The 72,089-nt window shown below is 39.8% G+C and overlaps 1 protein-coding gene across 2 annotated transcripts; it reads right to left on the reverse strand.

The window, feature by feature from the left end:
- Positions 1 to 3,691: 3,691 nt before the first annotated feature.
- On the reverse strand, positions 3,692 to 26,918 carry MEIOC (meiosis specific with coiled-coil domain). 2 transcript variants are annotated; one of them, XM_081931969.1, is made up of 8 exons: positions 26,773 to 26,918; positions 25,813 to 25,941; positions 21,397 to 21,557; positions 18,516 to 18,620; positions 16,193 to 18,035; positions 10,785 to 10,919; positions 9,332 to 9,512; positions 3,692 to 5,328 (listed from the first exon to the last, which is right to left on the reverse strand). In XM_081931969.1, exons 1-8 carry the CDS (start codon positions 26,776 to 26,778, stop codon positions 5,099 to 5,101), a joined length of 2,790 nt encoding a protein of 929 aa, XP_081788095.1. In that variant the 5' UTR covers positions 26,779 to 26,918; the 3' UTR covers positions 3,692 to 5,098. The 2 variants fall into 2 exon arrangements, with proteins under 2 accessions (XP_081788095.1, XP_081788096.1); XM_081931970.1 differs by having other exon boundaries at positions 26,791 to 26,848.
- Between the last annotated feature and the right edge of the window lie 45,171 nt (positions 26,919 to 72,089).

Here is a 72,089-nt window from a genome sequence, read left to right on the forward strand (position 1 = left end):
TTGGGAGTGGCCAATCACCAGGCCGAATGGCTGAGTCGGGCAACGGGCGACCACGGCGAGTGACAGCTGATTCCAGAACTCTTCCAGGGGATTTGCCTCCATTTCGGCAATCCACTAATGGACTTGTTTGCCAGCCCGACCAATGCTCAGTTACCCAGATATTTCTCCCACTATCCGGCATACACCGCGGAGAGCGTGGACGCCCTCAGAAGCCTGTGCCACCAGGCCTCCTTTATGTCTTTCCCCCCATTCCTCTCATCCAGGGGACCCTGAGGAAAATAGTGTTAGAGGGGGCTCACGTCATCCTGGTAGCCCCCTGGCCGAGGCATCCCTGGTTTGCAGACCCAGTCCAGCTATCCATATCTCCTTCATGGAGGATTCCCCGGGAGGAGGTTGTTCTGTACCAGCGGGTCCTGATCCATCTGAAGCCCCAGTGGCTCCAGTTGACCGCCTGGCACTTGAGCAGCGCCTCCTAAGGGATGCAAATATGTCAGCCAAGGTCATTTCCACCATCAAGGCCACCAGGCGACCTTCAACCACACGAATTTATAACTCTGTGGGCGACTTTCGCTTCTTGGTGCGAGAATTTGCGTATTTCCCCGGTCAGGGCCTCGGTTGCCCAGGTCCTCAAGTTCCTTCAGCATGGCCTGGATCGGGGTCTCTCCCATAACACCTTGCGGAGACAGGCAGCGGCTCTCTCCTCAGTCTTAGCTGGGGAGGGCAGTTTGTCTTTAGCTCAGTCCCCTTTAGTTAAGCAATTTCTGAAAGGAGCGGCGAACCTGTATCCACCCCAGTACACAGATTCCCCACCTGGGATCTCCCCCTGGTACTTAGAGCTCTCACAGGGCTTCCCTTCAAACTGTTGAGGACAGTCCACCTTCGGTTCTTAACTCTGAAGGTAGTTTTCCTCATCGCCATAACTTCGGCTAGAAGGATTTCCGAGTTGGGGGCACTGTCGTCCAAGGAAGACTTGTGTCTATTTCACCAGGACAAGGTGATCCTCAGGCTCGATCCGACATTTCTCCTGAGGTCAGTTCCCTTTTCCATAGATCCCAGGAGGTCATTCCTCACAACTTCTGTCCATCCCCCTCTCATGACAGAGAGATTATTTAGCACCGACTGGACATCTGTTGTGCCTTGCGCATCTATCTGAAGCACACATCTCCCATCAGGTGATCGGAGGCGCTGTTTCTTTCATTCCAGCCCAGCACTCTGGGCGCCAGGGTCTCCTCTGCTACCATTGGGAGATAGTTGAGACAGGCCATCAGAGAGGCCTATGAGGCATTGCACCAGGTTCCACCACAAGGGATTACGGCCCATTCCACCAGAAGCGCTGCTACCACTGCCGCGTGGGCCACCAGGTCACCCCTAGAGGATATCTGTAGGGCGGCCACTTGGGCCTCTCCATCTCCCTTCATCCATCATTACTGTCTGGATCATTTCGCTTCGGCAGATGTGGCCTTTGGCCGTAGGGTCCTGCAACGGGTGGTGACCTCTCCTCCCCCGGGGCCATCTTCCCGCCCTGGGACTTAGCTTGGGTATGTCCCTGTTGTAGCCCCTCCCGCTGGGTCTACAGGAAAAAGAATGTTGGTCCTTACCTGAACGTTTCTTTTCTGTAGGGAGGCGGGAGGGGCTACATCCCACCCATGGCATTGGCAGGGGGGTTCGAGCGGTCGGAAGGCTGTCTGTTTGTATGCTGTGGTTTTCCTTACATAATGCTCGCAGTTTTTCCATTCGACCTCGTGAAACTGGGAGCTGAGAGGGATAGGAGGATACTTAAAGAAAATCCCTCAGTCTCTGGATCAATCAGGCTGTGACTAAAACCTGTTGTAGCCCCTCCCGCCTCCCTACAGAAAAGAAACGTTCAGGTAAGGACCAACGTTCTTTCTAATACCTGATGGAATGGAATAGAAATGTAAAGAGTTGGTATTTTATTGGTCAAGTGTGATGGACACACAAGGAATTTATCTCCAGTGCAACAGTTCTGTCAAACAACTAAGTAATATAGTCCCAATACCATTAGGAGAACATAGTCATTGGTATGGAGAGAGCACAAAGCCCTGGGGAGCATGTGTGCTAACTGAACAGGTATTGAAAGAGACTTTATTGTCTCCACCTTTCTTTGTTGGAAAGCTTATAATTCATATATAGGTGGACAAGTGTAACTAGCTGAGTCAGTTTAGAGTGAATTTCTAGGGTGGTGGTATTGAATGCTGAAGTCTACAAAAAGGACTTTGCATAGGTCTACAAATAGAACCTTGGGGATTCAGAATGTTGGATCTTACATCTTAAGAGCAGCATCTGCTGATTTATTTACTCGGTAGGCAAACTGCAAGGAAGTCTAGCAGCGGGTCTACGATGATTTTGAGGTGGATCAGCACTAATTTTTCAAAGGTTTTCCTAAATATAGACGTCAGAGAAACCAGTCTGTAGTCACTCAGCTCCTTGATGGTTTTTTGGGCCCCGGGGATGATAGTAGTGTGTTTGAAGCAAGAAGGAATACAATACATCTCTAATGATATATTAAAGATGCAGGTGAAGATGGGGGCAGTTGATCAGCAGACTTTCAAGTAAGAAAGAGTTGCAGTGGTCAATAGACTGAGGATAAAGATGGGAACTCTGCTGAAGTGTGTGTAGTGAGATCAGTTTTATATGGTATTGAAAATGTTCAACCATTTCAGTGGTGGGTTCAGTGGTTCCAATACGGTGCTCTGGAGGGCCCAATCGCCCGCCTTCCTTACCTGTACTTGAGCCGATCAGGGCTGTCGCGCACGGAGCGTACGGCGCCTGCGCAATGCTCCACCCAGCAGCTGGAGTGTCGTGGGCAGTAAGTATGCTTGCGCACGCTGCGGCATACTGCGCGTATGCACATGGTGGACGCCTGGCCCCGTTGCAGCGTACCAGAACCCACCACTGAACCATTTGTTTATTTCCAGGCAACATCAAACAAGAACAACAATAGTTCCATTACAGAGGTGACTTTGAAGTGATCACAGCATATAAAAATATTGTTAACATTAGCCAATCATTTTTTTTCAGCCCAAATCACTTCAGTTTTTGCTATGGGAAAAATAGAGGGAAATTATTGGTTATATTCAGCACCTTGAGTTTATAAAAATAATAAAGTTGGAATATAAATAAACAAAACATCTATTTTCAAGGAAAAGTAGATTGCCCAATTCATTAAATAGGAAATAATCTCCTTTAAATGCTGTATTGACCTATCCAATAAGAACTGGAAATTTATATTTTGTGTTATACTATTTCCAAATATTGGCCAGATCAAATTTTGTTATGTCAACTGAACAAGTAGTTCTGTAGTTCTCCAGACAAATGTGTAAACTGAGAAAAGTGCATTGGATCTGATATTTATGTGCTCAAGGTACCTGTCATTCCTTTTCCTGGGCTTGCAGTTTCAGAACATTCATAGTTTGTCAAAGGAGCCAATGATCGATACAGCAAGCACACTAGTAGGCTGGGCCCAAAACACTGCTCCCACCTAAATTGAATAGGTATCCATCCCTAATTCTCTGATCCTATTAAAAAGTACAGCTAAAAGCTTGTAAAAATGCTGGAAAAGTGAAACAAGGGAGCCTGAAGTTTTTAATTTAATTTTTAAGCCCTATTTGCCAATATCTTGTCTCTGAAAGTCAAGGCATAGACATAGGAAAAACACAATTTACTGCAACAAAATTCAGTTTATTAATTGAGAGACTAAAGTCAGTACAATATTTGTTTTCATAACATGAAACATTTCAATGTCAAAACTCAACCCATCTTTTGAGTGGCTACTATAGCATAGTGGTATGAATTTGCTGCCATCTGCAGTTTATTTTGGCAGCATGGAATGTCATATCAATGATCAAAATTGTTCCCTATATTTTCTCTTGCAATCTCAATCAATTCCTCTCATCATCTAAAGGCAATTTATGTGGTTTGATTATACTTTTTAGCACACCAGGATTTCTAAACGCTGGAAGAACACAAATATTTAAAGTATCTGTGTACCTAGCAAAGGGCAGATTAATAAATTTTATCCAGACATTATACAGTTTATGTTCATGCTATATTGTTAAAACCCAAGATCTCCTGAGCCACATAATAACATGCTAATTTAATAAGTTACTCACATTCAATAAAAAGATATTAAAAGATAAGACAAAAGGAATCGTTCAACAGTGCTAAAGTACACAGAAGCAAACCAAGGAAACAAAATATACATTAAACAATTTCAAACCAAACTGGTTAACTGTAAAGAAAGTGCATTTTAGAACTTCTTGATACCCTTCTTAAAGTAAACCAAGGGTATTAAAAATACTCATTATTTTAGTTGCAGCACAACTGTAAGGACACAGATTACATAAATGTAATTTTTGTTTACATTTAAATACTTTGAAACAGGCAATTTTTATTGATATTATTTAAAATAATAGCTACAAATGATTTCAGTTTCTTTTTATGTTCCCTAACGTGCATGGTTGGATAATAACTTTATGATAGCATCACTAATTTGAGAAAATCAGGTTAATTTTGTACGTAAACTTAGAATAAGATTTCAAAATTATAAATATGTCTTCCTTTAAATATTTTCATTTTTTAAAATTTTCATACTGGGTGTGTTTAGCTGTCTTCTTTCAGTTTCCAGGTATTCATTGTCTAAATAAAATCTTTTTTCTTTTCACAATCAAAGCTTGTCTTACTAGACTGTGCACACGATAATATGTGACAGTAATTCAGTTCATTATTTGAAAGTAATTATGTAATCTAAAAGAATTTTTATTATACAACCAAACTCTCATTGTGTATACTTACACCGTAGAATGGATTTAGAAGTTTAAAATGTACTGATTTATTGAACCTAATACAGTAGTTCAGCCTCATTAATATACTGATTCCAACAGCGGTTAACATACATCTTGGCTTATGTTAACTGATACTTATAAGTTAGCTGCTGGATTCACATAAGCCAACTTTACTTTCATGTATTTACTTTTAATTTGGACAGAATGTTTAAACATATGTTTACCATTTTTAGTGTACTGCTATATATATGTGTATGTGTGCGCACATATATGTATTTGTGTTTTGCCTTTGCATTTCAGTGCTTTTTTGTATCTCCCCTTTGAATCATAGGATTGCCACTATTCATCTGATCATACAATTTATCTTGAGATGTTACTAGCTCTTGTAAAACCTTTTCCATTTCAGCTGGTACAGATGTATAGGTTGTTTTAGGCAATGTCATCTGAAGAGCACACCACAGTGTAGTACGAGCTTTACGCGTTGCTATGCACATCTCTTTAATAGCCAATGCAAGAGCAAAAACATCTACAAAATAAGAAAATATAGAAAATATAAATTCTTATCAACTGCTCAATATCATTACTAGGAAACAAACCGACACAATAGCTGCTACTGATTTTAGCAATACTGCCTTAATTTTATACTATTGTGGGCGGAAAATATATCTGAATCATACAAGTCTGGTACAAATAGGTAAATATTACCTATTCCTATCCAAAAAGAACATGAAAGGAATTCCCATTTAAGAAATCCTGAATATTGCTAGGGCTTAAATTATTGTAATAAACAATAGCAAAAATTACCTATATAGTTTTCCCATCTTTTAATGGAGTATATTACTAACTAAAGTGTGCAGTAACTAATCTGTGGTGGGCAAGAGTGCTTTGAGTCTGATATGGGCAGTCTCTTTATATCTGTTGGCCTCAAAAGGTACAGAGAGCATGCCCATGCCAGATATGAAATACCCTTGCCTGCTTTCAATCCAGTACTGCACATACTCGTTTCTGAGTTTAATAATTATGCAGGCTATGGAGAGGTTCCCTGAAGATGGGCTTCCGTACAAATCTGAAAGCTCAGAAGATCCTCTAGTCCCAGCAAATGATCTATATTGGATCCTGCAACATTATCCTTCGACATGTATATTCGCTTTCATTCATTTAATAATTATCTTCCATTTTATTAGCTAATATACATCCCGATAACCATGGTTTCAGAAGGAGGATAAGAAAGTACAAAAATTACAATTTTATTTTTGAAAAAGTACATAATGTAATATCTCGATTATTACGGTAAGTGTACTTGCACATTAATTTTGATCCTTGTAAAACATTTTTATAAATCCTATAAAATATCACCTGAGCTTAGTTTCATGTAAGGATGCATCAACAGCAACCATCAATGGTTTTGGCAATATTAAATAAACAGCTTATTTTGTGCTAAATTGGAAAGTTGCAAATTATTATTAAACATATTAAACATATAGTATTTAGACACACTTTTTCCTTTCAGTGACGATCCCTAACGTATCAAATATTAAGAGATAACAAATTGTTGTTATAAAAGATGCAGAGATAGAATACTTTAAGAAATGTACCTTTCTTTGCTCAGTTAATTAAGATGTATAGGAAGCACCTATACAATAATGGGGCACTTTAACTATCCTAATATCAATTGGAAGGCAAATACTGTCCATAGTGAGAGATCAAATAAATTTCAGACAAACCTAGTAGGCAACTTCGTCTCCCAAAAACTAGAGAAAGGAACAAGAGGTCAGCTATACTGGACTTATTACTTATTGAAAGAATTGAAATGATAGAAGAGGTTCAGTATGCGGGAACTTTGGAGAGTGACTATGTCATTTTGGAATTCAGTATAATACAGACACAAGAAATAAAGCAAAGCAAAGCAAAGCAATGTCTTAGACTTTAACAGAGATGATTTCAACAAACTTTGAATTTGGGAACAATTGGATAAAAATCTTAAAGGAAAAATCAACTCAAGAAGCTTGAGAAACTCAGGAAAAAGATAAAAATCCAGTCCAGCATAAGACCACTGAAAAAGAAAAATAACAGATCCAAGTAAAAACCAGCATAGTTGAACAAATAATTATCTGAAAGACAAAAGGGACAAGTATTTAAAAAATGGGAAGAGGGATTCATAACTAAGGCAGATATAGCCTGCAGATATAGCCAGATATAACCCTATAACCAGGATATAGCCTGAATCTCCAAAGGTAAAGTCAGAAAAGCTAAGGCTCAGAATAAATGAAAACCACAACAAATGTCAAAAATTAAAAACAAAATATTTCAACATGCAAAAAGTAACTAAAAAGGCAAGGAAACGACCAGTCCCCCAGTGGGATAAGGAGAAAATGATCACAACAGAAAAAAAATGGAATTGCTTAATTCATTCTTTGCATCTGTCTGACATAAAAGAAAAATATAGTCTATTCTACCAAAAGCAGAGCAATAAAAGACAGTCTAGGAATCCCAAAGTTGCTTTTTCAAGAGGCAACTGGATTTTTTTGTTTTTCTTTGAAGATGTTTCGCTTCTCATCCAAGAAGCTTCTTTAGCTCTGAAGCTGGATGAATGAAAATCTCTATAGACACAGACTAGAAATGTAAGTCAAAATAGATAAGAAAATGGTAAGAAGAACTCTTGCCCATCCTAGATGAGATTAAATCACCAGGACCAGATGGATTACATCCCAGAATTCTGAGGTTGCTGGTAGACGTAATCATGGAACCACTGAACCTTATCTTTTAAAATGTCTGGAGCACAGGGCAACTATCAGAGGACTGGGGGGAAAAACTGATGTGGTCCCCATCTTTGGAAAAGGAGAGAAAAAACAAATCCAGGAAAACTACACGCCTATGAGCCTGACATCAATACCTGGGAAGATCCTGGAAAAGATCATCAAACCACAGATCTGTGAACATCTAGAAGTTAGCAAAACTATTACTAGAAGCCAATATGGCTTTGTTAAAAACAGATCATGCCCAAATTTTATTGCATTCTTAGACAAAGTAACTAAATTAGTTGACCAGCGAAATGCTGTGGACATAGTCTACTTGGACTTCAGTAAGGTAGATCACAATCTACATCTTGGTAAGATAGAAAAATGTGGGATTGACAGTATCACTACCAGATGGATATGTAACTGGCTGACAATCTGTGCGCCCCCTTCTGGACCGGGATGCCCTACGCACGGTCACTCATGCACTGGTGACGTCTCGCCTGGACTACTGTAACGCTCTCTACATGGGGCTTCCCCTGGGATGCGCCCGAAGACTGCAGCTAGTCCAGAACGCAGCCGCGCGGGCAGTCATGGGGAGTACCAGGTACTCCCACGTAACACCGCTCCTGCGTGAGCTGCACTGGCTACCTGTGGTCTTTCGGGTGCGTTTCAAGGTTCTGACCACCATCTTTAAAGCGCTCCATGGCATAGGGCCTAGCTACCTGCGGGATCGCATCCTCCCACACACATCCCTGCGGCCAATTCGCTCTCACAGGGAGGGGCTTCTCCTGGTGCCGTCCACTAGGCAATGCCAACGGGCGACACCGAGGAGTAGGGCCTTCTCTGTGATGGGCCCAACCCTCTGGAATGACCTCCCCCCCGACATTAGAACCACCACTGACTTCCGCTCCTTCCGACAGAAATTGAAGACACACCTGTTCCGACTGGCTGGCCTGGCATAATTTTAACGTCTACCTCCTGGCATACATATTTCTTACTGGTTTTTTAGGGGGATTGCTCTTTTAAACTTAATTTTATAGGATATTGGGGTTTTAAATGCTGTACATTTTAAATTATTTACTTAGCAGTACAGTTCTGTATATCTTTTTATCCTCCTCTTATTTATGTATTTATCCACTTAATATTTTAATTGTTTAAATTTTATAGTCATTTATGATGTATTTTGATATGGACTGTACACCGCCCCGAGTCCCTTTCGGGAGAGGGGGCGGTCTATAAGCGCTAAGAAATAAATAAATAAATAAATAATGGAACCACATTTACATAGAGGGAAATATGCAGTGGTACCCCAAGATTCTGTCCTAGGCCTAGTGCTCTTCAACATCTTAATATATAATTTAGATGAGGGAATAGAAGAACTCATAAAATTTGCAGACACCACCTTAGAAGATAAGGTACAGTTGAACTCGGTATGTCTATTTTAACAAACAGAAGGATAGGGTTGACATCATAGCAGTCTTCCAATATTTGAGGGGCTGTCACAAAGAAGGGGACATCCTATTCTTCGAACACTTGAGGGCAAGACAAGTAATAATCTAAACCAAGTCAAAGAGAGATTCAACCCAGAAAACAGTGAGAAATTTCCTGACAGTTAGAACAATTACCCAGTGCAATGGCTTGCCTTCAGAAGTTGTAAGGTTCTATCCCTGAAGGTTTTTAAAAAGGGATTGGCCAGCCACTTCTCCAAAATGGCGTAGGGCCTTCTATTTGAGCAGGGGGTTGAACTAGAAGGCTTCAAAGGTCCCTTCCAACTCTGTTATTCTGTATTACCTCTGTCATCTTGACACCGGGGGCCTCCTTGTCTTTGCCGATGTGAAGCATTGACAATTTCATCCTTTCTGCGGGATTGTACAACATGTATTGCTTCCAAGTGCTTATCAAGAGCAGTACAGATATTAGCATGAAGGGGAGAACTTCGAAGACGTTCCATCTTTCCCAGCAGAGTCACAACCTATGAATATTAATAGATAGCAGTTTAAATTCCATCCTAATTGACTTCTGTCAAGAAGCCCTTTCTAAAAAGTATTGAAAGAAAAATGACTCTGAAGGCCTCATTATAAAACTACAATATGAAATTGCTTTTTAAATCTTTCAAAGAAGTATATTTATGTGGCTCCAAGGCAACTCTCCTATTTGTATTTGCCAGATTATCCCCATGCCATTTCACAAGATTCTGAATTTAAGAGTTTCAAAACATTTTGTGTTTTTGAAAATTATATTGCTAGAACAATATTTCAGGATTTTTATACTGATAACTACAATAATTAAATCATGATAAAATTATTTATAACTGCAGGATCACTTACTCCAGCCAGTATTGGCCCAACCAGTTAAACTTATTAGGCATAATTGTTACAAATTCTTCACTTCTGTGAGATTTGGAGGAGGAACAGACTGAATCAAGATGTCACTTCTCTATGGCAGCACAGAAATTGTGGAATAGCTTCCAAGAAGTGGTTAATTACCCTTTCTTTGATTTTTTAAAAGAAAAATAGTGAAAACCAAGCTGATTCAGAAACCTTTGCCCAATTTGATGTTGCCATTTTTTCTTTTTTATTGTCTATTTTTATAGTATTGTTGTGGGTTTTGCTTAATGTTTTTATTGCTATTGTTTCTACTTATGGTTATCAGGTTTTTAGATTCTCTCATGAATGTTCTAAAAGTATTTTTTTATTCTATGTCATCCGCCAAGACAAGTGATATTTTAGACTATGAGAAATATAGTGTAACTTTTTCACATTTATTTCCTTGAATTGTTCTAATCTTAATAAACGTCAGGTTCTAGATATGAAGATATTTGTTGAATTAAAATGTGCAAGCAAGTTCTTTTTCCTGTTTTTGAAGGTATTACACCTTTTTACATGATATGCTTCCCTTCCAAACACATCCCTGCTTCTATTTTCATCACTCACGCAATATCATAAGCAGGAAAAAAAACTGCAAGAGGGAGCAGGAATGCCAGTTTGTAGCAAGGAAAGTTGATAAAAACTGCAGTCCTCCTTTCTTAAAACTGACAAGAGTGAAGATGGAACAAACTGTGTTAAACATCAAATGAATTCTATAAAATTCTATAAAAAAATGTGTGCAGCCATGTCTATTAGGAGTGACATTTTGATTTCACTGCATGTAATGGTCAATCTTTCTGTTTGGCAAAAAGTTTGCACCCATTTAGGAAAAGTAACAAAGCTGATAAAATATAAGATTTGAAATGTAAATAACTCACTCTGGCTTGCTCTCGTAACTGATCCACAATTAAACGGTCAACTCTGGATGGATTTGATGTCAGCCTTGGGATAGGAGTGTTATTAGTGCTAGACACCTTCTTCCCAGGGTAATTCTTGGCAAGGGCAGATTCCGTCTGAAAAGCAGAATAACTAATGTCACATTAAAATTAGATATGGTGAAATATTTTCTACACTATACTGCAAACAGTGATATCAGCTTCAAGCATAGTTGCAGGATTCCAATTACTATTCCAGAATAGTGACTACTAGAAAACACAGAAAATTTGATATTGAGGAAAACAAGATATTGGATACTGATGTAAAGTTTGTTTCTGGCATGAAAGAAATCAAAGCACAAAATTATGTAACTTGCAATTATATAATCACATAGGTTGACTCAGCCTTCCATCCTTCCGAGGATACTGAGATTGTAAACCAGAGAGTGTTGTAAAGCACTTTGGAGTGGTATATAAGTCTAAGTGCTATAGCTAATATTGTATCTTCTAGTTTTCTATAGCTAAACTTAAATTAGGAATTTAACATATTTTTCGGACTATAAGATGCACCGGTGTATAAGATGCACCAAGATTTTGAAGAGGTAAGTAAGAAAAAAAAGTTTTTGTCCTCCCCGGCTCCTAGGATCACTCTGCAAGCTGCAGCAGGGCTGGGGGAAGGGGAAAATGCCCCTGCTTTGGTGAAAAATGGCCCATTTTTCACCAAAGGGGGCATTTTTCCCTTCCCCCAGCCCTGTTGAAGCCTGAAGAGTGCTTCTGGAAGATGGGGGAAAGCAAAAACACTTGTTTTTGCGAAAAACACTGTTTTTCACAAAAATTGGATGCAGGGGTGAGGCTTCGGGAGGCCAAAAATAGCTGTATTCGTTGTATAAGACGTATCAACATTTCCACGCTCTTTTAGGGGGGGTGCGTCTTATACTCTGAAAAATACTGTATATGAGGATAGCATTAGGAAGAGAAAAATATATTATCATTAGTAATTATAAATTTAGTTGAAGTTTAAATAGTGGTTAACTTTAGATAGCTCCTTTATATCAAATCAGAAGGAAACTTCAGAATAAATGTGACATCACAGACTGATATGTGAATAAGAATGGATCTATGGCAAACTGCATTTACTAAAAGATGCTTTTAAATAATATTTAATTAAAATATATTCAAAAAATTGCCTTGCATATTACCAATAAGGAGCAGTGGTGAAATCTAATTTTTTGCATGGGCGTGGCTTGGGGGGGTCATGTGACTGGGTGGGCATGGCCAACTTTCCGCCACTTTTTAAAGCAATTTTCCTGCCGGTTCGGGCAAATAGGTAGGAAAAAATGCTTTAAAAAGTGGGGGGGAAATGGTTCCGATGATTGCCTGGATCAGCTGTGAGTCACACAATCATCGGAACCTTTCCCCCCCACTTTTTAAAGCATTTTACTACCTATTCGCCGGAACCAGTAGTAAAAAAAAGCTTTAAAAGTGGGGGGGAAAGGTTCCAATGATCATGTGGCATAGCTGAGTGTCATGGAATCTTTTTTTTTTACTTTTTAAAGCTTTTTTTTACTACTGGTTCGGGCGAACCTTAGCATTTTTTACTACCGGTTCGGGCGAACCTTAGCATTTTTTGCTACCAGTTCTAGCGAACCAGTCGGAACTGGTAGCATTTTACCCCCGATAAGGAGACATAAGAAGAAAATATGGTTAAGGTGACAGTCTTGGTAACAGTGCATGAACAAGGGAAAGTTTTAAAAAATCAGCTATCATAGGATTTGCAATTTTGTTTAAATTATCATTAAACTAATTAGCTATAAAAGAGTTAGCAGCATTCTTACCCAGAGAACTGGTTTAAACAGCACAAAAATGGAATCAATAAGACAAAATAAGATATATATTTAATACTACTTTAATGCCTTGCAAACATCAAATTTGTAGTAAAATCTGTGAAAATGAAAATTTGGACAGAAAGATGGAAGAACAATATAGTTGTATAACTATTATATTAATAGGGAATGATGTATAATGTATAAGAATTTAGAAACACAAAGGATGATCAGCTTGGAGATTCTTTCGGTCAAATTAATGGCTTTTTACCTGTACTGAATACAGGTGCCTGGAAAGTATCAGAGGTATGAGAGGTTTTGAGAATAGTATTGGTTTGTTAAATTTATTCGCTGCCTTTCTTGCCATTAGGATACTCTAAGCAGTTTACAATAATCTGTAAAATCCCTAATCAAAACACAGTCTGTGCATCACAAGAGGATAAGAAGCAGTGTTCCATTCAGAAAGCACTTGGTGGTATGGATCTGACCTTGTCAATATTCTCTCTAGAGATTAAAAAAAAACTTTAATGTCTTCTAAATATTAATGTATTTTATGATAGACATATTAGAGACCATATACAACATTCATTGAAATATTTAACTTTAGTTCAAGCTTGCTTGAAGAATGATTAATGGATTCTCCAAGTGTGAGTAGAGACTTTTAGATACTTAGTTATTATGGATTATACATATCTCAATCTGGGATCTCCTTTGAGAGATCCATATGGCCCAGATCCTATTAAGATTTTGTAAATATCTGAAGACCTAGCTCTTTTTTCAGGCTTTGGAGCAAGATAACTAGATGAGGAACACTGATGTTGGTGATGTGGTTTTGTTTTGGGGATTATTGTTTAACTGGGACATTATGAGTTTGCACTTTTGTGATATTTTTAAAACTTTGTATGATACCCATTGTTTGAGATGGATAGCTATACAAATTGTTTAAACAAAGATACATAAATAAAATATACAAACACCCTTAGGGTCCCGGGAAAATAAAATAAAAATAAGGCTTAGAACTCAAAATTGTTTTGATAAGAAAATCAGAGAAATATTTGTGCCATTACTATGGGAAAGTATCTTAAATATCTGACAAATCAAAGACAGTCCCCAGTTAAAGTCTTTATTCGATTGGAGGGTTTATGACCTGAAGCTGCAATAGTAAACTCATTCATGTATTTTACACTTTAACAAAGATCAGAGGCTCTGGAAATATTGAGTATCTTAAAATTCAACTGGCAAATTATTAAGTTTCTTGAAAGAGAAGGATTGGATTTTTTTTAATTTAATGTTTGAAAAGAAGTTATAGCAGCATCTGCTAGATGCACTTATGTAATACAATATAGATAGCATTTGACTTATGATAACAATTGGGACCAGAATTTCAGCCATTAGGCAATACAATAATTAAGTAATTTGATCATCATGTAGCTGAACCCAATTTTACATTTTTTACCATGATTGTTAATCAAATCACCATAACTGTTAAGCAAATCAAGTCCATTACATGAATCGCATGGTGATTATACAATCTGGTTTCACCTATTGATTTTACTTGTTGGACATTGGCTGGGAAGGTCATAAATCATTACAACATGACCGCAGGGTGCTGCAACCATTGTAGTTCTCATATCCTGTGACTTAGAAATCGTTCACAGAAATTGTACAACTTTTGGGAAGTTGTACATCGACTTCCCAAAAGATACTTATGATCTGTGTCAACTCTGAAGCATTCCTGACCTGCTCTCAAGTTGCCATAGGCAGAGGGATGGGAAAACCAAGCCTCGCAACTGCATTTCAATCAAAATAAAGGATTCAGCAGCAACGTCAAGGTCATCTCCAGGGGGATCCATGGTGGGTAGAGAGATTGATTTCTACAACCTGCAAAATTGCTTTGTTGGGGAATGTGATTGATGACACCCCTTGGGGGAAGGGTGAAACAGAGTCAAAGCCAAGGCACAAATTAAGTAAGGTGAATCGTGAAGAACTTCACAGAGGTTTCGGTTGGATTGTGCTGACATAAAGCTCCTAATAAATAACTGGATTTCTTCTGAAGCTTGGCTTGAAGCTCATGATTTAATTAGGGCATTGGTCGGAACCCTGACAATCTGGTTCTGCAGTTCCAATAGTTGTCCTCTTCCCAATCACGTGATCACATTTCAGGTGCTCAGCAACTGGCCCACATTTATCACTATTTGCAGCATCCCACATAAATCAATTGTGATTTATGTTTTTGTCAGCATATACTTTTGGTTTTCAGCAAAATCACCGCACAGCGAACAAGTGCCATTATAATTTCAATAACTAAATGAATTGTAAGTCAAAGACTACTTGTAGAAGAAGGGTAAATTGATAGTACATATTTGTCATCTATAGGTAGTCCTCAACGGAAAATAATTTATTTAGTGACCATTCAAAGTTATAGTAGCACTGAAAAAAGTGACTTTAAACCGTTTTTCACATTTACAACCATTGCAGCAGCCCCATAATCCCATTATTGGATGCTTGGCAACTTGCATTTATTTGACAGTTGCAGTGTCCCAAGGCCATGTGATCACCTTTTGCGACTTTCTAACAAGCAAAGTCAATGGGGAAGCCAGATTCACTTAACAATGTTATTAACTTAACAACTGCAGTGATTCACTTAACAACTGCAACAATAAAGATCATAACATGGGGCAAAACTCACTTAATAACTGCTTAACCTAGCAACATAAATTTTAGGCTCAACTGTCTTAAATCGAGAACTATCTGTATTGATTTTTTGTTCCCCTCTATGGGATTCCTTTAGTGATAGCCTGACTACAGGTACTCAACTTACAACAGTTCATTTAGTGACCATTCATACTTACAATGGCACTGAAAAGTGACTTACCACAGTTTTTGACACTTATGACTTTTCCAGCACCCCCATGGTGTTGAGATTAAAATTCAGATGCTTGGCAACTGACTCACTGTTATGACACTTGCAGTGTTCCGGGGTCATGTGATCACCTTTTGCAATCTTCTGACAAGCAAGGTCAATGGAGAAGCCAGATTCACTTAACTATTGTATTACTAACTTAATAACTGCAGTGATTCATTTAATAACTCTGGCAAGAAAGTTTTAAAACAGGGCAAAATTCATTTAACTAATGTCTCATTTAGCAACAGAAATTTTGGACTCAATTAAGATCCCAAGTCAAAAACAACCTGTATTCAATATTTGGATGAAGACAGCACTTGTGTTCTCAAGAGTAATACTTTATTCCATACAAAAATAATAAGCTTTCATTTTACGAGGAAGAGGTAAATTTTAGAGTACCACTGTTGGGAAGACTTACTTGTGACTACCCAAAAATAAGCTGATTGAATTCATTTGGATTAAATCTAGAGAAAACTTATACATGACTGCTGCTCCTTGTCTTCTATTACTGTACCTATTAATAATTACTTTTTCCATTGTTTTATATCTTAGGTTCTGTTTTATTTAGTATAGTAGAATGTAGATATTTGGAACTTCTATTAACAGAAGTAATTTAAGAAGACATTTAAGAATAAGACACATATCATTTGTAATAACTATTCTACTCTGCATAGGTTTCTTACCTTTTTCCTTTCTTTTTCTAGAGCTCTCCACTGTTCATAACATTCTTCCAATCTAATATGAAGCTCACTGGCTGATCCACTTCGAGTTTTCACTGGTCTTTGAAATCCAAATGTTGGCATGAAGCCGGTGAAAGAACTGTCTCCATACATCATATCATTAAAATATGGGTACAAATGGCTTAAATCCTCATAGGAAAACAAATCATAGGAATCCATCAAAGGAATAACTGACGGTCCAAAAGCATGGTTGGATTTCAAAGGAAATCTATTTGAACTTAACTGTTGGGCATTTGGGCTATGTCTCAAATCACCCATCATAAAATTATTTGAGAAACAAGAAACCTGGTTGCGATTTACACGGTTACTGACAATATTACTATCTCCACCTCCTTGTCTATGACTATTTAAGTGGCCTTGAGACTCCAGTATATCTTGGTAAGAATTTTGAGACAATCCATCTAAATGTTTTTGGCCTTCCTCAACTTCATAATGTCCCGTCTGTGGTTTAACTTGAAAATTGTGCTTGTTCACATTTTCAATGATCCCATATTGCTGTGAATAGTTATCACAAAAACCGTTTGGTGGTTTAATTTTTTTGTCAATAATGGTCTCAAAAAGGCTTTCTTCTACTTTACTTAATCCTTCTGTATGACTGGAAGAAGAAACTCTGTCTGCAGCACCACCATCTTTGAAATCAAAACTAGAAAATACTGTAGGTGCTTCTTGGCGATATTTCTGAAGCAACAAATTATTATTTAAAGTTACATTGGCTGATGATAGCTGAGAAAAATCATAAGAATGATTGGAACCTTTTGAACCTGTAGATAAATTACTCAATTTTATCAAGGTGCTTTGATTCCGAATAGGGACAGTGGAACTGTTTTTAGCTTGTATATTTATCCACGTTGGCCTGAGATTTGTGTTTGGTGAAGTAGTCACTGGGTTTGTTGCTAAAATATTCAGTGATTTGAAATAATCTGAATTTTCTGTAACATTTGCAAAATCACCACTTCCTGGAACAGCTATATGAGACTTCAGAGCAAAATCCGACTTTAAACCAAAATCAGGGGTAAATGAATTTTCATTCACAAACTGTTTGTCTGATATGAGTCCTGCAGTCTTTTGAAATGTAAAACTCTGCTGTTCTGAAGATACATCTTCCATTTTCTTTGGGACAACTTGTTTGTTTTGAAAAATTTTACTATAATTATCTGTATCTAACATTGGTAACTCAGGTGTTCCACTTGGTAATTTTTTACTCTCTTGAACACCATAATTTATGTTTTTATTTTGCTTTACTTTATTAAGGTGAGAATAATCCAGGTATCTATAATAATCAGCATTTTCACCATATCTATTAAATTGTGAAAGAAACATTTCAGCTTTCTTTTGATGTTGTGAATCATGTCCCTTAGGACCCGTTTTTTCTCTTCCATAAGTGTAGGGATCTGCTCCTGATTCTTTTATTGCTTCTAAAAGATTGGTTTGTGGGGTAAAACATGTTTTCGCATATGAATAGTCTTGAAATTGTGATGCCTTTGTATTCTCATTGGACTGAACATTGTAACAGCTGAGATTATCATTCCTGGAAGGAAACAACCATTGCTCATCAAGATCTATATTAGTAAGCTCATGGTAAAGGTCATCCACCTTCTGCTGCAAAGTTACATTACCAGTGTGCAGATACTGTTTTTCAGAAACTGGTAAAGATTCTCCACCATAAAAACCCTGTTGAGGAATGACTCCATCTATTGCTCTTTTTGTTTCAGACAACAAATCAGGGTGATCTGTAAATCGAGTAGTGCTCACAGGCCATACAGATTTTAAACTGGAGGCACATGCTCTAGAAGAATGAAACATAAAAAGTTGTGGCAATTCCTTACTAAGTTTTATACTTTATGCTTTTAGTTTTTAGTCCTACAATTAATGTATCCAGAGATACATGAAAAGCTATTACAATTATAGTTTTATAACAACATATATATTAAAGTAAAAATAAATATTTAAAAGATAGTATGCTGATAATATGAGGAGGTTGCAAGTAACTGGCATATATCTTATTTAATGGATAAATTCAAGAAGATAGTATTTTGAAATAGAATCAATATACTGTTTAAGACAATTACTAAACAGCTGAAATAGCTGAAAAAATACTTAGAAATTTTAATTTTAAAATATGTATGCATCAAGACTTTGCTAAAATAGGGACAGAAATTGCAACCTTTTACTATTAGAAATAGGTTAAAAGTGGCTATATATGATGAATGCTGCTTGTAACAGTGAGCATGAGAAAATGTTGTTCTCTTCTAAATACAGTACTAACCCTTCAGTAAAATAGGGCTGTGATTTATCTTGTTCTTCCAAGATGTTAGACACAAGTCCATATAGATCTGTTTCACTGCCATAGTCATTTCTTTCTGTTTGAATCCTGAGGACAAATAAAGTATAGTGAATTGTTGCTTATCATCCCAATTCTATTTTGTTTGGTCTTTTTAATTGTATAGTCCCATGATAACGAACCTATGGCACACATAGCCCTCTTTATGGGCAGGCACACCATCACCAGCTGCTCTTCTGGTTTCCTGCGTGTGCATATCTGCTGGCCAGCTGATCTTGGTGTGCGCCAGAGCATCAGGAACCCGAAGACCAGCTGGCCGGTGCACGTGAGTGCTGACCAGTTGGTCTTCGGGTTTTCAGCGCTCCGGTGCATACGAAAACCAGCTGGGCAGGGCACATACATGCGCCAGAAACCCGAAGACCAGCTAGCCGGCAAATGTGCACCAACCAGCTGGTCTTCGGTTTTCTGCACCCAGAGCGCGGATTCCAGTTTGGGCGCTCGGTGCTGAAAAGGTTCACTTCACCATCACTGGTATAGTCTGTACTTATGATATAATGAATTATTCAGAACTAAAACCTATTTCACCAAGTTCCTTCTTACATCGCATAACTAAATTTTCTCTGTATTTCTGTCTGGTAGAGAATTGTGCTAGCTTCCTACCAGACAACAGTTGATAAAAATGTATTTCCCAACCAAATCATGATATGAATCACACATAATTTTAAATCAATTAATATTTTAATATCATACAATTAAGAACTTCCATAATTCAAATATATCCAAACTGCTATTGCTGGATAAAATCTCAAATGATTTAACAATTTGTCAGCCTTGAAGTCATCTGATAATATGCAAACTTCGTATTGTTGAAATATATTTATTTTGTAGTAATCTGCTAAGATGACAGCTGTTCAGCAGTGCAACTTGTAAAATTACAGAAACACTGTTTCACCATTTTTTATTGTTGTACTTATGTTATTACTTATTCAGAGCAAATACACTCACATAAAAAATACAAAGCTGATGTAATTTTCAAAAGCAAAAACAAGTGTCAAGAGTTTTTTAAAAATTCCAATATTCTATGGTTTGGAAAGGCCAAAACAACATATTTTTTATAAATAGAGTTAGTAATTCCAGAATTTTCCCAAGAAAAATTCCAAAATTCAGGCTCAAGATGATTTTTTAATTTATAATTATAAAATTTTATATAATTTTATAAAACTCAGACCATCAAAAGCATTCCTTAAAATATTTGGTGCCATCATTCCCTAAAAATTCACACCAACTTCTTTTGTAAAGATAGAAAATGCAAGAGACTCGTTTTTTCTTCAGTTGTCTTATCTGTCTTTTATATGCCTTTATATGTCTTTCTGTCATTTAGAATAATAAAATGATCAGCCAGAGTAGAATACAGTACAACATAAGAGGATATGGTGAAAAATATAGTTGTAATTCTTAAATTATTGTCTTGGTATTAGAAGAAGAGAGACATTTGAAGGCTTTGATTTTTACATCTACTATCACTGTATTTCTATTTTTAAAAAAAGAATAGATAAAAGGCAAATATGTTTACAGAATGGAATAGGATAGTGATGGCAGATCTTTTTTGACTCCCGTGCCAAAAGTGGGGGGAGGGGGGCACAGGGGTTTCATATTCTGGCATGCCACACTCATGATGCTACACGCGCAACACCCCCACACGCACATCTGCACGCCACCAGCCCCCCCCCCTGCTTTTGCTGAGGTTTTTTTGCCCTTCCCAGGCACCAGAGGCTTTCTAGGAGCCTGGAGAGGGCAAAAACAGACTCCCCCCGCCCAACCTGGACTCCCTCCAGAGGACGAAAAATGGACCAACAGGGAAACTGGAAGTTCATGAATGGTGACTTCCAGTTTGTCTGTAGGGCCGATTTTCAACCTCCGGAGCCTTCAGGAGGCTTCCCTGAAGGCTCTGGAGGGCAAAAAACAGACTTATGGGGAAACTGGAAGTTCGGGAATGGTGACTTCCGGTTTGTCCGTAGGGCCGATTTTCATCTTCCGGAGCCTTCAGGAGGCTTCCTTGAAGGCACCGAAGGGCTAAAAATCTAGGGGGAAACCGGAAGTCCCGGTTTGCTCCTAAAGCCGATTTTTGCCCTCCGGAGCCTTTAGGGAAGCCTCCTGAAGGCCCCTGAAGTCTCTGGAGGGCGGAAAACAGACCTACGGACAAACTGGAAGTCACTTCTGATTTTCTCATAGGGTTGATTTTTGCCCTCCGGAACCTTCAGGGAAGCCTCCTGAAGGCCCCGGAAGGCTCCAGAGGGCGAAAAACGGATCTACGGGGAACCCAGAAGTTCAGGAATGGTGATTTCCAGTTTGTCCGTAGGGCCGATTTTCGACCTCTAGTGCCTTCCCTGAAGGCTCCGGAGGGTGAAAAATGGTCCTATGAGCAAACCAGAAGTCCATTCTTGAATTTCCGGTTTGCCCTTAGGGTTGTTTTTTTGCTCCGGAGGAAGCCTCCGGAGGGCGAAAAACAGCCTCAAAAGGCCAAAGTCAGTTGCCTGCACACGCGTGCGCACTGGCCAGTTAACAGGCCAACGCCTCACATGCCCTTAAAAATGGCTCCACGTGCCACTTGTGGCACGCTTGCCATAGGTTCGCCATGATGGGAATAGGATGATATAACATTATTTTGAGTCTTTTAGTATATGAAATTTTATTCATTCTATAAAAGTTAAACATATGCTATAAATTAGGGGCAAAAATAAAAATGCTCTGTGCAGAAAGATTGCTGCACGTTAGAAACAATTTAGAAAACCCTCAACATATTAGGTATGTTTTATGCCAGAAAGCAAAGAAATTTCAAAGTTCATTTAATTCTTAAATCATATACCTGCTCTTTACATTAATTTGAGAATTTGGAGGTTGTTTATTATCATCTGCATAAGTGGACCATGGGACGTAGAAAAGAGAAGAGTCATTGTGGTTTAAACATTCAGAAGTTGTAGAAAGTGAAGTACCGTAAGTCTGCCGTAAGTCTACATTCTCTTCATTCTGTATTTTAAAGAAGAAAAAAGATATATACAAAGCAGTACTTTTCTTAACTTACAACATAAATTTTATAATTTCCAGTATTGAGATTAAGCAGGTTATAAAGAGGAAAAGAACCATCCAGCTTGTTTGCCTAATACTAGGAAGTTAGATTTAGGCAAATGTATGAAGCTAGACATTGTTACTCAATTCAATTTATTAACTAATTTCAAGGAAAAATTGTTTCATGATCTTACCAAGCCATAACAACTGTTCAAATTCATACATATTCAACATTTTATAATTTTATGTTTTTTTAAAATGACATAACATCAAATTAGCTTGTTTTCAAATTAATCCATGCATTAGTACAATAAATTATCAGAATTGTTCTTGTATTATATTAAATAATGTAAGCAAGAAAGAGAAAGTGAAGTACAACTTCCAGAGCATATAAAAAATTTAAAATGCAGTTTATTTGGATTTCACTTGTCAATAAAACAGTGAAAATATAATTCATTCTTTATAATTTATTCCCTCACAACTAAAATGATTTCTAAATAATCACACAATGTAAATCCATCCTCAAACAAAAAGTAGTAAACTGGATGTCCAAAGTGTCTTAATATAGGAGTAATAAATATATCAAACAATGGAATAATATGTATAGCACTACTGCTAGTTAAAAAGGGTTTTGTTGTATTCGGGTCTTTTCCCGTGTAAGGTTGAGATTGTCTTTGCAACGTTTCGGCAGGATCATACCTGCCATCTTCAAGCTGTGGGCTTAAAATTTTATATATATAATGTTGTATTTGTACTGATAAATAAATAAAGGGAGACTTTATTTAGGCATACCAGGGGTTGTAACACAAATACATATACATATACATACATATACATACATACATACATACATACATACATACATACATATATATATATATATATATATATGACTTATAAAAGTTATACTTACAAAAATTCCTATTCAGTCACTCATGCCCTAGTCATTTCCCGACTTGACTATTGCAACACGGTCTACATGGGGCTATCCTTGAAGAATATCAGGAAGCTCCAGTTGGTGCAAAATGCAGCAATCTGCATGGTTTTGTGCAGACCTAAGTGTGCACAGGTATCACCTCTCCTGCTGGAGCTGAATTGGTTGCTGATTGACTTCTGGGTGCAATTCAAGATGTTGGTTGTTATCTTTAAAGTCCTTCATACACCCTGGAACCAGGGTATATGAGGGACTGTCCCTTGCCAGTCACATGTACCCAACCCAGCAGAGCAGGGAAGCAAGGAATGTTGTGGGTCCCAAGCCCTAGATCAGTGGTTCTCAACCTTCCCAATGCCGTGACCCTTTAATACAGTTCCTCGTGTTGTGGTGACCCCCAACCATAAAATTGGTGTCTCGGTTCCTAAGATCATTGAAAATATGTGTTTTCTGATGGTCTTAGGCGACCCCTGTGAAAGGGTCGTTCGACCCCCAAAGGGGTTCCAACCCACAGGTTGAGAACCACTGCCCTAGATACACTGGTGGGACCCAGAAGGGCCTTCTCCATAGTGGCTCACTCTCTCTAGAACATCACTCCCCCAGATATTAGAATGTCCCCCGCTCTAACAGTCTTCCAGAAGGCGCTAAAGACCTGGTTCTGCCAGTGGGCCTAGGGAAAGCAGGAGAGCAGGATGGAGCCCATTAAATGGCTTGTGTGATATATTGCTGCTGGGGTGAGTGGGCTATTATATTATTTTATTATTTTATTTTCTTCTATTAATTTTACTTTTATATATGTTTTTATATTCCTGTAAGCTGCCTTGAATCACCATGTGGAAATATGAGGCAATATAAATTTTCTAAATAAATAAAATAAATAAAAATGGTACTGGCAATGGTTTTCCCTGAGATATTCTATGGAACTGAAAACTAGGATTTGAAAAAGCAAGCTAATAAGGGTACTGATTGCTATTGAATCTAAATGTCAAACAATCTATCCAGAGTTTTCATTTGAGGCATAAATAAGGTTCAAATTATTATATTAAATGATGATCTAGCTTTCTGGAGAATACTGGGAAAAGTAGAATAAAACAGAAGAGGGTGACCAAGAGCAAGATGGGTGGATTCAATTAAACAGTGATACGTGCACCACAAGAAAATCAAAGAACCAGGTTGGGAACAGATCAGGGAGAAAATTGTTAAAAGTAAAGAGCTGGTCATTAATAGTCAGCATTAAGAGGATATAATCATCATAGTCAGTAGTGAGGGATGGAAGTAATATTTGGTTAGCCCCTGGTAAATGATCTAAATGAATCTCTAATCAGTTGCTTTTGGAAAATTCAAACCTGGGCATGAAATCAATAGATGTATAGGATAAGTGGTCCTCCAAATGTACCTGAATTAGAATTTTCAGCAGCCTAAATTAGCATGACACTTTGTAAGTTATGTTCAGATTTGAAGTTCAAAAATATCTGGGTTCACAGTAGCAAGTTGGTACTGTTGCCTTGCTCTTGATCAACAGATACTCATTCACAGATAGATCACTTTAGGTAGTCCTCGACCGGAAAGGGCCTACTCACAACGGCCAACTAACAGGGACAATTCAATATTCAATTTAATTATTTAAAATATTTTTTTAATTTAATGTTTGTCATTCAGAATTTATTTTGTCCCTCCTTTGGCATCCTTTCTTTAATGATTATATTCCACCATTTCTTTAATATTAGTGTAACTTTTCTCCCGCGGCAAGTTGTCCCATAGCGAGTTGGCTATGGTCCCATAGCCTAAGTTGTTTAGACTTACATAATTAATTTAGTGACTGTTCAAAATTACAACAGTACTGAAAAAAATGACTTATGACCATTTTTCACATTTACAATTGTTGCAGCATCCTCATTGTCCCATGATCAAAATTCGGATGCCTGGCAACTTGCATGCATTTGTAATAGCAGTGTGCTAGGATCATGTGATTACCATTTGCAACCTTCTGACAAGCAAAGTCCATGGAAAAGCCAGATTTACTTAACAACTGTGTTACTAACTTAACTGCAGGATTCACTTAAAAACTGTCTTGCTTAGCAATAGAAATGTTGGACTCATTGTGGTCCTGAATGAGGACTACCTGTAATACAGTAAATTCATTGTATTATATGGCCAAAGACCTGAAACATAAAATACAACCAAAAACTGCAACAAGATTATAAAAAAATTATCTAAGTTTGGAGTAACATCTTTCATGGGACCACTGGATCTTGTGATCTCATCATCATGCTAAACTACCACAGACAATAATGTGTTCTTAATACATTAATACATTTTTGCTGTTATAGCATTGTATTGGAAAGTAGCATATTTCTGAATTATGAAGATGACAGAATAAAGTATTATTTAAAATGTTTATTAATTTCTGTATAAATACCATACTGGTTTAAAACAATTAGGTCAGGGCTTCAACAAGACCTGGGGGAGCAATCACTTTGTAAGTCCCAAAACTATACTCCAAATTCCTGGGACAAATAATGCAAAGTTATTTTCCATTCAAATGCAGAAACAAATATACTGGCATACTTGTTCAAGTAGTGAAAATTTGGAGGCCTTTTTTTACTCATTTTTATTCATAACTTATCAAGTATAGCACTGAATTCTCATTTTTCGTAGAAGTAAAAAAAGCACACAGAAGAGCAAAACACAGAATTAAAAAAGCAAATTAAAGAAAGGATGTATCATTTGACCATTCTTCCCTGTATCTTCTGAATTTCACAAAAAACTATATAGAAAATCCTTTTCTTCTGATATAGAAGCATGGCTTGAATAGCTGAGTAAACAATGCATAAACCATACTAAAATATCACATGGGCTGCACATCTATTTTCATTGACCAAGAATCATAGGATGTTGAAATGAATCTTTAGAAACAGTAGAATATTCAAATGGTTACCTCTGCTGAAAGGTTTGGGATAGAATTTTTAAAAATATTTGTATGTTAAAGCTAACAAAATCTTGCCTTTTTATTTCTTCCTAAAAAAAAATGGCATTGTTCTGCTATAAAAAAACAACAGAATGCCAGAGTTATATATGATTGATGAGCTGCCCATACAGTTGGAGATTATTCTGTTATCACCCCAATACTGAACTCACTCATGAACTATGTCATAATGCACTTTAAATATAAAGTTTATTTTAAAGTTAATATAATAGGACTTTATACTGTCATACAATGCTTCAATGTGGTTATTTCCTAAAATATTTTTGAAGTAAAATTATCTTTAAAAAAACTGATTGAACCTGCAATTTGTAGCAATCATAGAAGGAACTGCAACCTGTCATGATAACGTTATTGAACACATCCGTCAGTCTTCCACTGGATTCTGTACTATTCAAATAGCAGCTGGTACCTCTGAAAGCTACTTTAGGCTGGTATAAAACAATGAAGGTAGAAAGACAATTAATTCACATCTAAATTGTTTGCTTTAAAATTTTGAAACATTGGGTAAGTACATTTTTATATTCTGACTTTCCAGGAGTCAGGTTAATAAAAATATTGCTCTCCATTTTTTTTATATTGAAGAATTATGTACAAAAAAGATATGGAAAGAATTGTACAAAAGTATCTGCATCTCCAACTTGGATGAATTCTGAACCAAGATTTCTGAGTTTTAAATCTCAAAGGTTTGATTAGTTAGCAAAATGAATAGCTAAAGTCGAGATTTTTATTCAAATGCCCACACATAAATGTAAATATAAATGAGCCAAAAGAAAAAAAATTGGATTCCTCCACTGAGAATAGTTGGGCTATTTGGAAAAACATGACTGGAAAACCACTTGATTCCTTTTGCTAAATGCACATTACTGATGTGTAATGATTACATCCTTGCTTCATAGAGGTGTTTGTTATTAGGTTTCACAACCTCTGATTTTCAATTCCTCAAGTTCCTGTGCTTCCCCTTGCTTTCTAGTGTTTGCACATCCCATTTATTTTCCTTCGCTACATTTCCAGTATCTTAAATAACTGCTGGCCTCCACTCTTCTAAATCCTCTACAGAGTTTGTACCCATTCCTTATTTTTTTTCTCTTGCCCTTCAGCAAGCCCTCATTATACTGCCCCTTTCGATTCCAGGTGCCCCATGCCGCTTGCCCCCTCTCCCACCTGTCCTTTGCCTGACCCCCTCCGCTTCTGCTTCATACCTCAGCGTGCCATTCTATTGTTTAGCATTCTTCCTCACCCCCGTTCCCCCACCCCCTCACCTCCATCCCTTTCCCTACACAGCTTTAAGAACGCCTTTCACTCCCTTCTTTCAGGGAAACCTGGGGACAAAGAGAGACGTCGTGGAATCCCCGCCATTCCCATGGGAAGCTGAGAGCGCCTCTCACAGCAGCCGGGGGAAGGAGAACAACCGTTACCACACCTGACAGGCTGGGGGAGGGAGGGGGCGGGGGAGAGAAGGAAGCGACTTCCCAAGGGTTCATCCCCTCCCCCCCAACACACACACACACACACACACACCCCTCGCTCAGTCCTCCCCACAATTGGATGCCGCAGAAAAAAAGACGACCAATAAGAAGCGGCATTCTCCACCCCCTCCATATCCATCCTTCCCCCGCATCTTTCTCGGCGGAGACCCACAGGGATAGGAAACTCGGGGATTTCATTGGAGGCCCCTCTAAGTTTTTATTCTTCCTTCTGCAGACCTCATGCCTGTAAGTGGACGCGGTTATTGTCAGTGCTCCTCCAGAGAACCAATCAGATAGCCGAACACGGCACCGTCTTTGCCCAAATTTGGCCCCTGGATAACTGCGCTTTAGTTAGCGGTAGTGGTATTCCTGTTCTTTCTCCCCGCCCACTAGTGGGCGGGAACTTCTGGCACGCAGTTGGATGAGTTTCCTCCTACCCAATGAGAAGCCGGTAAATGATATTAATTACCCGGAGATAAGCCAAGGCAGTTGAAATAAGTTTTAACTTTTTTTCCTGTCACACAAATATAAACTCAAGCTACAGGAAAATAAAACAAAATGCAAGGAAAGGAATAAAAATCAGATAATACGTTGCGTTTAAAACTAATGGGGTGGGGGGGGGGGGTGGAAAGGAATTCCTCTTACTCCAGGAATGTTTAATTTCTCTATTTCCCTGAGGAGGAAGGGTATTTATAGTGGGAGGTATTGTAGTTTCAGCTGATCTCAGCTGATACTATTATGAACCATGGAAAGCAAATCATAAGGGTGTAGTGGGGTTCCAGTGAGTCGCAAAATGTCACAATTTAAATACAAAGATCAGGTTCAAACGTCAGCTTCTCAGTAATCCGGGTCATGGTATGGAAAACAAACAGGAGAGTAAACCGATCAGGACTACATTCAACAGTCCGCCTGCATTTAAAAGACACAGGCCGCTCTTGAAGACAGAAAAATCCATATTTTGGACAGAGAGGTTGGAAAGAGGATTAAAGAGGCTGTTTATGTCAAAATTGAACAGGCCTCTGTCAACAGAAGGGAAGGAAGTAGTTAAGACCTGAGCTTATTGATCAGAAAGGTTGGCAGTTCTGTGGTTACTTGTGCCAGCCTCTGCCAATCTAGCAGTTCAAAAGCATATAAAAATGCAAGTAGAAAAATAGGGACCACCTTTGGTGGGAAGGTAACAGTGTTCCGTGCACCTTTGGCGTTAAGTCATGCTGGCCACATGACCACGGAGACGTCTTTGGACAGTACTGGCTCTTCAGCTTTGAAATGGATATGAGCACTGCCCCCTAGAATGGGGAACAACCAGCACATATGTACGAGAGGAATCTTTACCTTATCTCCAATCTACAACACAGTCCTTTCAACAGTTGCAAAAGGGCCCCATTTGCACCACTCAGGTGACCCTGATGCCACAAATAAAACTGCAGGTGACCTTAATGACTTGCTAAAAGAATACAAATTACCAGCTGCTGCAAGGAGTATAAATCCTTCCATTCATCACTGGCCAATCAGAGCTGAAGAAGCTTCTTGAATGAGGAGTGAAAGGTTTTCAAAGAAAAACTAGAAAGTCCAGTTGCCTCTTGAAAAAGCACCTTTGGGTTCAAACATTCCATTATGGTTTGCTTAATTGAAATTTATTAACATTTGGCTATGTTCACACATAGTCTTTGTACACTCAATGACTGGGTTACTAAAACAGACTTAAGTGGAAACCAAACACATCTGTACTGTATTGGTATGTTGTGAAAAGAAGCTATAACTGGAAAGTGAAAGATGAAGGTTCTTACATTAAGTAAAACATTGGTTTTTTATGTATTTTATACTTTGAACTTAGGCAACTGTGATTTGTAGTCATGGTGTATGGCTTCATATGCTGTGTGAACCCAGACTTTGCAGCTTTGTCAAACCATAACCGAATGTTATTAAAATATGTGCTGGAAATATCTTGGGAAGTGGGAAGTTTGTATAACTGTTAGTATCATCCACTGATCATTTGAATGTTTGCATTTACATCCTTTAACTGTGTACAGTAATTTAAAACACCAGAGCTTAAGTTGATGGGCAGTAGGGCTGAGTGTGGGAGCAACTATAAATTGTAACATTCCCCTCCCCAAGTATATTGTGAAGTTCCCAATATATGTGCAGAATAAAGGCAAAGATCCACACAGAGTGAACTTTTTACTCAAAAATTGAGATTCAGAAGTCATAACTGCAATATAGAAAGTAGCAATAAAGGAAAGTCATTGATGAAAAGTTAAAATACAGGATTTTTCACTTTATTCTGAAATAATATTGTTTAAATATTCATATATTCCAGGATTTCAGACAAAATACTTTTTTAAAAAAAGTTTGAAAAGTATGAACATCAAAATGGCTATATTTATGGCTCTGCTTAGCATTTGAGACCTTCCCCATGTTAGCTAGGTGCTTTTTCCTAATTTGGAGAACTCAGTTTTAAAACTCGTAAATTTACATTGTGAATCCAGATGGACCATAGATGGTGCTAGAAGCAAAAATATATCCTTAGGTTTTTCTTTTAATTTTTTGTCCATTTTTTTTCTCAATGAGTAGTTCTAGCCTTTCATTACGGGCTGGCTAATTACATCTGTTTTTGCCATTGTATAAAAAAACCTTGTGCAGTTCTAAAGCTGGATCTTAAATGAGACTCAATATTATGTACAGAACTAAGGGCTCAAAATCTTTTCTCCTTCACATAATATTGCAGAATATTTTGCATAAGAATGAACAATTACACTAACGTGAACTGCATAGTCTTGTAACAGCAAAATGACTTTACAACAAAAGAAATTGTTAAAATCTAAATTAAAAAATGAAATAAAACATAAATTAAAATACTATTTTAAAAATAGGAGATCAACAATAATTCCTAAGAATACAGTTGAACTTCCCAGAGAGGTATTTTTGTTAGGGCCACAAAAGAATAGATTGTATCTTTTCCCCAATCTTACTTCCCCCTCACCCCAAAGTCTGCTACATGGAATGATTTTCTAATTTTTGTTCTCCCTGCAATTTTGCCCAGAGTACCAACTTGCTCAGCAAAATAAGGGATTGCATAGGAAGCAACAGATTTAAAACCTAGGATGTGGAAGAAAATATTTTACTGGATCAAGCTGGGATTGTCTAGGATCAGCTGTATATAAGCATGAGTTTGTAAGTAAATTACACATATTGAAAACATGTATAATATCAATGATTCATCATTTTAAAAAATTAATAATAAGATGGCATATATATATTATATGGCTTATTGTGTGATGACCACTTAGAAAAAGTTGTATTTAAAACACAATATTGTGCAATCCAATTTTCAGCAGGTTTTGGACAGGTAATGAATCACGTGCTAACATGTGATGTCAGAGTGGCATGGAGTGACTATTTTGGAATACTGCCTAATAGTAGCCTCATCCAAAGTATCACGATAAAGACCCAGAGAACTCACCTTTTAAATATCTATTTTAATATGTTTATGTACTGTTCTGAGCATCCTGTTCTCAGTTTGTTCAATCCTCCTAATTATTTATGCTTCAAGTGGCAAGAGCATATGCAAGAATGTGCCTTCTTTGTAGTATTGGAGCAAGTAGCTTGTAAAAATGCTGTATTTTCTTTATCGGCATGCATCCTGTGTCTGTGTCCCATGAGAAGGCACACTGCTCCATTCACTCTAACTCAGAATACATGGGTGACATGTCTATGAAAAAGTAGGAGTAAATATTGGACAAAAGTTCAAGCATATATTTTCCCAGGCTACTGACTCACAATGCTTCAGTGTAGTCCCAGAATTACTTTGAATAAACTATTGAGGTCTTGATCAAAGTCCGTTCCTGAACTTCTGGTTTGCCCATAGGGCTGTTTTTCACACTCCCAAGGCTTCAGGGAAGCTCCTGAAGGCTCCGGAGGGCCTCCAGGGAGGGTGGGGGAGGCTGTTTTCGCCCTCCCCAGGCTCCTAGAAAGCCTCTCGAGCCTGGGGAGGGTGAAAAAAGTGAGCCAAAAGTGGGGGGGAGAAGCGCTGGTTGCACATGGATGCGCGCAGGGGGGGGGCACGTGCATGCACACTGGGTTGTGTGCATAGCATTATGGGTGTGGCATGCTAGCGCACACACACCCTGCTCTCCCCTTGCTTTTGGCATGCGAGCCAAAAAAGGTTCACCATCACTGGTATAGGGTCTTCTGCTTGAGCAGGGGATTGGACTAAAAGACCTCAAAATTTCCTTTCAACTTAGTTATCCTGTTTTTCTATTAAGACTGAGCATTGCTTTTAAAAATGTATTCCAGTAGGGAGTTCTAATTAACCCCTATCTTAAATATGGGCATCTGCAATAAATATCCTAGGGCACGGGTGGTGTGCAGTGGAACATATGATTGTAATTCTGGTGCAAAGTTTTTTTTTCTCATGCCAGTATTAATGTGTGAGAAGCACAGAAAGACAGAAATGTACAGGCCTTTCTTACAAAACAAGTAGTGGCTGACATTCTGTATATACTGTATTTCAGTTTCTAGAAAGGATAAAAAGCTGGAAGTTTACTGCTTTGGCCATCCATTTCTGTCACAAATTGCAGTCCACTGTAACAAAAAGTTATCTCACCATTTTATCTAACCACTTTTCTGACCCAGGTATTTTTAAAAAAAGTCTGCAACCTATTGCTTTCTGTCCTTTTTTTCCATAACAAATGTTCTTCATATAATTTTCTGCTCCTTCCAGTGGCTATTAGTATCCCAAACCCAGACACCACGTGTGTCAATAAATTATACTATTCATGCACCATTGAAAACAACACTGTTACCGCAATGCATGTAAACAGTATTGTAACAAAACTGGAAGTCAGGTCAGAAGATGCAATACTTGGCTAAGTGTAAAATAATAAATTGCAGCTCATATTTCTAGTGCAGTGTTTCTCAGTTTCAGTAACTTTATGAGGCTATCTGAGGAATTCTGGGGGTTAAAATCCACAGATTTAACATTGCAGAGGTTGAAAAATACTGCATTTGAAAAATCACCATTTTTGGGTAGGACTATTGAGCAGATTGAGCAGAATCTCTCTACTCCACATATAAAAATGCAAGTAGAAAAATAGGAACCACCTTTGGTGGGAAGGTAACAGCGTTCCGTGTGCCTTTGGCATTTAGTCATGTCGGCCACATGACTATGGAGATGTCTTCGGACAGCGCTGGCTCTTCGTCTTTGAAACAGAGATAAGCATCACCCCCTAGAGTCGGGAACGACTAGCACATATGTGCGAGGGGAACCTTTACTTTTACCTTACTATTAATCTGCATATGCAGGGATTGAATGATAGCATGATTGAAGGCATCAAAAACCTCTTTAATTCTCAACAGTATTCTCAGCTACTAAATAGGAGTATCCATCAAAAAGTTGTCTAGGACAGAAATTATATGTGGAAGCAATGGGCCAGCAAACTCTATTATGTGTACTTTCTTGCAGCTAAGTTCAGGCTGTCAGTTTATCTGTACTTCTGCCTTTTGTCCATTGCTATTGACCTCTGCATTTGCGAAGTGATCGTTTACATCATTTGTGAACTTACACTGTGAATTTGATATCCCCAGAGTGCGAGCCTGAGGAAAATTTAAAATAATGCCCTCACCTTCATCTCCCAATAAAGGAAAAAAGGAGGAGCTAAGAAAGAAGACATTATGAAGAGCTATTGGTAGAACAAAGAAAGACTCTCAGTTCATGCTGTGGACTGGGAAGTAAGGGCAGGGCCCTTGAGACAAACAGATGAAAGAAAATCCTTCTGGTGTGCCTTTAAAAGGCTTCTTTTGACATCTCAGTTTCTGAGAAATTCTTAAGTCAGGAAGGCAAAGGGGAAAGGGGATGCCCTTCTTATCAAGAAAGTAAACAGAGCTTGCTTGATTAATGTCTAGCAAGCACTGCTAGGTTATGATGTCTGTTTTTTTTTAAACTTTCTGCCAAAATTACTGGCTTTCTTTATTTGTTTGTTCTAAAACATGTGCACCCTGCTTTCAAGCTGGAAAGGTTTGCATTGATAAATATTTTCCTTAAAATCTTTTTCTTAATTGCTGCTTGACCTCACAAATATGTGGGATAGATGAAGCAAATATAAATTATTTTGATTTTTTTTATAGGACATAATATGCTAGTGAAGGATATAAAAGATATCAGTCTAGCCCTTCCGATCTAACTTAATTAATCTTGCAAAACAGACCACAAATATGTTTCAGGCCTCACCAATGACAAAGTTAGCACTGTTTTTTGAGATTTGGAGTCTATCTGTTCCTTAATGGAGTCTTCATGTTAAGGTGCAAAATGATTTTGAGGTGCAGATACAGGGAACAAAAACAAGTGAAGGCTGATGCATTCTTGTTATCCTTTTGAGATTTCCAGAGGCATTCAAGTTATACCAACAGACAGAAACATACAGCAGAGAAATGTGTAATGGAGTCCACTTAATAGGGTACATGAGCTTTGCTATAATGCTTTATAAACCATGGTTACTGTTTAATTTGATCTATGATACTAATAATTTGTGGCTAATATTGTAGAATTATTTAACTATGGTTTAGTGCTGTAAATGCTATCAACTGTTGATCAATACTTAGCCCAAGATTATGTCATTAAATCATTGCACAATTCATTGTTAAATCACATGACATTCCATTAATGAGTATGAGTGAGCATATACAAAGTGTCCCCAGTTGTCACTAATAATATTTTCTTTATAACATCTTTGGAAAAGTCAAAAATATTGGGAAGGGCAGTGGCTGGACCCTTTTTATATATGTAGTATGTATTTTTGTCTTAATATCCTGCAAAACATAACCAATCTATTATCATTTATTCAACAACCACGATTAAGACATACTGTTACTTAGCCACCCAGATTTTCCCTGTTTTAAGATGGGTGGCCAATAAATTTAATCAAACAAATAAATAATAAAATAAACTGAGCACTATTTGCAAGCCCAGGCATTTCCAGTGGCCTGTATGTACCATCATGTATTATGGTCTTATTTTCACCAGAATAACACTGATAGACAATCCTACAAATAATGCAGCCTAAAGGAATTAGAAAGTTCAACAGAAGTGTTAACTCTAAGCAAATCTGCATCCAAGTCTGTCTTTAATAATATCCGGCATTATGTTAAAGTACGTTCTGTTTAGATACGATTGGTTGCCTAAATGGTAGCTGGTTAGATTTACATACTGTACTAGGCTATCATAAGACATGGTTGCAAACCATAGTGACAGGATCCACATACAGGTAGTCCTCGACTTACACTCACAATTGAGCCCAAACTTTCTGTTGCTAAGTGAGACAATTAAGAGAATTTTGTCCCATTTTTACAACCTTCCTTATCACCATTGTTAAGTGAATCACTGCAGTTAGTAACAGTTATTAAGTGGATCTTCCCTATTTGTTTGTCAGAAGGTCACAAAAGGTGAACACTGGACACTGCAACCATCATAAATATGGGTCAGTTGCCAAGTATCTGAAAGTTGATCACGTGGCCGTGGGAATGAAGCAACGGTCATAAGTGTGGAAAATGGTCATGGGTCACTTGTTTCAATGCCATTGCAACTTTGAACAGTCACTAAATGAACTACTGTAAGTTGAGGAACTACCTGTACTACCCTGAATCATAAAGTAATTTGCTTGGTTCCAGTTTAGCACAATGTGTACACCAATCTATTTACAATACAATACAATACAATACAAATACAATACAATACAATACAATACAATACAATACAATACAATAGCAGAGTTGGAAGGGACCTTGGAGGTCTTCTAGTCCAACCCCCTGCCTAGGCAGGAAACCCTATACCGTTTCAGACAAATGGCTATCCAACATCTTCTTAAAGACTTCCAGTGTTGGGGCATTCACAACTTCTGGAGGCAAGCTGTTCCACTGATTAATTGTTCTAACTGTCAGGAAATTTCTCCTCAGTTCTAAGTTGCTTCTCTCCTTGATTAGTTTCCACTCATTGCTTCTTGTTCTACCCTCAGGTGCCTTGGAGAATAGTTTGACTCCCTCTATTTCAGCCAAGGCTTAATCCTGAATGCACAATAGTGAAAAATTTTATATAATATAATACAATTTGTGAGCTTGACGCTATATATTTTAGAAATGAAGGAACACTTATACATTTTTTTCAGTTGGTATTTCAGTTTACACACACACACACACACACACATATATTTATTTAAAGGTTGAGATTCTCCTGCACAAAAGTTGTTTGAAACCCCCAAGAAAGTTGATTTATCCACCATTGATTTCTTAGTTCAAATAAGTTGCTCTTCCTAAAAAGCATTTAAATAAGAATAATAGGATTATCTTTTGAATTCCTTCATTGAAGCAATTTGCTCCTTTAATTCTTCCAGTGCGCCGGGTGGCTGTTCTTCCAGTTTCTGGCATGCAGGTGTGCACACTTGGAAGCGTGCATTCCCATTTTGGCACTTGGTGCTTAAAAGCAATTTGCTCCTTTAGTTCTTCCAGAGAGTCCTTTCCAGCATTATCGTTTTAATTGGTCTATACCCATGATGACGAAACTATGGCACGCATGCTGGAAGTGCCACACAGAATCATCTCTCAGGGCATGCGAGCCGTCGCCCATTGCTCTTCTGGATTCTGGCGCACCGGCCAGCGGGCCTTCTCATGCACACGTGCACCAGAAACCGGAAGACCAGGTGGCCGGCATGCACATGTGCTCTGGAAACCGGAAGATCATCTTCCCGGCGCATGCATTTGAGCAGATGGCTGCCCTTCCAGTTTCTGGTATGCAGGTGGGCGCACCTGGGCGCATGCATTCCCATTTTGGCACTTGGTGTTTAAAAGGTTCGCCAACACTGGCCTATAAATTTGTCCTGATTGTAAACCTGAATACTGTATATTCATGATCTACCTTATGTTTGAGTAACTGTGCAGGCCTGCATATATCACTATGGACATATGTGTTTTCTTTCCAGTTTATTCTGTCATCTTGTAGTTTACCTGACTGTGGAGTGGCAGATAGTACTAGAGAATTGTTCAAAATTATTGCAAAGGGAAATAGGAGTGAACAGAAGAAAAAGAGAAAAAAAAGTTATTACTGATGGCACCAAATCATTGTATCTAAGGCTTGGTTAATTTGAACATCATTAAGTGTGACACAGAGACAGTCTCAGTCACTTATATTTATGAAATATTTGTTACTGACTTTTGGGATACCTGGACATATACCCCCCCTCCCAAAAAATCATTATGATCCTTCATCAAAATTGCTCCTGTAGTTTCAGTGGACTGCCCAATCCCTCCCACTTCTGGTATTTATGCATAGAAGTGGCATAATCAACTGCTAGCTGCAATTGTTCAGTCAAGAGATGTTTGCAATTGAGAAGTACACAGCGCAAATGCCAGCTCATCTACCTGGAATCCAGAGGTGGGTTCCTATTGGTTCGGACTGGTTTGGCTGAGTAGGTAATAACTCGACCTGCCACACCCCGAACTGGTTCTCTCGTCATCTTGTTTTTTTTTCCCTGCACATGCGCAGAAGCATTTTTGTGCATGTGCACGTCCCTGAGCGAATCAGCAGTAGCAGAAGCCGGAACCCAATCTGCTGGAATCCACACTGTACATCAGAATTAATAAGATTGAGCAGATCCAGAGGTGCTTCATGAGAAGAGTTCTCCACTCCTCTACTCATAATAGAATTCCCTATGCCACCAGACTTTGAAATGCTTTACCTGACTCCATTGTTACATCCTCTAACCAGGGGTGGGTTCCTGCCAGTTCTAACCTATAGAAGAGGTTCCACAAATCTATAGTGCTGTTTAGAACTGGTTCCAGCTTCCTCCCCCCTGCCATCCGCACATCATCAAGATGAAGAGCGAGGGGAGGAATTCTCCACAAACAAAGTCCACAAGTCTTAAAGCTGTGAAGTTTGAACACTCATACTGGGATTTTTTTCTAAAGGGTTAGGGGTGCAAGGATCTTGTAACTTGACAGCTTTAAGACTTGCGTGCTTCAAATGGCAGAGTTTCTGAGCCAACATTTTGGTTGCTAAGCAAGAGCGTTGTTAAGTGAGTTTCACCACATTTTACAAGTTGGCCATGCCCACCCAGTCACATGGCTGGAAAGCCACTCCCACCCAGTCACATGGCCGGCAAGCCACTCCCACAAAGCAGGCCACATCTACAGAAGAGGTTCTAAAAAATTTGAAACCCTCCACTGCCTCTAACACTCACAGCTTCAACCTTAAATTGTCTACCGTGGGCCTTATCCCATTCCTAAGAGGTCCATAAAGGGATGTGCATAAGTGAACCAGCATGCCTAACATACCTGTCCTACTGTCCCCATCTATTTGTATTCATTTCTTTTGTTTACATCTATGTTTATATTTATGCCTGCTATTTTGTACATGTTTGACAAACTAATAAATACAAATACAAATATGGTGGAATGGGGAGAGCCAGAAATTGAAATGAAAATTGGAAAAAAAAGTTTTCTGGGGGCAGTATTTTGTGTTACAGATGGGGAAGAAGGATTGTTATATTGTGCCAAAAACTAGAGTCTCAGCAGGTGGCAGCATTTAGCCAGCTTTGTGCCCCAAAACTAAACAGGATTGGGATTCATCTAAGGAACACTAAGATTATAAATTAAGCTAGGAATTTTAAAAAGAGAAATCTAGAGGAAGGTAGAAGGCAAACCATTTCTACGTTGCCACTAAAAAAAAAACCATTTACTATTGCTCCATTCATTTGACTGCTTGAATTGGCTGCTTGTCACTTTCCAGCTCTCTAATAGCTCTTTAGAAATATGGCAATCAGAATTGTGCAAACATTTCACACTTTATATATGAGACTATATATACATCTACAGCAGATCTGTTGCTTGGTGATCTTTTCCAGGATCGTCCCAGGTATTGATATCAGGCTGATTGGTCTATAATTTCTTTTATGTGTCTTTTTTTTTCTTCCTTTTTTGAAGATGGGAACCACATCAGCTCTTTTCCAGTTCTCAGGTAATTACCGGGTACTCCAAGTTCTTTGAAAAATATGGTTTGGTGGTTCATAGATTATGTCTGCCACTTCCTTCAGAACTCTGGGATGTAATCCATCAGATCCAGGTGATTTGAACTCTTCTAGAGCCGACCGGCATTCTTTTTCCATTTTCTTGCCTATTTTAATTTGTATTCCTGCTCTGTCTTTTTATGACTTTTTGACTTTTTTTTTAGTTGATTGTTGGAGAGCTGAGACAGTTTACTTTTAGCTCTCTCTTTATATTTCTTCCTGTATTTGTGGCCATGGAGTATTTGTGCCTTACTGGAATTCGTTGATGATGACCTGCTGCAAATCCTGAAAGAGAATGCTGATTTGCCAGCTTCATGGCTTCCTTTCAGTAACCCAGGCAAAACAAGCATGGGTGAAATTGACTCTTTTGTGTTAAGGGAATGGAGGGATAGAAATTTTTTGTAGCTCCTGGATCTGCAATAGTTGAACAGGGCAGCAATTGAATGACACATTCTTCCTTCTCGTTAGCCTTCTTACATTAGTGGAAGTTAAGAGGGTATGGATCCTCAATCTACTTTTGAGAGAGTAGAGAATAGAAATGACCAACAGCAGATCCTTAAAATACACTTTCACCCTTGTATTTTTTTCTCAAGCTCTTTTCTTTCTTTCTTTCTTTCTTTCTTTCTTTCTTTCTTTCTTTCTTTCTTTCTTCTTTCTTCTCTCTCTCTCTCTCTCTCTCTCTCAGGAATTTTCATTTAATTTGGAGTGATTAATTTTAGTAAGACTTAGAATACTGCATCCAGTTTTGGTCACCATATTATAAAAAGATGTTGATGCTCTGGAAAGAGTTCAGAAAAAAGTAACAAAGATGATTCGGGGACTGTAGACTAAAACATATAAAGTAGGATTGCTGCAATTGGGTATGTCTAGTCTAAAAAAGGACTAGGGGTGACATGATAGCAGTATTGCAGTATTTGAGAGGCTGCCACAAAGAAGATGGGGTCAATTTATTTTCCAAAGCACCAGAAGGCAAGAAACAATGGATGGAAACTAATCAAGGAGAGACGCAACCTGGAAATAAGGAGAAACTTCCTAACAGTGAGTACAATTAATCAGCAGAACAGTTTGCCTTCAGAAATTGTGGATGCTTCATCACTGAAGATTTTTAAGAAAAATAACTATACAACCACTTGTCTGAAACAGTACAGGATCTCCTGTTTGAGGAGAGGGTTGGACTAGGAGACCTCCAAGATTCTATTCTATTCGATTCTACTCTACTCTACTCTACTCTTTGCCAAAAAGACCCTACATATCTTTGTATATCATTGATGATAATCTCTAGAGCAGCTCAAGATCATGTTTCTCAGTATTCATATACACATGCAAAACAACAGAATAATATAAATCATAGTAATGATATCAATAAGAGTAGGTGGTAGAAAATATGAGAAGATTAATAGTAATACAGCCATACTGTAAGAGTAATTATAGTTAGACTTAAGACAGTACTGTGGGAATTAGGTCTTCAGCAGAATGATGGCATGAGGGGAAAAATTGTTATTGTGCCTGGTTGTTTGGGCATGCAATGCCCTATAGGGTCATCCCAAAGGGAGGAGTTGAAACAGTGTGTGTCCAGGATATATGATTTAATGAAGAAAATTGATTCTTCAGATTCATCTTGTTTAATTATCATTAGCAGTGCTGCAATTCTGATTAAACTAAGCAGAGCAAAATTGAGGTAATATGTAATACCTATTGGGTAACATCCAGTGGTGGGTTTCAAAATATTTTAGAACATCTTCTGTAGGTGTAGCCTGCTTTGTGGGAGTGGCTTGCCGGCCATGTGACTGGGTGGGAGTGGCTTGGCAGTCATGTGGCTGGGTGGGCGTGGCCAACTTGTAAAATGTGGTGAAACTCACCTAACAACGCTCTTGCTTAGCAACCAAAATGTTGGCTCAGAAACTCTGGCATTTGAAGTACGCAAGTCTTAAAGCTGTCAAGTTACAAGATCCTTGCACCCCTTTTTAGAAAAAAAACCCAGGGATGTTCAAACTTGACAGCTTTAAGACTTTAAGGTTTAGATAGTATTCTTAGAGGTTGGCAGGGCAATTGGTGAGCCAGCCAATCAGTGAGCGGCGGGGGGGGGGCAAGCGTGGTGCGGACAGGCAGGTGGAGGGAGCTGGAACCGGTTCTAAATGGCATGGTAGATTTGTAGAACCTCTTCTATAGAAGAGGTTAGAACTGGCAGGAACCCACCCCTGGTAACATCCCACCTTTTACATAACTGACAAAGACACCAGTCCTTCGGGAGAGGGTGCGGCTTAGAAATAAATATTGATTGATTGATTGATTGATTGACATAAATAATTGCTTTAAAATTTCTTGTTATGTAAGTACAAGCTGCTGGACATCATCTTAAAGGGTTTGATTTATATTTTACACTTTCTGAATCAATACCAGTTTAAGACCCTGTTTATATGATTATGGTGACTGCTGCTATGGGACATTTTCTTAGGGTTTTCCTGATTTTCCTGATTTGGTAGATGATTATGATCCGTTTAGAAGAAAGACCAGCCTAGAGTGTTGTCATTCAAGTAAAAATTAACCTAATTGTGGCTGCAGCATTCATTCATTTCATTCATATACCAGCCAGAAAAGTATATCTCTGTACTCTGTATATTTAAGTTATCTATAAAAATATGATTTTAAGTTGACCTGCAATCATTTCTCCATATTCTTTAAAATGTTTCAATATGAAAAAAAAGTGGAGCATTTATTATATGCTTAGTCATATACAGAGTTACGGGGTGTGAATTCTCTTCAGGGCAAAAGGCATCTTCATAAAGCCTGCAAGAGTCAAGATATTTCAAAATTTTCCAAAGAAATCATGGGGAAACTTTGTCTTATCATTAACATATGTACTATTTTAAATATGCCTAAGCCAATTTTTTATTTGATAAGGAGAGGGTTAGCTGTTGCCTTTCAGAACATCTTCCAAATAGAGCATGCACTCTAAAAATTACAAACAGATACAGGTAAAGAATTCTTAAACAACCCTCTGAAGAAACTTTTAGAAATATTGCAGTGTTTATCACTTAGTCATTCAGAGTGAAATTAAAGTAGCTGTTAATGAAGACACTTCGTTGCACCTTTAAAAGTATACTATGGAGTTATTTTACAGCTAGAATAACCCACCAGTTCATGGACATTTTAACCAATTTCTTCAATACTACAATATCACTTACCACCATAAAATCTGGGCTGCTTCTGACATTGTAAACCTAGCTAATGAATGACTGTACAAATAAAATTTTGTAGGCAAAAGGAAAGAAATAGATGAGGCATCACATCAGAGTATCCAGACTGAAAAGGTAATTAGGAAAAAAGCTATTAATAAACTTAGACAGATGAAATATACATTATCAAAGAAATAGGGACATGGAGTAAAAGAGCCTTATGCAGACAAGTTATAAAGGATTTTTTTTTTAGCCAAAGAGCCCTCCAAAAGATCTGTACTGACCAACAGCATTTACACAGACCTAAAATGTTGCTTATAAAAAACAGATAGAAGAAACACAAACAATTTCTAGTCAAATAGGTTGACTGGCCAAAGATGTTCCACAGTTGAGTTGAGACTGAAGTTACAGCCAGTGGTGGGATTAAATAATTTAACAACCGGTTCGCCCAGGATCAGATTGGCCATCATGGGAGGCATAGCCCATCTCCGTCCTCCAGCTCCAGCGCACATGCAGGATGAGCCTCCCACGATGGCCATCCTCACCCTGGGTGAACCAGTTGTTAAATTACCACCCCCTGCTATCAAAGTGAATCTTGGGTGCTGCGCTGCAATGGAGAAAGGGGAAATGGAGTGGCCGGCACGAGGGGAGGAGGAGGAGCAGGGAGAAGAAAGAGGGAAACTGGCATCTTATTCACTTGCACTGGCCATTCCATTGCCCATTTCTCCATTGTAGTGCAGCATCATGCTGTGGAGGTTGCCCCATCCACCACCACCCAGATGCTTTCACTTCCCCCAAGCATTTCTTTGCCTGTCTGATTTCTACGTCTGTCGCGTTTCTCTGGTGTGTTTCTCGCCAACCTGTGCAGGGAAGGAGGTTTGTGGGACTAAAACCAAAAAAGTTTGATCAATCAATTCCAACTTTACGAGATCTTTTTTTTTTCGTGAGAAGTTGGAATTGATTGATTGAACTTATTTTTTTAGTCCCACAAACTTCTTTCCCTGCACACGATGGCGAGAAATGCAACAGACTTGGAAATCAGGTAGGCAAAGAAGCAAGGGCACTTGGGTGCCAGGTGCTGAAACAGGCCTGTCCCTCTCCAGTAGTTGCCCAGGCCCACTGAAGGGAAGGCCAGCACTTAAACTCAGTGACATTCTAGCTCTGGCTGAGAAGAGGAAGCCAGCATGGGCGCTGCAGACAAGCTTTGGCCTTTGAAAATGAAAAAATAAAAAATTTTACTGGAAAAAAATGGGTGATAACTAGCTCTAGAGAGATTAGTTGTAAGTTGAAATGGTCTTTAATCAAGGATTATCTATATATGTTTATGCAGACATAAACCTCTATGACCTCTATGTCTTATTATTATGTATCTATGTAACTTGTATAGTGTTTTTATCATGATAAATTATGAGAAGCAGTGAGCAAACTTTATAACAATATACTTACTGTGGAAATTAAAACTGGCCAAAACAAAAATAATAATCATTTTTAATCACGGGGAAATGATTGTTTAACTTTATTTTAGGCTGCAGAAATGGGAAGCACAGTTTTGATCAAAGATCCTGGATGTCCTCAAATTTCACTGCTTACTACAGAGCACAAGCTATTGGAGATCTTGCAGGCTTCTGAGGAACTCTCATCATATATTGGCCAAGTTTAGAACGATTGTTCCATGGAGTTTTTGAGGTAAAGCTTAACATTATTAAACAGCATGTGTACTCTGCAGCCAGAAATATTGTTAGAGATGTGGATGAGCTCATTTTGTTGAGAAGATTGGATATGGCTATAATCTGGAAGAGTTATGCATCAAGTTAAAAAGAATATCATGAAATAACTGTACTATGCAAAGAGGAGATGTTGATGGAAGAGGAAGCACTGTGACAAGCAGGACACATTCTAATTCAAAATGACCTTTATCCATGAGGTCTCTGAAAAATGTGCTTAATCTGAGCTGGATCTTTTTCAAGTGACATTCACACAAACCAGATCTGAAAATGGTATGTATCTTGAAATCCCTCCTTCATCCACCCTCCCCTTGGAATGCCCCTGGTTTTTCCCCCCTCACTGACAAATATTACACATTGCAACACATTAAACAGAAAAGAAATGTTATTATCACATCTTTGAATATAATAGTGATAGGAGGGGGGGGAGGATTAAAATACAGGTAGAAATAAGATGGGAAATATAATGTATGTATGTATGTATGGATGGATGGATGGATGGATGGATGGATGGATGTATGGATGGATGGATGAAGAAAGTTTAGAACTGAAGAGCAGTAATAAAAGATATGGGTAAATAGTATGAAATAATGAAAATGAAATGTAATAATTATGAGTAATAATACTATGGCTATTGGTATTGAAATGTATGATACTCAGGTATCTTACCATTCATGCATTGATATGTATAAACAATATAAAATAAAAAAGTATTCTGGTAAGCAGTCTTATGTGCAATCAGGAACATCTTTCTCTTGGGCAGTTGTATAAGCAGGTATTGATCAGGTTTCCTGACAATGTAGTCTTCAATGGTCATCATAGAACAAACCCTCTAGATCCCCAGCAAAGCTTTATGTAAAGCAGGAGTCCCCAATCTTTCCACCTCTAGAGACTGACAACAGTTGTGGCAGAAGGAGGAGAGGAGATGGTTTTGCATGCACATCTGTTGATTCCCCAAATGGAACTTCACAGGCTCGTCTTCCACTTGCGCATTCCGGTTCTCAACAGATCAGTAATGGGCCATGGACCAGAGGTTGGGAACCACCGGGGTGGAGTATATTTGCCTTTCCAAGTAACCATTTACATCTGATCATGGGTGCAATCAAATATTTGGAATCTGGAATGATTATGTTCATTTTCTTATCTTGGAAAAAGAGATTTTGAAGAATGAGAATAATACTCGGGTTTCTGTGACGTATGTTCTATACCAGGGGTGTCCAAACTTGGGAACTTTAAGACTTGTGGACTTCAACTCCCAGAATTCCCCAGCCAGCCGGGGAGTTGAATTCTGGGAGTTGAAGTCCACAAGTCTTAAAGTTCCCAAGTTTGGACACCCCTGTTCTATACAAAGACCTTTTCCATTTGATTATGGACACAGAGTATGCAGTCATGTACCTATTTTGTGGAAATTACTATTATCTTCAAATGGTGGTGAAAGACCCTCCATAAATTTACTATTTATGCTCTAAACAATACTTCATACAAACATTGCAAGCAAGTATAGAACCATACAACATTTTGAAGCATTTGAGATAACACAGCATCACCAAGTTCTAATGTTTGTTAAATAATAATTTTCCAGAACTTGACAGCCTGCTTATAGTATAAGAGAAAGGATGTACAAACTTTACACTTTTCCATTATGTTTTATAAACTTAAAGTAGCATACAGCAGTATTTCCTCTTCACAGCCCCTCTATTGGACATCACCTTTAGAATTTTTTGAAATGCCCCTCTTTCTAGCATCCACTATTTCTTATCTCTAACCATACTATGCTGCCACACTGCTGTTTTCCTTCTCCTTCTCAGACATCCATCAAAGCTTTCAGGCTCTGATAGTTAATTTTATTAAGTAGGTTAATGTGTACTGTTCATTATAAGCCCTTTCACATTCTGCACCATTTTCTCCATTCAGTGAAAACTAAAATAGAATATTTGTAGCTCAGAGTTGAAATGAGGGGTCCTCGGAGCTCTCTGAGCTTGGTTGTTTACTTGCAAGTGTTTCATTATCTAAAATAGGTAACACAATCAGTGCTAGAAAGGAGTGGGGTTTGTTCTCAGTATATATCCTAGTGGGCCTTATCCATGTTGGTGAGGGTAGTTTTAGAGATTCTTTGGTTAGGGTGTTTAGTGTTGGCTTGTTTGGCCATTCCTTGATTGGGGTATTGTTTACTTGATTGGTGGTCTGATGTTAATCTTGAAGTTAATCTATTATCATCTCAGTGCTAATTGCTGGTGGGAACATGGGGATTTTTTTTGTTCTCTTTTTGGCTTGTTGATTGTCTCTGGCATAGTATATAGATATTGTTTATATCTATTCGTCCATTGAGAGTACCAGGCTTCTAGAAATTCCCTAGTCTTTTTGGACTTGGCTTGATTTAGGATGATCAGTTTCCCATGGTTAAGTCTTAATTCATCAGATGGGCTTTAAACTAAAAATGAGGGGGGAGGGTGACCAATCTTTAGGATCTTTAGAACACAAAACCAATCATAAAACCCAAGAAAACAAACAATGAGGTAGGGAGTGATGGGAAAAAAAGGAAAATTCAAGCACCAAGCAGGAGATGTAGGAAATATGCCTGTGGAAGATCAAGTGCTTATATACAAATGCACAATGTTTGGGGAACAAACTGGTGAACTAGAAGCACTAGTACACAAATATATGTACATTACAGAAACTTGGTGGGGTGAAACTCACGACTGGAATATACTGATGGAAGGATACAAATTGTTCAAAAGAAACAGATCTACCAAAAAAAAAGGAGAGGGAGTTGCACTATATATGAGATCACTATATATCGCCCCGAATATACATGGGTCAATAGGAAAAAAAAGTGACAGTTCAGTATTGGCAAACCTTTTCCGCACCTAGTGCCGAAATGGGAAAGTGTGTGTGCGCGCGAGGGAGCACCCGGAACCAGAAGAGCAGGTCCTTGGCACACACATTTGTGCCAGGAAACTGCTCTTCCAGTTTCTGTCTCACATGTGCGAAGACCAGCTGGCCAACACGCATGTGTGTGCAGGAACCCAGAAGAGCAACGGGTGACGGCTGGTGTACCCAGACAGCTGGCACGTGTGCTACTTCTGGCACATGTGCCATGGGTTCTGTTAGGGGTATCTCTGTTGGGAGACAGAAAGTAGCGCAACAGAATGTACAGCTAGAGAAAAAGATCATTGCTGGTAGAAAAAACACACGAATAGAGTTTCAGACACTGCTAGTAAAAAACAAGTAGCTTTACTAATAATAATTGCTTCACAAGCAGTGATAGTAGATATTAAGTCCAAACACAATTCAAGGAACAAACAATTGCTTACAGTCGCAGTTCACATTCCAGTCATCAAGCATAGGACAAGCAGAGAGAGAGTGAGCTCTCCTGACTCCCTCTTATTTTAAAGTTAATTACAGCTGATAAGTACATTCCACTCATTTAAAGCAACAACGACCATTTGTTATTGTATATAAATATATGTTGCCTACCCAACACTAGGAGTATACTCCCAATAGGTTCGTCATCATTGCTATAGGTATATACTACAGGCCATCCAATCAAATAGACAAACTTTTTGCTAACCAGTTAACAAATATATATAAGAAATACATCACAGTAGTAATTGTGTATTTAACTAACCTGACATCAACTGGGAAAGAAACTCTGCATCAAGTGGGAGATCAAACAGGTTTCTGAGGTCTTTATAATCCAAAAGGTAGAGGAAGCAACTAGAGGAAAAGCTATATTGGACTTAAATCATATTAACAGAGAGGAAGTGATAAAGGTGATTGAAGTGAAGAAAGTTAGCACCTACCCCTCTTAGAAAAATGAAATATTCTAGGAAATATTAAAAAGGCAGAATATTATATTTTCCTGGATGAGAAAAGGAGAAATATGTTTTTAAAGACAAAGCAGCTCCTTCCAGTGCCCTGCCCTCCCCCCCACTTCAGCTCCAGGGTGATGGGATTAACACATGGCCCTAGGGACATGATAGGATTAGCTTTCTGACCATCTAACAGCAGGGCTCACTGCATTGCAAAATCACCTAGGGACATTACATCAGCCCACAGTTCAACCAGACTTATCTCAGACAAATTCCTAGAATTTTCATATGACCCCTACAGCAACCAATGGGATACCTGCCCTTACACAGGAACAGGAAGCTCTAAAGTGGGGCCTAAGAGAGGGTATAAATATATATATTGCTCTCTCCTCCATGTGGTCTTCTACCCAGAATCACAAGTGCTTGGTACCATTAAATCATTCTTCCAAGCAGCCGCCATGTTTCCAGTGTCTTTCTTCCCACTTTGAACTGAACCCAGATGTATAGTTCTTCCAACAATTTGACACACCAAGATGGGACTCCAAGCTAACCTGAGCAATGGGCCTGGCCTGGGTAAGCCTCCCTTGCTGGCACAGACCCCGTATAGACTGTGGGTGGATTTTTCCAAGGCCTTGGCCATTTGGAACAAGGGTTTTAAAGGGGTTTTGAGTTTTGAGCTCAAAGGCTGCTTGGAAAGAAGGGGAGTACTTCTAAATTTTAACTTTTAAAACTCAGAAAAGTAAGGGAAATATGTGAGTGCCAATGTGTGAGTGAGTGAGGGGGGTCCTTCTCCCAATCACAGCTGGATCTCGCTTCCTCTGTGCATTTTCTAACTGCAGAAAGGCTCTGGTCTGCCAAGAAAGTCTGGAGAGTATTGTGCGGGGTGTGGATTGCCAGAGCACAGGACCTTCTGTTAGGGAAAGGAGAGCGAGTGTATGAAAATGGAATGGAAAAGTGAATGAGAGAGTTAAACTTGGACAACCTGTGGGAAGGCAGTGAGCAAAAGCCTTGTGAGAGGATTACCTCTGGAATCAAGCAGAGGTCCTTCCGGATTCTCATGAGTCTGAAAACTGAGCGAGGAAAAAGCCGGTAACAGGAGATGTCCATTTTCACTGTGGGAAGCAGTGGAGTCCTCCCAGACCTCTTTTTGGTCTAAAAGCTGCTAGGCAGGAGAATCCCTACAGGAGTTGTCCATACTCTGATAAGGAACCAGAGTCCTCCCGGACCCCATTTTGGTCCAAAAACTGCTGGTGGGGTGATTGTCTCACTAGGAGACTCATTCATTAAATTTGCAGGTTATACCAAGCTGGCAGGAATAGCTAACATCTCAGAAGATGGGCTCAAGCTCCAGATGGATTTTGTTATACTGAGTCCTATCCAACAAAATGAAATTTAACATAGAGAAAATCAAGGTCTTACACTAAGGAAAGAGAACTCGAAAGCACATGTACAGACTGGGTAAAACCTGGATCAACACTAGTAATTACAAGAAGGTTCCTGGAGTCCTAGTGGACAACCATCTAAATATGAGCCAACTGTGGGCAAATCCCAGCTTGCATTAAGAGGGATAGAATTAAGATCACATGAAGTACTAGTACTTCATGTGGTTAGTAGTACAAAGCCTTGGTAAGGCCAAACATGGAATACTGCATCCAATTTTGGTCACCCCAATACAAAAATAGATGTTGATACTTTGAAAAGAGTTCAGAGAAGAGCAAGAAAAATGATAAGGTGCTTAGAAGCTAAAACATACGACGAATGATTGCAGGAACTGAGTATACCTAGTCTAGTGGAAAAAAGGACCAGGAATGACTTGATAGCAGTTTTCCAAGAATTGAAGGTCTGCCACAAGGAAAAGGAGGCCAATTTATTTACCAAAGCACCTGTAGGCAAGACTAGAAACAACGGGTGGAAATAACCAAGGAGATAAGCAACCTAGTACTAAGGAGAAAAATACAAAGAATAAGAACAATTAACCTATGGAACAAGTTGCTTTTGGAAGTTGTGGGTGTCCTTTCACTGGAGGTTTTTAAGAAGAGACTGGCAGCCATTTATCAGAAATAGTAGAGGTCTCCTGCGAGAGCAGGGGGTTGAACTAGACAACCTCTAAGGTCCTTTCCAACTCTATTGCTGTTACTTGGTGTCCATGCTGCTTCCTTGCTGATAAAGATATCTGTATCATGATATAAAGAACTCTCACCTAACACATCCCAGGAAAGTGTGCAATTCCAATCATGCATAAGCCATGGTAAAACAAGCAATGAATATGTTAATACACATGGATTTGATGGGGTGATGTTTGACAATGTGTCGATAAATTAACATGATGAAACTTCATAATAAGACAGCAGGCAGGCACGCACGCACACACGCACACACACACGCACACAAAATTGAAGAACCTCTCCGGATTTGTCTTTATCATACTTTGAAATTATTTTGAAAAGACCATAGATAATTGCATTTTGAAATGATTCAGCAATATGACCTAAACCAGATTAGCAGAAGAAAGCTTAGCAGAGTTAACCACGTACATGCTAAAGACAAGACTGCTCAAGTACTCTGCACTATCAGCTATTTGGAAAACAAGCACCAATAACAATCCTGCAGATTGCTTCTAGGTACTGCCTATCCACAGAATGAAACTGAAAAGAATCAGCTCTGTGGACCTACAGTAAAAGGTTTTAATTAATTGTTTCAGCGCAGCCATCAACTTCTTCATCTTAGTCAAATAAACAAGCCTTCAGACAACAATGGCGGGTTTTTTCCCCTTATTGATACGGGCTTTTGGAATCTGAATCATGCTAATATCCTGAGACCTCACTATTTCTAAAAATAACACAAAAATTAAATTAGGTTGCAGGGGTAGAACTAGCTTTAAGTATTATTTTTATTACTCTTTGCACTTAATCTATTTGGTATGTTGCAGAGCCTACAATAACAAGATAGTAAAACTCCAATTTACACATTCTCCTCCAAAAAAGACTGCGGGATTGAAGAATGTAAACTCACCTACCCTTTGCTTCAAAAGTTAATTTCACATCAAATAAATCAGCTTCAATCTGACTTTAAAGAACGCCCATGCATCTGCCCAGATGTGCCAGGATTTGTAGCCAACACCCCCTTTACTAAGTGACAGACAGTTACATTTGCACACTATCTGCTGCAAATTTTTAAAAAGTTACTATGAGCAGCCTAGGCATGTAAATTTCCTCCTCTTGCATGATACTCTGCACTTCTCAGCAGCCATTGTGAGAATATTTCTCTGCTCAGTTGCAGATCTGCAGCTAGATCTTTATTCATAAAAGTTTAGAGGTTTTTACTAGCTTTTATTTTCTCCAGAAAGGCTCAAAATAGGCTATGCTTGTTGTGTTTGTTTTTTTCATTGCTTGCCGAAGAAAGGAAAGTGTGTTGTGTACACATGTGTTTTCAGTTCATCTTTGCAAACTTATATGCATGTATGTTTCCAAGGTTTCAGAGAAGACAAAGAAGTGGACTGTATTTTTAAAAGCTCTTTTTCCCTTTATTGGCTTTAAAACCAGAAACAGAACTTTATTAGGGCTTTGTTTACTTCAAAAACAGTCAAAATACGTCTTCCTTCAAAATATAGATTTTCAGTACAATCAAGCCTTGGGGAGACGGAGGTCAATGCAGTCAAATGGAGGGTTATGTTAATCATTAACTTTAGGGTCAACTAGCAGCCTTTCCTGATGGATTGGATGACTCATCATATCCATCTGGGTTTATGACCCGGTGATGTCCGCACCATATGGGTTCTGATTATTTACTTTGATCATATCAGTAATTATAACAATGGATAGGCTCCCAATTGTGGGAAGCCCCCTCCCTCCTAGAAGAATGAAATATTTTGGGAAATATTAAAAAGGCATAATATTATATTTCCCTAATGGAGAAACATGCTCTTAAAGATAGAAAGCAGCCCCCAACTCTTTCTTAATAGCCCACAGCAGATGTCAGCACTTAAGAGAGAAAGAGCTTATTGAAACAGGAATACAACTATATAGATGGCTCCATTCATAAGCAAAGCAAATACTGCAGGCAGAAATCCATTCAAGACAGGATATTTCGAAACTCCTTGGCAGAATGGTAGGATTAGAAACCAGCCCCTCACCCAAGATCCAACACAGGACGAAAGTCATTAGCCACAATAGGAATTGCCCAATGTCCTTTCAGAACACCAGCCCCTTCATTGCACCACCCCCTCAGAGCAGTCCAAACTTCACAGAAACCTGGGAGCTCAGATAAACAATAAGCCAGATTAGTTCAGACAAACAGCTAGTAGGATTTGCATGTCCTCTTTGCCTATAAAGTCAACTATACAATACAATAGTAGAGTTGGAAGGGACCTTGGAGGTCTTCTAGTCCAACCCCCTGCCTAGGCAGGAAACCCTATACCATTTCAGACAAATGGCTATCCAACATCTTAAAGACTTCCACTGTTGGGGCATTCACAACTTCTGGAGGCAAGCTGTTCCACTGATTAATTGTTCTCACTGTCAGGAAATTTCTCCTCAGTTCTAAGTTGCTTCTCTCCTTGATTAGTTTCCACCCATTGCTTCTTGTTCTGTCCTCATGTGCCTTGGAGAATAGTTTGACTCCCTCTTCTTTGTGGCAACCCTGAGATATTGGAACACTGCTATCATGTCTCCCCTAGTCCTTCTTTCTCTTAAGCTAAGACATACCCAGTTCCTGCAACCGTTCTTCATATGTTTTAGTCTCCAATATAGCCAGCTATGACCCCTACATGACCCCATAGAAATCTGACAACAGCCAGTAGAATATTAAACGACTTGCTCTTGCACAGGAACAGGAAGCCCAAACACAAAGGCCAAAGAGGGTATTAAACCCACCCACTGAACTCCATTCTGCCAGCTGCCCAGAATCACATGTGATTGGTGGTTCTGCTTCATCAATAAACCCCTCTTTCCTATTAGCCTCCGTGTTGTTTCCAGTACCTTTCTCCCAGCTTGGAACTTGGATTTTTCTTCCAACACATTGAAAGTAGCATGTAGAAGAATTCCTACTATACTTGCTCTCACATTCAGAGTTCATTCCAGAGAAGCCAGTTGGAGAATTGTCGTATTTCCTTTCTGCTTAGCAGTTCCTTCTTTGCTGTTACTTTTCTCTTTAGCACTATCTTAGTTAATTCTGCTATATAAGAGATTTTTTAAAATTCCCAGATTTTATCCCAGTAATAGTACCGATTCTGAACTGGTGGGTCATTTTATTGTACTGTGGATTTTGTAAATCTTTAAGAGGAAGTTATCTGACCTATTTTGCAATCTAAATAAGAAAACTTCTGAGTGTGTAAAATTTTTATTTGCGGATGAAAATCCTAAACCTACAGTCGCAGCAGCGAGATTTTAACTATGGCTATAAAAATAAGACTTTTAATAACAAATTAGTCAGCTATAATTTCAAATTTATTATGTACTTTATTAAACTATTTTATTCAATGTCAAATTTAGTTTATATTAGAGATGGTTAATTAATTTTCCCAAGGGGCCATATGAGAAACTGGGACTGGTCTTGGGCTTCTACTGCCCCCGTGCCACCCATTCTGCACCACAACTACCCACCATCCCCTGCCACCACTGTACCCCTATGGCTGCTTGCAGTGGGCCTGACCACAACAGTTGAAGGGATGGATATGACCCATGGGCCATAAAATCTCCAGGTTTGGATCAGTGATGGGATTTTTAAAATTTTACTACCAGTTCTATGGGCGTGATTTGGTGGGCATGGCATGGCTTGATGGCGTGGCTTGGTGGGTGTGGCAGGGGGAAGGATACTATAAAATCTCCGTTCTCTCTCCACTCCAGGGGAAGGTTACTGCAAAATCCCCATTCTTCCTGGGACTCGGGAGGCAGAGAATAGATGGGAGCAGGGCCAGTCAGAGGTGGTATTTACTGGTTCTCCGAACTACACAAAATTTCCACTACTGGTTCTCCAGAACTGGTCAGAACCTGCTGAATACCACCTCTGGTAACTTGCCTTTGGGCCATAGGCCTGAAAATAAAATTGTTTGAGTGAAAAAAAAATCAGGAAACCAGTTTGTTTGGTAGACTGAGTGCTCCAGATAAAATAACAGTGAGCTGAGCTTACTTTCCTAACAGCCGTCATAAAAGCACTGACTAGTTTTTAGAGTTATATTTCTGGATTAAAAATATATTTTCATACTTTTGTTTGCCATTAAGCATGAAGACCTTTAGTTCCTCATCCACAGAATCACAGAAATATCTGAAAAATATGGCTTGAAGCTTAACACCCCAAAAACCAAGATCATGGTAATCAGCAAAACAACCCATTAATTTACCACTGATAACTTCAGAAGGAATACCACTAGAAAAAGTTGAAAGGATCACGTAGCTCAGTTCTAATTTATATGAATGTTGGAACATGACCATTGAAGTAAAAACAAGGATAGAGAAAGCTTGAACAGCATTCTTCAAAATGAAAAAGGTCTCCCGCAGTCATGACATAAGCCTAAGATTGAAAATCTGGCTGCTCAGATGTTACATCTGTTTTATTCTGCTCTATGGAGTAGAGAGTTAGTTTCTAACTGAAAGCCACTTGAAGAGCCTAGAAGCATTTGAAATGTGGATTTACAGGTGGCTGTTACGTATAAGATGGGTTGACAAAATCAGAAATGAGGAAATGATAAGCTGCCTGGGAAAGCCAAGGCAAATCATCAAAACAATTTAAAAAGCAAACGTTAGAATATTTTGGACATGTGATGCAACGCTTGAAACAATACAACATTCTTCACTTAATCCTCTAGGAAAAGATTGAAGGCAAACGAGATCCAGGCAGAAAAAGAATATCATGGCTTCAAAATCTAAGGGACTAGTTTGGACAACACTCAGCAGTACTTTTTCGTGTGGCTGTTGATAAAAATAGGATCGCCAACATGATTGCCAACGTCCGATGACAGATAAGGCACAAGAAGAAGAAGAAGACTTTTGTTTGGAAAATAAAAGATAAATTCCATGTTCCATTCAATATTGACCCAGCTTAACAGATATTTTAGAGGACATTATTGTACCTTAGTAAAAACTGGGGTTTTGCCCTAGCATATGGTCCCTGAGTTATATAACCCTTATGAAGAACCCAAGGTTTCTGAGCTAAACTCAGTTTCTTTTAGATACTCAGAGAGCAACACTTGCTGTGAGAAAGGCTTCAGGGGAAATGCATATTCAAAGATGCAATTATGCAATTTTCCACTGAAGCTAGAGCAGACCTGGCACAAGATTGGGATAGATGTAGAATGCTAACAAGGACAAATGGAAGAAGCCATTGACATAAAGCTGAGCGTGCAGGGTTCTTTTTATTGCTGTCCATGGTGTCCTGCTGTGCCATTATTCCTGTTGCTATGTGTGGTTTTTTGGCTGCATCTCATCACAATTTCTGTTGCTTCAGGTGATGTTATATCCTGGCACATCGCATCCCAATGGCTGCCTAGAGTATCCTATTGCAATTATGTTGTTGTGCAATGGGCATGTCATATTGTTTTCAAATGTCAAATTCTGTATGATGTTCTCTTTTGTATTTGTGTTAGTCTGTTAATCTGTGTACTTGTGCATGTCTGCCAGAGAGAGAGAAAGCAGTGCCATGTAGACTGGATATTATATTTGCCTAAAGCAAAATGCCTGTTCATTAAGTGGTCTTCATTCAAATCACTTTAAAGTTGTAGAGATTTGCTTTTGACTGCAGAGGGGAGGTTACATGGTTGAATACTTCTGCACACTCTTGAAGTCTTCTGCTTTACATCTTGCTTTCTATATGGCAGAAGTATGTCCTTTCGGCAGTTACTGAATTTCTGTATTCCATGAATTTGTATGTCTTTCTTTTGGTTTGCAAGTTTATCTTGATTCCCCAATAGCTTATTGAAAAAACCCCACACACTGTTGATTTCTCTTTGTTCTGATTGACCACTTAAAACTGCAAGGGAAGACAGCAAGAACCTGGCTTTAAATGTGAATATGAAAAGTGACCTCCCTTTCTTAATTTAAGGAATGCCCACTAATCAAATAATCTGAAAGGATGTTTAAAGGACTGTCAGATTGAAACTGAAAGAGGTACAGTGGTACTCCTTACTTGTTGCTAATTGGTTCCGGGAGGCAGGATGAGTGCCAAAAATGTTGAGTACCTAACAAATTTTTCCCATAAGGAATAATGTAAATAAATTTAATGCATTCCCAAACCAAAGACAATGCACATACTTAAGGCAATATGTAAAAAGATATGGTTGGGAATCATTATCTTACATGAGAAATAAGCCTAAAAATTAATATAAATACTTAAATTAAATACAATTAAATTTTTATCTTACCTGTATTGATGAGGAAAAAAGTGCAAAAATACACATAATGACTACAGGAGCTGAGATAAGACTGCAAGAGGACTACCAAGTCACTAATGTGTCACCTTTTGTTTCAGCTGCAAAGGGTAGTGAGGCACAAAGCAACTGATATCAGCAAGTTCTAGTTTGCATGTTGAATACCAAACAAATGTCAAAGCCAAAATTTTCTTGTCAAAATTCATTGAGTACCAAATTAGATGAAATTCAATGTAGTTCAGTACCGAGGTTCCAATATATTTTTTCACTTAGAATTGCTACATTTTGAGACTTAGGGTTACATGTATTCCTATCAAAACGTGTCACCAAATTGTAAAGTGTAATGTGACAAGAAAAAGAGATACATACAATTAATTCAATCCAAATATTAATTTAATTTAATTTTCACAGTGACTCAGTCTGCTGCCCCCCCCTTTTTAAAATCATCTCACCTATTTGGAGAGTAGCTCCAATGAGGCACTTAAAACCAAATGTGGTCCTTTTCTAAAACCATTTTACATTCCTCCTTTTGTGCCACAGCATCTACATACTGCTGTTTGTCAAATACTTGGACACATTTCTTGGGACCTATTGAAATCAGTTGTGATATTTTAGGCTGCAGTCCCAAGCACACATATGGAATTTAGTTCAGTTCACTGAAGTGGAACTTAACATTATCCAAGAGAAAATCCCACTGAATATACTAAATTTAAATTTTTCATAGGGATTTTAAAAACTTACATAAAATATTTATCTAGAATTAAATGGGACTTAATTCCATATAAGTATATTTAGGATTGCAGCCTAAATTATAGTTATCACTGGGATAAAAATAACAAATCTTAAATCTTCATTCTCAAAGAAAATCTTGATTGCATAGGAAGTATTCAGCTTCAATGAACATTGTAAGAGTAACTTCTGAGTCAGCATGGATTGATCAATACTAAGGGGTTTTCACCCACCACCATTTCTACTCCTCAATCCTTCACAAAGCAATTTAAAACTAATATTTTCCCCCCAGATCTGATCAGCATTAAGGACAACTAGTTAGAAGAACTCTTTAAATGAAGTAATCCATCTGCTTCCTAAATCACACTAGGATCAACAAGGATTAGATGGAGAAAGAGACTGATTTTGCTTAGCAATTGATTACTATCTAGAAAGTCATTTTTTAAAAAAACAACCAACCACAAGCAAGCTTCAATTCCTGCCAGAGGGTCTGGGACCAAGGCATCCTGGCCCAACACAAATCAAGATGGATTCTACTTTGATATGGTAGTAGGCATGTCTTCATTAATTCTGCATGCACTGCTTCTGGAGAGTTTGACCTATATAAAACTCTACATAGCTGAAATTATTTTGTAAGTGTGCTGGGAAGTGATTATGGCTAGGACATGAGACCCTGGGTTTCAGAAATTTTGTTGCTTACCCAGATCATTTGGTTAATTCTGATCAATTAATGGTGTCACAACTTTGTTTATAGCTCAATTCAAATTTGATTCAAGAAAATCTTTTATCCAACCCATGTTGATACATAAAATAATAACAAAGGAAATATCTGAGAATATCTAGTGTGCTTTCTCTCCCTTATCCAATATTTATGATTGGCCCATCCAGGATGCATCTAACATAAAGTACCGGCCAGCTGCAGATCAAACTGGAAATATGAAGAATTAAACTGCAAGCCCCATAGATAGCCCTGAAGTCACAATGCACCTATTTGCACACATGGGTGAGCAAGCGAGTGTGCACACGCCTGCCTGTAGGAAACTCCAGCTCCTTTTGAGCTTTAAGGCTGGGATTAATAAAAGGAAAGGATCCCCCCTCTTTAATAGACTGCAGCTGCATAAACATTCCCAGCATTCATAGCCATCCCCATTGCTGACAGCCTCCTCCTTTCACAACTCTCAGACCAAGGCTAATTCCATCCTCCTCCTCCTGCAAACTCAGGGACAGCTGTTCCGGAACTTATCTCCCCAAAGTCTGGAAGTCTGGGGAGGTTCGCTTTCCATTAGGGCATTGTTTTCCTGAAGGTGAGAGCCCTTGGGAGGAAAAACTGCATGTTGGGAAAATTAATCTGGGGCTGATGCTCACCAAACCACTGTCTGCGAGGCTACCTTGTCTTAGAGGAATGCTTGGAAAGGAAGCAAAGCTACTCTTTCAGGTCCCTAGGAATGTTCCCGATTGCAGGCAAGGAAGTTTGTGTGAAGTCCCTAACCAGACAGGACAAGCAGCATCCCAAGTATTTGTGCTGTTCCAGTTCTGGCCTCTTCTACAGAGATAAGGGCAGGACTTGAGGCTACTAGTGTTAGCATGACCAGGATGCTGGGCAATATATAGCATTTGGGCACAGGAGCCCTGTCTCTCCTGAAGGACAAAAAAATCACTGCCTGGGTGACAAGTCTGGAATGGAAAGTAAGGCCACAAATTATCCAGTGTCAACCAAGTATTATCATAATACACGAAGAGAACTGAATATTAGCAGAAGACTACAAATTAAGGTAACATTTAAGCATAACAGAAAATGGTATATTATGGAGGGACGCTGCTTGCTCCTTTGACTCTTCATTAGTTGCATAACAATCTACAAGATTACAAACATATTTTGTCATTATTTCTAGAGCAACTCTGAGCTAAATTGAGTTGATCCATTAAATAATCAAAGATAGATAATTGGGGATGAGATTTAAATCCTTCTGTCAACTGAGGAACAGAAAGATGGCTTGTCACCTTCATTTAAATCCTTCAGCCCCAAAGGCCCACATTGATTTCAGTAGGAATTTTCCTCCCCAATGAACATTGCAGCTTTGGAAAGGTTACCTTCGTGAAGAATCTAATAGAAAAAGTTGATTACCTTCTCACTTCCCACTGGCACTTCAGGCAGTGACCCTTCCCCAATGCCTGGTGTTGAAAAATATTTCAGCAACAAAAAGAGTGTGTCATATAGTTTGTCATGTTTTTTGCCCTAAGAGAGGATCCTTAACACAGGGGAAAGCAATTAATTTTCCAAGGGGCCATTTGAGGAACTGGGACGATGTGGAGGGCCAAACCAACAGTTCCTGCCTACTTTCCACTCATCCGTCCACTTGCCTGCAAGGTCACACTTCAACCAAGTGGTGGTGGGCGACTAAGCCCAGGTTCCATCATACACTGACTGCCACCGCCACCTCAGGCTGCTCCAAGCAAGAGGTGAGTGCTGCGCAGGGACAGAAAAATGTTCTCTCTCCTTGCCCTCCTGTGACTTCCAGCCAAATAAAGGAGCACATGACACTTGCACAGAACCCGAGCCGACTCAGCTTCTTCTCCCCTCCCCAATTGCAATGCCCAAATAATTGGGCATTGCAGTTATTTACATTTGATTCTTAATTTCCAATTGACCTCACATGGGCCGGAAGGGACAGCCAAAGGGCCGGATGTGACATAGGAAGCATAAAATGCCTTGGTCTGCTCTAATCGTTTAATAAATCCTTTTTGCATCATGAAACAATGCAACTGCTTTAGGCACCAGATTTCATAGTTAGCAACCACTTCATCTATAGCTGATCCAAATAGAAGCCAGGTTGAGATGACTGTCTACTTATAACATCCTCTTCCTCCTGTGTGAGAAAAGTGGCAAGGTGACCAGTCATCTGAAGACTGTAGTTGCAAACAACAACAACCACTACCCAGTAACATCTGAACAGGAGCTAATTAACATTATTCACAAGGTAAATGCTTTCTCTGCCTAATAAATGGGCTCATGTTTACTAGCTAAGAACACTTAATCTAATGGGATAGGACAGGGCTGGCTACACATACTCCACTGAACCTCTGCTGTTAACAAATCTGTGCTAGGGTCATTTAGCATTCTTAGCACATTTCTGCACAAGGCTCTGATACTATTCCCACATCAATGTCATGCACCTATCATCTGGTCCTACTTGGGTAGCCAAACTGATTTTTTTCTTGCTTGGCTGTTGTGCAGCTCAAATGGTAAGAAACATTGCTGTTGCAGCCTGGATCCTGGTGGGGGGTTGGGGGGTAAGCCTTTTTTGTTGTTGTTGTTGGGCCTCATCGCACCCCCCCCCCAAAGCTCTTGAGATTTCACAGGCCATCTCCTCTGAGAAATGTATCATAGTCTTTTCAGTCAGTTTCATAATTCCCATTTTAAAAATGACCTAGCCTGATTTTTGCTGTTGATATCAACAACATGCATCAAGAATTTGCCTCCACCAGCTTCCCAGCACCAGTGAGTCATCCCTGCCTCCACTCACTGAAGCCAAATTGAGGGGTTAATGCACTTTTCCCAAGCCTGTGAGGTGCTAAAAGCTGCCAGCCTAATTTTGCCAGTCCACATTTTGTCAACTAGATGAAAAGGCCAGCAACTGTCATTGTCTTGGCAGTTTAATGAAAGCAAGTTAAGGTGCATCACTTGGTTAATTTCCTTCTGACAATTACCAATCATTCTTAATGTGAGATGGGACTTGGAAAGAAGGTGAGTTTTAACAGTTGACTAGACCCAAGGGTCTCCAAACATGGCAATTTTAAGACTTGCAGACTTAAACTGCCAGAATTCCTCAACAGGCCATAATGGTAACTTTCTGTCAAACTTTGATCCTCTGGATAAGTTGGCAGAACTCTCCACAAATGATCCATGGATCTTACTTGCTCACACTGACCTCTGCATCTTTCCCTTACTTGGTCCCACTATCTCCTGCATCCTCTCTAGCTTTATCCTTCACTCTATTGATTTATTTGTTTGCCTTGTTTGTCTTGGTTGTTCCTCGTACTTATTCTAATGCTTGCTGTATTTACTCTCACTTGCTCATCTCTCTCACGTTTTTCTCTGTCTCGTGTACTCTTTGTTGCTCACTTGTGCGTGCTCTTGTTTCCCATGTTCTCTCACCGTCTCACTTGCCTACTCACATGCTTTCATATTTTAGTTGTCTCTCTCACTCCAACTAAAAGCAACTGATGAGGGCTGTTGACAGGTTATGGCAAGTGGATTTCCCACTTCAGTTCCATCACACAAACTCTCTCAGAACATTTTCTCTCTCTCTAAAAGTGTTTATCAATCTTGTGTGAGAATGTTAGACGTGTAGAGTTAAGGAGACCATGTAATGCCCTACTGGTGACTTTGCAAAGTGCTGGTCAGGCATCATTTGGGTAAATGTTTAATGCCTGATCACTCTTGCTGTCCAAACCAAAAAACCATGAAGGGAAATCGCTGGAAAGGGAGAGGAATGCCTGCAGCAGCTGAAAACAGCCACTAGGAGTGGGCAGAACCAAGTCTATGCCTGATCATTCCTGAAGTTGTTGCTGAAGTGCATGTGATGATACTAAGGGGAAAGATGGAAAATGGCACTAATTTGAAATCAGACAAATACAGAACTAAGCCTCCTTGGTTATGGTGTGAGAAGAATATTGTGGTAGGAAGACTTGGAAACAGCTCAAAAAGCATTTGGACTTCATGTTTTAATGTTGTGTTGTGTGCCCATATAGACTGAATCCTGAAAGCTATAACTATGGTAGCAAATATTGGGGAAAGCATCTGACTGCAAAACTACAGTATTATACCATGATCAGAGCAGTAAAGAATGTGTATGCTAGACAGCTTTTCTCTCATGCCAATACATTTTAACTGACAGACAGATTATAGCATAAACTAAAAACACGAGGGAAACATTTCCCCTTGTTTCTGCCTGAAGCAGGGGCAAGGGGACTTTTGCTATTCTGGGAATTGTCATAAGTCAGGAGGGAGGCTGCTGATGAAATAATTGATGTTGGTCCTTTAGATCAGTGTTTCTCAACTTCAGAAACGTTAAGGATGTGCTGATTTCATCATGCTGGCTGGAGAACACTGAGACACGAAAGTCCAAGCACACTAAAGCAAACAACTCTAATAAATTAAAAATAAAGGAAAATAAAATTGCTGGAGTTGAAAAACACTGAAACCAGGAGATGCTCATAATATTCTTTGCCTATTCTCAATGTTCTAAGTTAGCAGAAATAAAGGCTGTCAAATTGTCAACTTTAACATTGTTTATTTGTTTTTATTTAGTTTTGGGACCAACTAACTCCACAATGACTCAGGACATATAACAGTGAAAAGGAATATAACCCATAAAAAATGCCAAAAAAATGAAAATAACCAGAAAAAATGCCAAAATCCAAAGATACTGCATCACCTTCAAGCCCAAAATCTAGGAGAACAATCAAGCTTTTAAGTTTGTTTTTAAAAAGTTTGTATAAAGTCAGTAAAGTGAGAACAGTTGGGCCTCTGAGGATGATGTCATTCCATTAAGCAAGAGTCATCATTGAGAAGGCACACTTCTTGGGTTCTGCAAAATAACCTTGTTTAATCAATGGAACTCAGAGCATGCCCAGTCTAGCTGGTGCAACTAGTACACTAGGTAAACCTGTGCAAAGATTCTCTTGGCCCATCTGCTCTCTGAACAGGAACTAGGGGTTCAAGAGGACCCTCCATACCAGTTTTTCATGGGAGGTATAGTCCTACTGAAGATTAAAGATGGAATATCTCCACAACTGGGGGGAGAGCAAATGAAGTCCACATCATCTGGTCAAGATTAAGTCCTCCCCATCTGGATCTGCACAGCCTCCAGGACTTCCACAATGACAGTTTGTTCCTGACCTCCTGACAGATGACCTCACCCACTGGTTTCACATAGATTTTAAAACAGGAGAGGCAACCCTGCAACACCCCACAAGTGGGAAGTTATAAGTGTGAACTCTTACCCCCTCAATCCCATTTGAAACTAGCTATAGAGAAAGGATAACTACTGCAAAATGGTGCATCTCACTCCCAACCTCAAGCTGTCCCAGAAGGGTATCATACAGAGGTGGTATTCAGCAGGTTCTGACCAATTCTGGAGAACCGGTAGGGGAAATTTTGAATAGTTCAGAGAACCAGTAAATACCACCTTTGACTGTTCTGTGGCTAACTTAAAAACAAGCTATGGCACTTTAGTCAGCAAATGCACAATATACAATCTGAAGATAGTGATTCCTTGAATTTGTTGAAGGATTGGATTACCCACAACTCTATATCAAATCCTGAAACAGCACAGCAGTAGATAATGCTAACTTAAACTGGAACAGCTTGCTTTCAGAAATTGTGGGTGCTCCATCACTGGAAGTTTTTAAGAAAGAGATTGGCCATCCATTTGTCTGAATGGTGTTAGGTCTCCTGCATGAGCAAGAGCTGGACTAGGAAGACTCTACTTCTAGTCTCCTTCTAACTCTCTTATTCTATTGTCTGTTACTAAGATGCATTACGTGAAACTCTCTCACTCAACCATAAGACATACACCAATGAGAAATTGATCATTAAACTTAAGTGATGAGATTGCACCAAGTCATAGCTATGGTAACTACAGCATAGAAGAATACAATAATGATCACATTCACAACTTTTTACCACAGTTTTATTTAAGTTATCATATCTCTAGGTATGCTGTATTATAACTCCATCATTCATCATTCATCAGGTTTAGTTTGTAGTCTGCCCTCAATGCCTCTGGAAGATGTCATGAAGTAGTCTAAGCATTTTTTTCTTAGTTGGTGTAACTTCTTAAGAATTCTGATCTCCTCTTCCTGCCTCCTGATATTAGGACTTTAAAAAGTAAAAGCTAGTGGAAACTTATATATCTGCCAGAACATTTTTTTAAAGAAAAATTCTTTACTGAATTCATAGCTTGGGATATTGTTCAAAGTTGCTGTGCACAAGAGAAAAAGCGAAGTGCTCTGAAATGGATGTGAGATGGCCGTTTGACCTGCCTGAATGACTGTCCAATCTAAGACTAGTTTAAAGAGTAAGCATTTTATGATGTGAAATACAGCAGCATTGAAGCTATTTATTATTAACATGTAGACAAGTCACAACATTCTCATGTTCCTCACTGTAGTGAAATTTATATCTATTTAAATTATAATTAATATTTCCAAATTGTCAGTTCTAAATAAATTATATATGCAAATTGATATTAATGAACAATGTGTAAATAGCAACCCTAGGGGGATAGTCTGATAAAGGGAACAAGAAGTGAGTGCAAGTGACAGTGATGACTAAGGACAATCATGGAGAGGTGCGAAAATGTTGAAGCTCTGGGAATAAATTCAGTGCCTGGGTCAAGGGCTCACTGCTTGAGTTGTTAGCTATTGGCTCCCTCAGTCCATTTAATGTGAGTAATGCAGCTAGGGAGCAAATGTTTTGTATGGTAATCCAATGCTGGTCAATCAGTCTGATTCCACCAAAACTCCATACAGAATGCCACATACACCAAGCAGGAAAAAGTGATGGCAGCTGAGAATGTCAGAAAATTGTCTGGGTAACATTTTGATGATAGAGGCTCCACTTAAACATTTTGGGGGAAAATTGAAGTCCATTGCTGTACTCAATGAGGCAAAGTGAACGGGGCTATTTTTTTTCTATTTTAAGCCTACTTTAGGAGTCACACTATGTTTTTAATGTTGTTTTCTGTTTCAAAATGATGAGATATTGTTGGAGCTTCAAAGAATAGAATTTGGGAATACAGGTGCCATTGTGAAATGAAGACCCTGCTTGATGGCATAGGAAATCAGATTTATGGATTTGCTTCCATTGCACTGTACAAAGTAATGCCACTAGAGTACCTCATCAGATCACCTTTCTATCTTCCAGGCCTATTGATACAACCAGATTTTTGAGACACTTTTGAAAGGTTGATAGAGATTGGGCCAACCTCACCTTTGGGGGAGTGATGATCCACAGTGCAGGTGCCCATAGCAGAAAAAGCCCGTCTCCTGAGTTCTGCCAGCTGCAATTGTTTGGCAGATGTGACCTGCAACATACCTCTTCTGCCAGACCTGATGGGAGAGGCAGATGTAATTGAGAAGAGGAAGTCATGAACCCAGGCTCATGACCTGAAAAGTTTTAGAGGTCAAAACCAGCATCCTCAAGTAAACCCAGTAGGAAACTGGCAGTCAATGTGCAGCAAAGGTATAATGTTTGTTGTTGTAGGGATACACATAACTACTTGCACCATTGCATTTGTACCAGCTGAAACTTCTGGATATTCTTCAAGGACAGCTTGAAGAATATTGCATTATAGTAGCCAAGCTGGCGATGAATGACTATGAGCAGAACCTCCAGTTGCAGGAACAGTTGCAACTGATGCATAACATGAAGCTATGCAAAGGCCTCCTAACCATGATTGCTATCTGCTCTTTAAGCAGGAGTTGTAAACCTAGAACAGTGATGATGAACATTTTTGTGCTCAAGTGCCAAAAGGATGTCCAAGTGTGCAATAGCGTGTGCGTGCATGCCCACACCTCTAATGCAATGCCCTCCCCCCAACGCATGCACACTCAACCGCCCTGCGCTCCCCCTGCGCATGCATGCAAGTCTCACTGAAGCCTCCAGACTTCCGGTAGGCTCATTGGGCCGTTTTTTGCCCTCCCCAGGCTTCAGGAAAGCCTCTGGAGCCTGTGGATGGTGAAAAACAAGCCCAACGGGCCTACCGGAAGTTTGGAAACCAACTTCCAGTAGGCCCATTGGGATTTTTTTTTCACCCTCCACGGGCTTCAGAAAAGCCTTCTGAAGTCTGGGGAGGGCAAAAAACAGCCCAACAGGCCTACTAGAAATTCAGAAACCAACTTCCGGTAGGCCCATTGGGCCCATTTTTTGCCATCCACAGGCTTCCGAGGCTTTCCTGGAAAGATGAAAATCAGCTGGCCAGCACACACATGCGTGCTGGAACTCACATAGGGCAACACTTCGCGTGCCCTCAGATATGGCTCCACATGCCGCCTGTGGCAAACGTGCCATAGGTTCACCATCATGGGCTTAGGAAGACTGCTAAATTGCATGTTAGATTGGATAATGGATAGGCACAAACAGACTTAACGGTAACAACAACTCTTTATTAAGTACAAGTGAGAACAATCCAGCGAAGGTTGAGTCTGACAGCAGCCCTTTTATAGGGAGCTGTCAGACCCTTCGACCAATGGGATTAAACTTCTGTTCCTGCCAGAACAGAGGACCTTGGTGGAAACCATTGAAGTTAGAGCAAGTATACCCCTCTTGGATGGAACAATCCTACTTGTTACGTAGTCACACAGGTAGGCGGGCTTTTGGGTAGCTCTGCCTGACCTGCGCAGTTCAGTAGAAGGGGTTTCCTTGGACAGGTCAGATGGACCTGTTTGCTCCGCAGCTCCACTTGGTGGAAACACCTGGAACCTTTCACAGGCCATGGCTGGAGCTTCTAGAGCCGGTTTGCTTGGAGCTCACTGCGGGCCTGCAACAAAACCAAGTAAGTTTCCTGATACCCTCAGGCTTGAGCTGGCCGTGGAAGGAGTGAGTGTTTGCTCCATTTGGGTAGGGCTTTGGCTAACTCGTGCAGGAGTTACCTCTAGTTGTCTAAGAGTGGAGTTGGAGAGGCGGCCATGGAGTTGGTCATTAGCCTTCTCCAATTCCTACCATCCTTGAGCTCTGGGAGGTAAGAGCAAGGGCCGGTGATCCCTATCACTGTGGCAGGAATCCACAGAGTTCCCCCGGTGTTGATGTGGATGTATACCGAATCCCCTAAGCTAAATTTTCGAATCTTGCTTGTGGAGTCTGGGGGCGATGAGGCAGAATAATTGGGGTGTAGCCGGTCTAAGTGGGACCTTAGCCGGCGACCCATGAGCAGCTCAGAGGGACTTCTCCCTATAGTTGCACTGGTGTGATGTGCTGAATTAGCAAATAGTGGTCAACCCGTGTTTGCCAATCTCCCAGGCCCATCCTAGAGAGGGCCTCTTTTGCAGATCTCACCATTCTCTCCACCTGACCATTGGAGGCCAGATGGAATGGCGCGACTAGGACATGCCTGATTCTCTGAGCTGCTAGGAAGGTCTCAAATTGCATGGCCGTGAATTGGGGCCCGTTGTCAGAGACCAAGACATTGGCCAGGCCGTGCATGGAGAAAAGTCTCTGTAGCACCTTGATGACCGCTTCTGCCATAGTGAAGGTCATCAGGACTACCTTTAACCATTTTGAGTACGCGTCCACAACCAAGAGAAATGTCTAGCCATGAACTGGGCCAGAAAAGTCAATGTGTGCCTAGACCATGGTGTTTGAGGTCGATCCCACTCCTTAGCAGGTGCCTCTGAGGGAGCTGGTCTGGACTCCTGGCACGGTGTGCAGGTGTCCACCCATTTTTTGATCTCCCAGTCCATGTTAGGCCACCACACGCAACTCCTAGCCAAAGACTTCATCCTGACAATTCCAGGATGCCCTACATGTAAAGCCTCTAATACTGCAATGTGCAGTTTGGGTGGAACAACGAACCCGTCCCCCCACAGTAAACAGCCATTTACAACCGATAACTCATCGCGTTTGGCAAAATACATTTTGAAATCTGCCCCAACAGGCCCCTTGGGCCACCCCCTCCACACCCATTCAAAATTTGTTTGATGGTGGTGTCCTTCACAGAGTGACGGGCAACGTCACTGGATGAGACAGGCCCAGTCTCAAGTCAGTCAATGAGGAGGACTGGAGTCTCGGGGGTAGGGTCAGCAAGAAGTTCAGGCAGCAGGCAGCGGCTTAGAGTGTCAGTGTGCCCCAAAGTGGAGCCTGGTCGGTGGATGAGACGGTAGGAGTAGGCAGCTAGGAAGATGGTCCATCTGATCATGCCAGGTGATAATGACACTGGGGTAGGTCGGTCCCCAGCCAGCAAGCCCAAGAAGGGCTTGTGGTCCATAACCAGTTCAAAGTCCTGGCCATATAGATACTCATGGAACCTCTTTACTCCAGCCACTGCAGCCAAAGCCTCACGGTCCAGCTAGCTGTAGTTCCTCTCTGTGGCAGACAAGGTCCTGGAGTAAAATGCAATAGGACTTTGGTTCCGTTGGGCATGCGGTGGATGAGGGCGGCGCAGACACTGGATGGGGAAGCATCGCAGATCAGCACCAACGGCAGGGTCTTGCTGTATTGTACCAGGAAGGAGTCTGCCAACAGGAGTTGTTTTACTGCGGCTTTGCCCCAGGACCATTTTGCGTTCTTAGCCAGGAGATGGTGTAAGGGCTCAGCAACGGTGGCTTTCTGTTTAAGAAAGACGCTGTAGAAATTAAGGAGCCCGAGGAACCCCTGAACCTCAGTTTGATTGTGAGGTGTGGGGGTGTCCTGAATTGCTTTGATATTTTTGTGTGGTCGGGTGAATCCCATCAATTAGGTACCCTAAGAATTCAACTCTTGGCACGTTAATTTGGCATTTTTCTTTTTTGAGACGGAGGCCATTGTCTCTAATTTGAGCCAAAACTGTTCGTACATGTTTTAAAAGTTGCCCTTCATTTGCAGGCGATACCAAGATGTCGTCGAAATAGATGACTCCTGGAATCCCCTGCAAAAGCCGTTCCATGACGCTTTGGAACAGTACTGGGATGATAGTAACGGTGAATTGCAGGCAGTGACATTTGAATGCATCCCTGTGCATCACAATGGTTTGGGTCTCTGCCATAGTGCCATCTACAGGCAATTGTTGGTATGCCTGCACCATGTCCAATTTAGCGAATTTTTTTCCAGAGCCTAATGAATGAAGGAGGTGCTGTACAATGGGTACATGGTAGGTGCTTTGTTGTAGTGCTTTATTTATTGTGCACTTGTAGTCCATGCAGATGCGGACAGACCCATTAGGTTTAACAGGTGTCACTATAGGGGTCTCCCAGCGTGCGTGATCGACCGGCTCTAGGATTCCCTGGCCTACAAGCTTGTCAATTTCCCTGTCAATTTTGGGGTGGAGAGCAAAGGGTACTTTCCTGGGTTTTAGTCTTATTGGGGCTATGTTGGGTTCCAAACTAAAGGAAATTGGAGTACCCACATACTTACCAAGACCGGTGCTGAAGACGTCCTCGAACTCCTTAAAGATGGCTTCAGTGCCGTCATCTTTCAAGGCGTTGATACCGGTCACCTCTAGGCCCAGGGCTTGGAACCAATCTAGCCCTAGGAGGCTCTGCAGGTTGCTGCTGACCACTGTCACTGGGAGTTTTCTGTTGAACTGCTTGAACTTCACCTGGAAGGTGCCTTAGCCCATGATGGGGACCCAGTTTCCCTGTTAATCGCGTAGGTGGATGTCAGGGGTGCTAAGATGCTGCTTCTTTAGGCTAGGGATAGGCTGCTTTAGGGTAGACCATGGCATGATGGTCAATGATGACCCGGTGTCGATCTCCATCTCACATGGAGTGTCCTCGATGAGGACTGTGACATTCAGCTTTTTTGGTCGCCTGGTGCGGACTTGGCCGATTGACGTGTGGTAAGTGACTCTATTGTCACCCTCTGAGTGCTGTGGTGGCTTCTGCCAGGACCCTTGGTTGGGCCTCTGTTGGCAGTGTGCTTCTAGGCTGTCAGACAGTGGCAGGGAATTCACTCCAGCAGACCTTGGTGATGTGCCCCTTTCGCTCACAGCGCTGGCAGGTTGCGTCGCAGAAACGGCAAGCCGATCTGGCATGGTCTCCTCTACAGCTAGTGCAAGGCGGGAGATGCGGTTTGAATTTGCGCGCCGGCTGGGCACGGCTACTGCGCATGCACCAGCTGTCATCTTCCTCATCTTCTGAACTCTCGGGCTCTGCAGCCTCACAACATGTACTCTTTTGCATGTCTTGTGGAGTGCTTTGGCGCTGCAGAGTCTCAGTAGATTTGATGGCTGATTCAGATGCCCTGGCCTCATCCAGTGCAATCTGCAGAGTGAGGTTAGATTTAGTGAGCAACCTCCTCTGCAGGTTAATGTCCCGCAAGGCACAAAATCAGAATCCAGAATCAGAATCAATCCAGGTCTCGGAATTCGCAGTACATTGCAGCCTTGTGGAGCGCCGTAATGTATTCATTAATTGACTCACCCTCCTTCTGGTTTCTGATGTTAAATTCATGCCGGCGAAAGTGCTTGGACGGCTTGGGCGCATACTGGGTCCTCAGTGTCTGTTGAAGCACAGACCAGGCGACTGATTGTAGCGGTGTCGGCTCTGAGAGGTCTTTCACCATCTCAAACACTTCCTGGCCACAGTATCCAAGGAACATGTTCTTCTTGTGGCCTTCAGAAATGCCCATGAGGTCGTTTGTCTCGGGGAAGCAGTTACATCGTAGCATGTACGAGTCCCAGTGCTTGGTGACTGGGTCATACGGAGTTGGTGGGGCGTGCATGGCCATTTTGTGTTCAGAGGGCATTTTAAGTTTGCCGCTCAAAAATGGCTGCTCGAAGCCGCGCTGAGCTCCGGGCTGGATGTACTTGCTGGATTGTTATGCTCTTTCGGTTCGCCTAGTTGCCTTCCAATCCCATCTTCGTTGCCCGTGTTAGATTGGGTAATGGATAGGCACACACAGGCTTAACGGTAACAACAGCTCTTTATTAAGTACAACAAGTGAGAACAATCCAGCGAAGGTTGAGTCTGACAGCAGTCCTTTTATAGGGAGCTGTCAGACCCTTCGACCAATAGGATTAAACCTCTGTTCCTGCCGGACCTTGGTGGAAACCACTGAAGTTAGAGCAAGTATCTAACATTGCACACCAGGTCTGTTTGGGGAAGTGCAACCTCATCAGTGCCAAAGATGGCATAATCCCAGAACTAACAGGCCCACAAAGCCAGATCCACTCATTCTTGACAATCTTCAGTTGAAGCTTGCACTTCCCCATCTAGATTCTCACAACCTCCAGGCATCAGAATAAGACATCAACAATACTGTTTAATTTACAGGGGCATGCATATATAATCTTTCTATGCTGCTTGGTTTTAACATTTGCCTGGTACTTCCAGAGATCTCCACCGCATGATGCTGCAGTTGGGTCTGCATGTGTTAGTGTCACCTTAGTACAACATGCCGAGTCTTTCATGATTTAAATTTTTTTTCAGAGATCTACACCATAACCTCTTCCTTCTTTCCTGGGGCTTCTCCTAGCCTTAGGAAAAATGTTGTGGAATGTAGAGACATATTCCAATTCTGGGCACTCATCAATCACTCCTTTCTATGCATAAAACATAATTCCCTTCTCTGCTTCCTGCTTCCTTCCCCATCACCCCTCCCTTAATGCTGCTTAAGTCATTCCCCCCCCCCTTTATACTTTTTTGTTGGTTCTTAACTTTTATTCTTAAACATTCTTCTCTGATTTTCTTGCTCCATTTTTTTTCTTTCTGCTTTCTTGTCTGTTTATACTTTTTTCAGTCCTATTTCCCATCATTTATTTTGTGCTATTTTCCTGCATATAAGTCTCCCCCCCCCCAACCACATGCAAACACCCCCTTCTGTCCATCTTGAGGCCTCAGCTGTTGGCTCAGTGCATGTCTCAGCATCTGGAGTTGTTTGAAGAGAGGAAATAAATCCCCTCCATCCACATGGGCTTTGTTCTCTATGCTCCCCCCTCCCTCTTTCTCTTTTCCTCTGTTGTTCTTGTCATAGTTGGCTTGGCACTGAGAGGTACAACAGAAAGTGGGGAAAGTAATTGGTGGAGAGCCTGATGCTTGCTAGGTGGAAGCAAATAATGTTTGGGGCTAGGATAAGAACCCAAAGAAAGAAGGAGTGGGATGTTACCTTATAACTCCCTTCCCCACCTCAATAGCCTATATTAAAATTCCAAAACTTATCTTTAAGTCTTTCTTTTCACTAGGTCAATTTAAAGGCAGAAAATATGATGTGTGTTTTCAGGTTTTCCTGAATTTTTTAATGGGTAAGAGTGCTCTCTCAGATCAAATTCCTGGGCCACCTAGACCAGCAGCTAATCCACTGATTGGAACTGGAAGAATTAAAGATTCCAGATTTGGATGTGAGAAACAGGATTTTTTAAAAAGAGAACATTTACCCATATTCAATATATGTGCTTTCAGTACTACTTGAGCCAATTCATCCTAAGGCCTTGCTCCACCAGCAAACTTCTTAGGTCACTATAAATCAGGTGTCATGTAGTCTGCGCCTACTTACATTCCAGAATTAAAAGTTGAGGGGGAGGAGTCATCCTTAAAACCACAACTTGGACCCATTATAGACACATGCCCACATCCCAAACAATTTGTTAAGTCTTCCAATCATAGTATAACACAGCAACAGTAACCTTGCCTCAGCCAAACAAAGAAAGACCTAATCCACACATGGCAGCGAGAAGATGTCCACATAAAAATCACCCTAGCTTTGCCCATGCAAACACAGCTGGCCAAGCACAATGAAGCTACAGTGCCCTCCAGTGCATAAACCACCTGGTTGCACACAGCAAGAACTAGGATCCTCTGTATATTTCTAAACCTGCATACTGACTGCTCAGTTATTCTTCTGTTGTACATTAAACAGCATACCAACCCTAAGGTGCTTGCTAACTATCCTAGCACAAAGTTTAGACTCATTGAGCAGTTGTCAAGTAGTTATGGAATGGGGGAACTAGGAAAACCAACAACGGAGGAGCCTAAAATTCTGTGACCAAAGGAATGAGACTACTTGTAAAACATTTTTGATCAGGGCTAATGTAGACGCATCAGAAAGGGTAACTTGAAGCCCCACAGCAAACATTAGAAGCAACCAGAGGCTGCTGACATTTTGCTATTTTTGCCAGCAACAATCATTTTAGAGGAGAAGGGAAAGAGTGTTCCATTCATCTACACCTGCCCACTATACTCAAAAGCCAGCACTTAGAATTATTATGGACATCTGTTGACCCCCAGCTGCTGGCCTAAAGACCCAATAATCTACGTAAGGACCATGTTGGTTACATTAAGACCTGGAACTTGTTAATGGACAAATACTCAGATTTTGCCTGAGGGGAATCTCAAGATAAATCTCATCCTCTGCAGGCAAGAGAAGTAGAGCCTGAGTCAATCAGAATGAACACCACAGTGTTTCACTGATTTCACCCATCACAATAGGTCAGAGTTTGCTTATCCATCAATAAGATACATCTGATATTCTGATGACAATTTATCAAAAGGCTATTCACATAATAGACTTAGCTAGAAACAATGATTTACAAGTCATAATGATTGAATTCATTCCCTATAACAAGCCA

This window comes from Natrix helvetica (assembly GCF_964273705.1).
Source record: "Natrix helvetica genome assembly, chromosome: Z".
NCBI lineage: Eukaryota > Metazoa > Chordata > Lepidosauria > Squamata > Natricidae > Natrix > Natrix helvetica.

What these genes read in the sequence shown, in the direction of transcription:
- MEIOC (XM_081931969.1), bottom strand. An exon ending in ATGATTGCTACAAATTGCAG is followed by an intron (nt 21,558 to 25,812) that starts GTTCAATCAGTT and finishes TTTAAAATACAG; the next exon opens with AATGAAGAGAATGTAGACTT. An exon ending in AGTTACGAGAGCAAGCCAGA is followed by an intron (nt 9,513 to 10,784) that starts GTGAGTTATTTA and finishes TAATATTCATAG; the next exon opens with GTTGTGACTCTGCTGGGAAA.